This window comes from Calidris pugnax, unplaced genomic scaffold (assembly GCF_001431845.1).
Source record: "Calidris pugnax isolate Ruff unplaced genomic scaffold, ASM143184v1 scaffold31, whole genome shotgun sequence".
Classification (NCBI taxonomy): domain Eukaryota; kingdom Metazoa; phylum Chordata; class Aves; order Charadriiformes; family Scolopacidae; genus Calidris; species Calidris pugnax.
In genome coordinates, this window is record NW_015090786.1 from 6,254,450 (window position 1) to 6,325,399 (window position 70,950).

General features: G+C 41.0%; 2 protein-coding genes across 2 annotated transcripts in view; both read right to left on the reverse strand.

Annotated features, from left to right (window-relative positions):
- Positions 1-11,184: 11,184 nt before the first annotated feature.
- HAO1 (hydroxyacid oxidase (glycolate oxidase) 1) lies at positions 11,185-39,048 on the reverse strand. The gene is made up of 8 exons (XM_014966342.1): positions 38,903-39,048; positions 30,163-30,314; positions 19,476-19,731; positions 16,308-16,483; positions 15,326-15,417; positions 12,419-12,577; positions 12,095-12,164; positions 11,185-11,704 (listed from the first exon to the last, which is right to left on the reverse strand). Exons 1-8 carry the CDS (start codon positions 39,037-39,039, stop codon positions 11,637-11,639), a joined length of 1,110 nt encoding a protein of 369 aa, XP_014821828.1. The 5' UTR covers positions 39,040-39,048; the 3' UTR covers positions 11,185-11,636.
- A 5,461-nt stretch (positions 39,049-44,509) lies between these two features.
- Positions 44,510-70,950, reverse strand: part of TMX4 (thioredoxin-related transmembrane protein 4) — a 26,896-nt gene continuing 455 nt past the window's right edge. The window contains exons 2-9 of the mRNA XM_014966323.1: positions 70,746-70,944; positions 61,575-61,690; positions 56,585-56,630; positions 55,377-55,505; positions 53,417-53,462; positions 51,045-51,146; positions 48,719-48,782; positions 44,510-47,460 (exon numbers count right to left, since the gene is read on the reverse strand). Of these exons, the coding sequence (XP_014821809.1) occupies positions 47,174-47,460; positions 48,719-48,782; positions 51,045-51,146; positions 53,417-53,462; positions 55,377-55,505; positions 56,585-56,630; positions 61,575-61,690; positions 70,746-70,944 (989 nt within the window). The 3' untranslated portion in view covers positions 44,510-47,173. The remainder of the gene's footprint in view (positions 47,461-48,718; positions 48,783-51,044; positions 51,147-53,416; positions 53,463-55,376; positions 55,506-56,584; positions 56,631-61,574; positions 61,691-70,745; positions 70,945-70,950) is intronic.

Genomic DNA, 70,950 nt, shown 5'->3' on the forward strand with positions numbered 1-70,950 from the left:
TCCAATCTTCTCGCATAAAAAACACAACCCCCCCGCCCCCCCCCCGGAGAAACAACAGGCAAATTGGTGCCAAGTTTGGGGATTTCACTGAAGAAGTACAATAGCAAAAGTCTAGGCTTCTCCCTGTTTCTCTAAAGTAGAGCCTGGTGAATTTTGCAGAGCCCTTGGGGAATGATTTTCGGAAGTGACTGACTGATTCTGGGCACTTCTATGTTTTACTCTACATCTAAGTCAAGCAGCCTGCCTTCAAAGGCGCTTGCGTTTCAGGCAGTCCCGAGCTGCTGCTTTGTGACCCCGTGGTCCTGGGAGGGGGGCTCAGCCTGGCCACCCGCAGCCCACCCTCACTTCAGTAAACCCTAGCTGGCTTCCAGCAGTTACTTACTCCAGCCGGTTTCCTTCCTGGGCTTGATTCATCCCAACAGTGAAGTTATGTTCGTGAACTTTATTGGAAGTTGCTCCTTGCTGTTAATTTACAGCCTGGTGAAGGCAAAAGGAAGAGATTTGGATTTTTTTCCCCTCTCAATGAGTGACTTGAGATAATACAAATACAAAGAAATACATTACTTTGAAATTATGTTATACAGAGGAAGGACACTCAACTCTTTTGCTTCCGTGAGCAATATTCAAGAGCAATACCTTCTAAACAAGTAACACTGGAGACTACTGATACATGCAGGAATTATTGGGAATTATTGGGGAACTACTGTCTTGCAAGAAGCAATATAACTTTCATTTTAGCCTAACATTTATTGCCTGCAGCAGTTAAACGCAACACGGTGTTCATGCTGGGGATTTGTGCAAAGAGGAAAGCATAGCTGGCTTTTAGTCTTTCCCAGCTCCGTGCCCAAATAATTCAATTTGCATTTCCCCTCACCTTCTCTGCTTATTAATAGCTGTGCAGCAACTTGCAGGGTTTCAAGTGTGTTGCTGGAACAGGGGATGAGCCTGCTAACACCAGCCTAGTGAGGTGCTGCAGGTCTGTTCAGTGACACCTCGAATTAACCCTTTCTGTATCTGCTCTCGTAGCCTGCCTTGCAGCAGCACCTCCTCAGTCCCCACACCAGCCCACAGCACTTTACATTCCTGTCTGGGTCCCTGTTTTCCTAACGATGACACCCTGTTTTACAATTAGTGCTGTCACAGCAATGGCTGAAGAGAAAAAGAACTGGCTAGTTTTATAGCACGTTTGAATTGAAGAAAAAAAATTTCCCTTTGCAGGGCCCAGCAAACGTCCAAGGTTCAAACAAAGTACAAGGTGCTAACGAACAGAGTCTTGACAAACCTTGTTTTCCTGCACGGGGGCTCAGTACATAATGATTTCATTCAGCAGCTACTGTTCAAGCATGGAAAGTGTTGGTAAAGAAATCCCACAGAGTTCAGACAACCATTTTCCTAACTTAAGCTTCCCCCTCTTTTCCCCCCCTCACTTTTGCCTTTCGGGCCTCTGCCAGTCATAACATAAATATTCATCAGCTGATATTTGCAGTAGCTGTGAAGTTATGAATGAGGCCAAACGCCTTTCCCTCCTGCCCCATCTGCAAAATGGCAGCTTCTGGTCTTAGCTCATGGCCAAATGACACTTTCCAAAATCCCCAAAGTGCACTTGCAGGCTTTTCAAATTCAGTCGGGTTTTTAATGCGCAAAGCAGAAATGCTGTCTACCTAATATTTACCCTGGGATTACTGAAAAAAAAAATTATATATATATATTACTTTGCTATGCTTTAAACTTTGCGATGCCTTGACGTAATAGACAGAAGTGTTGGCAGCTCAAAATGTTGGTTGGTTTATTTCAGGGGACATGACTGCTGCAGGTTTCCTTTCTGAATCAAATACCAGACACTTGAACCATTTGTTGTGCAGAAAAGAGAAACAGCTTTTATTCTTAATGCTGGGTTCTTAACCACCTGGGTGCTGTCAGAAGGAGCCACATACACTGGAAAACACTTTTAATAAGACCCCTTTAATCCTGCCTTAAACTCTGGATCCTGAAAAATGGAATCCCCACTGCCTGTTATACGTGCTTTCCCTCTGCAGATTAGTGAGGGAGTCCTGCTTTACAAATGTTCCCTTGTCACAAAGTCTGGAATTATACTCTCAAACCTACCATGGGTCAGCAAGACAGCAAAGCATCTGAAGTATCCACACCAGCAAAGGCAAAAGCAGAGAAACAAGATGACAGCCCAGAGCCTTAAGGAGCCTAATTCAGCAAGGTACCAATCCAACCAAAAGAGCCGTACTGATGGACACAGATAGAGACCTTAAGCCAAAGCATCACTGGATCTTAAGACGCTTAAAAGCCCTAAATGTCCTAAATGTCATAGGGAAGTTCTGATAAAGAGGCTCAGCACCATTCAGAATCAGGAAACAGGTACACCTCTTCATAGGGTCACAGAAATCAGTGGTACAAACTATACTATCTTGCCTGATTCACATCGATTCAGCCACAAATTAAAAAAAAAAACCACCAACAAAAAACCAAAAATCCCCAACAACAACAAAAACCCCAGCAAAAACATCAAAGGGAAAGTGATAGGCTTAGGAAGTTTTAGAGATCTTGCATTCGTCTAATTTGATTTTTACCATGACAAACCCAGAACATCCCAGCCAACAGGTCTCTATAATTTTGTGGCCAAAATAGAGCATATCTTCTCAAAAAACATCTATTTTCCATTTAAATACTACCAAATCCCTTGGGAATGTTCCCACTCTAATAACCCATGCTTCTTAAAAAAAACCACTCTGCATTGTTTTTAATACCTTCAGTTTCCAGCCACTGGATCCTTTATGTCTTGAGATGACAGAGCTCCCAAATCATCTTGGTGGTACCTCTAAACCAAGATCAGGTACTCTTTCCACCTTCTGAATAATCAGCTGTGTACACTTCTCAATGTATTTGCACTGAGACAAAGCCTGCAAATATCTTAGGTCCTGCATGACTTCTACCTACAGGCAATACAGCAGGCTTCATGTCTGCGAAATCAGACCCAAGTTCACCTGCAGGTTCATTCAGTGAGGACCTCAGGCAGCCTTTAGCTAATGTATCTCAAGAACAGTAAAAGCAATAAGCTCAGGGAGCTGCACATTGGCCAGAGCCTTATTCTTTAGAGCTACTCAGCTATGGATATAATTGGAGTCTAAAAAGTCACGGCTAGGGCAGGAAAAATTACAAGGCAGATGTTAGGTACATACCTTAGCACGGCTCCCCTGCTTCCACATACAGGTAATCACTTTGTGTGTGTGTGTCTGGGATATATTTATAGACATAAGATAAAAGGGCAGCCCCTTAGCAAGATACATGTATCAAGTTTTGTTTTTCAGACCTAAATCACCTGCTGGAGTAGACTTGGGATCACTTAATTTGGAAGATTTTATTCCGCAGAGAGAAAATAATGTATCAGGAATTGCTGCTTTTGACCCTAAACACCCCATAAGGTTACATGCTGACTGTTTTCTTGCAGCAAATTACACTACACCCAAAGTTCTTACTATGTTGATGACCCCGTTTTTATCAGCTGTTTACATACCATTATGCTGCTTAAAAACATATTGTTGGGCTAATGGAAGTGTCTTTGTGACAGTGTAAGTGAACAGTAATTAATTGACACACTTCACTGAACACAATAACATCGAGAGAAGCTGTTTGGCATTTACCATGATGGTGCTGCAGCGCAGGACAGTGTAACTATTGCCAGCACTAGAAACAAAAACAAGGGGAAAAAAAATTAATCACAACACCACCTTCCCATAGCCAATGAGGCAGTGGGGAAAGGAGCATACATCAATTCCAAGTAGAAAAAGGAAAGGGAATCTTCGAGGAATTTCTCCTTAGCCATTTTCTTAAGCGAGTGGGAAGGTGAGACTGAAAAAGGCTAGGTATGGAGAAAGGAATATTGTTTAACAGGGCTGTCTCCTGTATGCAGACACACCTTTACCTTGATGCATCATGTTAGATGGCATGCAGACACTTTGCTCCTATAAAGAGTTCAAACTCTCTGGAAAATACCAATCAGTGAGTGCACTTTCCTAACCATCAAAAGCAACAAAGCTCAGGATATTCTCTCCTGGGTTCCTCTGTATTAATATCTGTAGCAATATACATATTACTTTTCCTAATAAAAAACTTCTGATAGAGGCAATAAAAATCCTCTAAGGTAAATCCAATGCATTGCAGGGAAGGTTCAGTCAGAATGAAGACTTTCTCCATGACTGCACTGCAGTCACAGCTCTAGAGACCATGGCAGTAGTGCGCAGTGTTGGCTTAGGGATGCTTTACGTTGCAGCCAATATCTTTGCTCATCATACAGTACTGAAGATTTTCAAACACATCAGTAAACAGCAACACAAATTAATAAATGAGCTTGTGGGCTCCATACTCTACAGTTCCATTTTCTTTGAATGCAGTCTACATCCTCTCTAATAACTGACAATACAACTCCCATCCATATCAGAGCAATAATGGAAAAAGGATTGAGAATCAAAAGGAATACTTTTTTATCTTCGTGGCAAAAACGTCTTTCTGTGATAGATCAAAAGTATGGTTTTATGTTGGGAGGGGGACACATATACACCCAAACCCAACACACTTAAAACTGATAAAAAGCAGAGCACACAGATGGTCGAGCTGTCTGGGTTTACTATTCATTAGCATGCCAGCAAATTATTTAGGTCGTGTGTGGTTCTGTAGTCTGCTATGCAGCAGTTACGATCATACACATAACTGCTTGCAAGTGGCTATCCAAAGCCTAACAGAAGACACTGTTAGTGATGCACCGTGAGGTCGTCTTGAGTTTCTCTGGCACCATGGAATAACCAGAAAATAAGCTGGGACTAGAACTACCAGAGACATCTTTCAGGCCTGGTGTAGAGCTGTGGCAGCCTTCCAGGTTAACAGTGAGCAGATAAAAAAAGCAAAGGTTGCGAGACTGAATCAGGGTAGGGTATAGTTTATGGATGGATAATGTGATGAGCAAAGTACGGAAGTCGTAAGTTACTCGTTTATTTACACATTAAAGTGCGTATGTCTTTCACCAGGGCTGTTCGTTTTTCCATTCACACAAGATGACGTGATGTTCAGCATCAACTCTGTAACAGGACAACTTTGGTTGAGAAATATCAGCATTATGGAGAACATAACTGCACAAGCCTTGCCTAACTCGGAAGAACCATCTTGGCCTCAGTGCAGAACTTGCTGCTTTCCCTCCATCTGTTGTCTCAAAATTCCTGATAAATGTGACAATCACGCACCTTGTGTGACAACTGCAAGTCCCACAAATTCAAATACGATGGGCTTCATGGGATGCACCCAAAATGAAACCAATGAAAACCTTGGTGCCTCTTGGGAGGGTAGGGAGAGAGAAGCCTGTAGTTTCTCAGCCAACATACATCAGTACAACTCCACAGATTGCAACAGAGCTATGCTCGCTCACAATTTGGCCCTGAACTTTTTAGACAGAGATCGTATCAGCATTTAAACAGAAGAACTGGAAAGAATGTTGTAATGGTGGTGGGCTTCTTTATTTACTCAAATGCATGATCCTTGCAGCAGCAGTTCTGGAACAGCAAGCACTAACCTCCCTGGCCCCAGGACAACATTACTGAGCAAGTAACTTGATGTAGGCAACAGCACTCCAAGGTCTTTGCTAGCCTCCTTTTTAAGTTCTTCCCATGTCCATAGGCAGCGTATAGCCTGGGAACCAGGGACCAGGATCCTCTCCCTTGAGGAGGCACTTGGTGATTTCTCTACTGACTTAAAGTGCTGCTGAAGCACCACAGGCCACACCTATGGCTTAGACCAACCTCCTACTTACGCAGGTTCCCTTGTCCCACCCGACAAACCGCTATAACTAGACTTCAATTTTAATCCTTGGTAGGAGACTTTTGAAAAATGAAAGAGAGGTCTTACCTTTTGGCCAAAAGCCCTTCACCAACACTCACACCTGTTGACACTTCATTTCAAAGCATCTCCAAACAGCAAAGACTCTGCCCAAAAGTCCCAGGCATCTCTTTTAGCTGAGCTTCCCTGTGAGATCAAAACCAAGAACTTTGCAGCAGAGGCTGGCACAGACACAGCAGCAGTAGGCAGGATGCAATGCCACAACAGAGCAGAGATGGATGCTGGCACCCCTGGGCCTACAGCCGTGGATTAGGAGCTGTGGAACAAACTCACCAATAGGCAGTAAGGAAATGAGATGGATTATTGCCAGCTCTTATTCTTTATTTGCAGATATATTCTATTGTGCTTTCCTAAGACTGTGACCAAGTTCTCTTTTCCCAATATAAATTTCTCTGTTTGTAACTCTTTCAAAGAGTTTCTCATATAAAGGGTGCTTTTTTAATTTTTCCAGGTTCCTGTGTAGAGAAGTAGGCTCGTCTAAGGAAATTTCCTTATATGAAATTCAGTATTTTTTGCTGCTCTGGGAAGGTTGCAGATGTGTAACTCCAGAGTCAGTGACAGTTTGTATTAAAATTAGGATAGAAACCCCACCTCCACCAGGCTAGCTTATCTTTGATAGAGCATTCATACAGGCTCAGAGGAGAGCTTAGGTGTGTGAGATGATTCTGCTTTTCAAATTCTCAATTCCGATCAGCATTCAGGTCTCATATGTTACAAAGATTGCTTATCTCTCATCTATGCTAGATTTCTGGGTCCGGGAGCAATACATGCAGAACTCATTTATAACCATACCGAGTGGAAATATGTGCAATACACATCGTGAATTCATGTAAGAGATAAATTTTTACCATGTTGCCTTATTGTAGGATTTTGTGCCTTTGTTTGAAGTCTTTGTGATCATTTTTCAAAATTACACACATCTCATGTGAAATGAACCTAATCATGAGTACTTGGTCTGCAGGAAGCTTTTTAACGACAAGTAAATGTTTTAAATCCTCTACTTTCAGTCCTCCTAACAAGAAAATCCAATAAAACACACTATACAGAATTAAAGGAGTTAGTGTATTGAGGGGCTTGGGAAGAACCCAACTAACATCATGTTATGCTATAGACAACCAAGAAGAAATAAGAGGTCTTCCATTCCTGTACTGCAAAGCCAACACAATCAGATTTTTCTTGGCAAACTGGCAGGGCATAAGGTATAGTCCCGGTTGCGTAAGGACCTCCACCTTCTGCAAAGAAAAATACACAGGTTAAAGACTCAGCTGTGGCCCGGCTCTACCTCTGCTCTCTAGTTCGTCTGTGGACCTTCCCCATGGTTGTTAAGTATTTGTGCTATGTGGCATCTACCTCAGAGTTATCTGCCTTGGGGAGAACAGCATGATTTATAATTAAGGCAGTAGAATAGAAATTCCACTTGACTTGTTTGTTTCTGTCCTCATTTTAGAGAGAGAGAGAGAGACTTTCTCTTCCCATCCCGGTAAATTTACACTTCAGGCTCTGCTTGCAGAAAAGCATCTTGCTGCATAATGCTGTCTTGACCTTGTCTGGAACTTACAGCTGCTGTTGTTATAAAATAATAATCAATATCGATCATTGTCATTCTAGTTATATGAATGTCTTCTGCTTGCCTGAATAAACCATCTGTATGCATCTGCCAGCCTTCCATACCATGAAGGTGCCACCAGCGCAGTTGATTACTGAGTATGATTAACTGCACAAGCACCCTGTAGCATTGTGACAGAAGAGAATTGTGTCCTTCTGGACACAATTCATCCTGTCCATCTGAAATGACAACTTAGGAGCTGGAAAGCCCTAAGAGCGAATCAGATCTTTGAAGTTCAGCTGGGAGAGCCTATGGGTGCCCCTTAGAGTGCTCCAGGGCCTGCAGGAACACAGGGTTGGCCCTCAAGGGCACTCTCATATTGCATAGGTACGTTGGTTATGCTCCAAAGGAAGAAGCCAAACTACAACACAAAGGCATTTTGCATCTGGAGGACATGTTCTCAAAGCAGCAAAACATCTTTGTTATGAATGTAACATATGTGGTACTCTCTCTCTGTTTGGCAGGAGATAAGAAAAACAGAAGCAAGGCAAAATGAAAACAAAATGGAACATATAGGCATCGTGAAACAATTACAGTGCTGTGTCTCATTAGTATCTAAATTTGGGATTGCCAATCTTGTTTTAAAAACAGTTTTGTTCAACACTCAGTGACAGAATTTAAAAGCTGACATATCTTGCTGTATTGTGGGCCACAGTCACAGCTGCTGTAAATCAGTATAAACTAATGAAGTCAATGGAGCTTCTCTGATTTACACTAGCTGAGGTTATAGCTCAATAAGGTTAGACTTGCTTTCTAGGAGTGTTCAAGGAAGCCAACTTCTGTGTGTCCTGTGATGAAGTGGTTATTTATAATGGGCTTCAGTGTGGTTTGGAGCCAAATTTCCACATCAAAAGTAGCTTTATAAGAGATATCCTTACAGTGAGGTTCAGTGCAAAATCATGACTTCAGAAGCCAGCTTTCCTCGTGCTCTCAGTATTTGATTTCAGCCTGAAAAACCATTTGAGAAGCCAAGAAAAGCAGAGCCATTCCTGCTTACTTCCCCGGCTTTGCTTCATCTTTGAGTCGCCTGCATATCCAACAGGCCCCGACCTACACTGCCCATTTATCAAAGCGAGTTACTCTAAGTGTCTGTTTATTTATGTTCAGAAATTCCCAGTAAGACAGACAAGTTTCATGCTTAACCTGAAAAATTGGGGATGGAGGTGGAGTTCTTACCAGTTCCATAGCTATTTGTTTGACTTGGCCACTAGTAAAATAAAACACAATAACGTGTCCCAGAGTCACAGCAAGAGGTGGAGGTCACAAGAAAACAGATCATGTCTTTCACAGCTCTTCAGCTTCAGTACACTGAATTATGACTCCTATTATTTACTTACTGGATTCCCCACCCTGTGTGCAGGCTCCGAGCATTCAAAAAGCAGCAGGTCTCTGCTTCAAAGAACTGACAGGCTAAGCGAGAGAGAAATCTGTCCCGAAGCTACACCAATCTCCTCCTCCACCGTTTATCTGAAAGGTCAGATTAGCCTCACAACCCTCGGTTGAGTTCTGCCATCTTCTGCTCACCAGACTGCCATGCACCTCTGTGCTTCCGCCCTCTCCTCTGCTGTATTTAACTGCCAGGCTCTCGTGGCAAATTCCTTCCCAGTACAGCCAAACCTGTCCTCCAGACTGTCAATGTGTCGCAGCTCAAAAAGGCCTTTTGCAGAAGCAGAAGTTCCCCCTTCTGTGCCTTGATTTGAGAATTGTGACTAATTGTTCCTAAGAGTTTGTTGGGTTCACTTGTTATTTTAGAGGCAAATATTGTATTTCTGTACTTAACATATCTCAAAAAGACCACCACCTGTTATATGTGCTATGTTTTCTTCTCAGCTTCTCCAGATGAAGCAAGTGTGAAGTAGATTTTTTTCTTAGCCTGTGCATTGTTCAGTTCTTAAAATGGTTGAGGGCACTCAGTCTTCCTCTTTTCTAAACCAAAACCAAACAGAATTCCTGCTTTTTTTTTTAAATAATTTTTAGAAGCAGTTGTGTTCATTCGCCGCAAAATCAAGGGAAATTCTTTTCACTGTGGAATATTTTATAAACAGAAGTCTACCAGGCAAATGAATTTAATTTCTGTTACTGTCATCTCACAGTCTTGCAGTATTTGGCTCTCGTTTTGTTTTTCAATGCATGTGTATTCTTACCAGGGTTGAACTGGAAGGCAGTCAGATTCTCAGATAAGAAGCAGGAAAAAACAATGTAAACCCATTATCCCAGAGGAACTAGAAATAGTTAATTGCGCACAAGTAACAAAACCGGTTTCCTCACCATCAGAATTTATCCTGGACCACAGAGTTACAGAACTTTCCTTGAATCTGGTTGGGGCAAAGACAGGAAACTGCATCTTCTAAACTTTAGAAATAGATCTTAAACATGTAAACATAAGATATTATGGCCCTATCTTTTAAGTAACATTTATATTATCTAAAATAAACAGTCTTTCTGAAGTTAGTCTGTAATTGACATCTGACACAGTCCACATTGCAACAGATATGATAACTGCAGTAAACAGCAGAAATTATCCTTCTCTATGCTCTGAGAAACATTCATATTTCCTTACACAGATAAACTTTATTTTGTTGCTATGCGACCCTCACACAACACACTACATTCTGCAGTAAATAAAAGTACGAATTTTACAACTGAAGGGCAAGCATGTGGCCTTTTGGGTTTTCTCCCCATTTTGAGTTCCAGCCCCAGCTTTAGTTCACATCATTGAAATATTCCATCATTTTATGACAAAGCTGCCTCTAAAGCTCAGTAAGGGATATTTCAAATAGAGCGAACAGGGAGAGTCAGAACGCATGAGTCCTCCTGACATTGATGGGAAACAAATGGTGGAGCCAGTGATGTCAGTGACAGTGGAACAGTGAAATTAAGGCTTTTCTTTTTTTAATCCTCCTTTAAAATGAACACTGAATTTCCACAAGAAGATTTTCAAAACCTTTCTGCAGTGGCCTCTCCCTGCTCCCAGGAACATCACTATACCCGCAACAGAAGTGAGAAAGATGAAGAGCCATCCTTAGTTTTACCCAATATGAGTAGTCTTACCTCTTCTGCTTGCTCACTTTGGGAAAGGTCACTTGGCAGTATCAAGCTATTCTTATGTTCTTCACAGTTGCAAAATTTCTCCTGAATTCAGTGCGTATTTGGATTGCGCAGAGAACAGAGGAGCAGATCTCGTGTGTCTCTCTATCCTCATCATAAGCAGAGTGCGTAACACTAGGATTTATCTGTCTGAAGGATGTTCATGGAAACGGAATAGAGCCACTAGGATCATCCCAAGTCATGGGTTAGTAACTCAACTATTCAAGTTTCTCTTTTGCACATGGCTGCAAATCCTACAAAATCAGCGTTCACTTGCCACTGCCAGCAAATGAATCCAGGTGAAAAACGTGACCTGGGGCTCCAGCTGGGTGCAGTCAGCACAGTCTGGTGAAGACAAAAGGCCTACAATGATTTTCACCAGCCACGGATCTGACCTATACCCGATTCACATACATAATGGTCATCTGATTGCAAAGGGGTTCGCGTGACTTAAACAGCAGAATTGCCCCAATTTCGCTTTGCTGTTCAGTTCTTTACAAGTAAGAGTCCTCTGAGCCCCTACATCCTGCACGCTACAAGCCCACATGCTTATAAAACAATAGCACATAGTCGCTAGGGAAATGACACTATGATCATTAGAAAGCAAGATTTAATCTCTACAATCTACAGTGTAGCTTCTCTAAACAGTGAGCAAGAAGTATCTTTCACATTTTAAATTTCTGCATTTTAATTGCTGTTTGCTATCAAAACATTTCTGTTTATGGTTTCATTTTAACAGTTACTTCCAGGCATGTAAATTAATATTAGCGTTTGTTGCAAAACACCCCAAAGTTTCTATGCTGGTCTTCTATAAAGGCCCATCTTTAATCACATCTCCCAGTAGAGCAGCTTTCCGTAAGAGCCCAGGAGAATACAGAAACACCTGTAAAATTTGCTTCAAGTACTGTCTTCAACAAGTGATCTCCTACAGACCACCCCTTCTCAGTCAGGATTGCAGGATGAGGCCCAAAGCGTGAATGTGGCTGCTTTTTGTCTGGTAGCACACTTTCTGTACAATGGACAACGCATGAGGCAATAGTCTTCAGACCTAAATCTTGGAAAATACTTGATGTCTTCGTATCAGTGTCCTGCCAATTTCTTCTACTCTCCGGCATCCTGGAAGAGAAGTTACATACCAGTTGAAAGCCCTGCTTTTCTATCCCACTCTAAGCCTTTTCTTTGTCTATCCCGTAGAAATCTACATTCTGTCAGATTAAATCCACCCCCTAGCGACCAACGATTTGCCACTACTTTTCTATGGATTTATTGCTCTCCTTGTGAAAAACATTTTTACTTCTTTTTAGTTTATCTACTCAGTTCATCATCTGTAAGACAGGGATAAAGACAAGCCCTTTTCCATCTCTCCACAGCCTAATCTGTTTATATTGCAAACATTTTCATCTCCCTTCTGTAGATTACTACAGCATCTCTTGCCCAGGGCAAATGAAATCTCTGAGGAAATGCGAGACAGAGGTGGTTATTTCCGAGAGGAAACACTGATGTCACCTGTCAGTGCCATTGCTAGGCGAAACTCTTCTTTCAGCATCTGGAGAACTTCTTTTGCTCCTTCTTCACCCTTGGAGAGTAAGAAAAAATGTGTACTGTTACGTGTACATATAGCTCTCATGCGTAGATACAGACATATACGTGTGACAACAAAGTTTTATGCGCAACCATGTCTCTTCAGTACTTGTAGCAACTTTTAGATTAGAGGGTCTGGATGCACACAGACACCATCCCACACGTGCGCGCGCGCACACACACACACATTAAGCCTAAACAGCAAGTCTATGTATCTAAAAACAGAAAATTGAGCTTTTTCTAACTTACCTGATAAACCAAGCCCCAGATGAGAGGTCTTCCGATGAATACGGCTTTGGCACCAAGAGCTAGTGCTTTGAGGATGTCTGTACCTTTTCTTACTCCACCATCTAGGAACACCTCCACCTTCCCCTCCACAGCCTCAACGATTTCAGGCAAGACATCAATCTAAAAGAGTGAAAACAGGAATACAGCATGTCTGCTTCTGCAACCCTATTTATTTTTTGAATGATTTCTTATGTAAGGATCCAAGCTTTAAAGCTGCTAAATGAACATTTGCATGCCTAACTGTATGCACAAATAACACAGCTTTGTATTGAAAACCAGCAGTGACTTCGCACGTTAGCAGATATATACAGAGGTCAAATTTATTTGGAGAGTCACATAAATAGAAGGAGAATCAGCAGGGTCACACAAAACGGCCATCTGATCCCATTACATGTGTCCAACACAAGCCAGTATCAGATACTTTGGAAGAATGTAAGAAACAGCAAGCACAGAAGAGGCTTTTCTCCTTGATCTTACCCTCCAAACTTCCAGTGTTCACTAGTTTGGGGATGAAATTGAATCACTGGATTCAAGGAGCCCAAAGGCAGGCATTGTACCTATAGACATGCAGTAAGAGAAGGATGTGCCCTGAGGAACATACAGGTGGCTGAAGAAGTTTGACAACTGTATTTTTCCTTCTGAAAGTGAGCCTCAATTACAGGAAGTTTACATTGTAAACTTCTTCATATAAAAAAAAAAAATATTAGCTTTCCTCTGAGTTGTGAGCAGGTTGGGAAATGCTTTCCTTTAACGCACATGTATGTTACTTCCAAGATCTACTTAACCCCTACACTAGTGATAAAGATAAGAGGAGAAAGGATTTTTACCCTTCCAAAGTTACAAGTAGGTAAACAGGGAGTTAAATAACACGTCCACACCATGCAGGAGGTCCCAATGAAGAGATAAGCCTCCTGAATTCAAGCCTCAAGCAACCATTCCTATAATATCTAAATAGTTACTGATCATGAAAATCAGGAAAAACAAAAAATTGGAAACTAAGTACTAAGGAGACTGAAACCAGTGCGTGGTAGTAAGACAAAAGGCACACAAATTCATGTCTTTCAAATACAGATATAATTCATTTCCTTTCTAATGGATAAAAAAAAAGACTAGGACATGGGCGGGGGTGTGGTGTGTGGAACTTGAAAGTGCAGTTTGTTTTGAGATTTGGATTAAAATTTTCTTGAAGTTTGGCTGTGATTTTTTTCCTCTCCCTTTGGTTTTGCTCTCTTGCCAAACATATTTTGGATCTTTTTCCATACACAGAGACTGCTTTCTACATCCTGACAAACTGTACCAACACTAAAGTGCTATAATAACTAAAGTATGATGCAAACCATAATTAAAACATAGATTTCCTCAATGTGTAACTGGACACTAGAAATATTAACCAGCTTGGGTTTAGCTCACGTCCTGAAAACCCATGATATTAAAGCAAATTATTATGTTTCTAAAACAGAAACATTTAGCATGATCTGATAACAGATATTTATGTTATGAAAACTGCATTGTGAAATACATTCTCTGTACAGTGAAACCCAGTGAACACATCAGCTTTAATAGTGCTGCCTTCTATAACTCATCAGAAATAGTCTGCAAGTTTAATTTCTGTTCTACTGCAGTTGGCAAAAAATTAATTTGCACAATGAGTACGCGGAGATAGTCAGGCAAGAGCATCTCAGAGGACAATGCCTCAACTTCATTAACCATTTAGAAAACCATTTGTGTGGGCATTTGGCTCCCTGATGCAGGGCTTTGTCTGGTGAAGAACCAGCCAACGGTGCCAGGAGATCAACGGGTCCATGTGAAGACTTCTAAAAATCAGCACATGAAGGAAATTGTCTGGGGAAATCCTCAGCTGCCCCTGAGGAGACATGCAGAGAGCAGAAGTGCTCCAGGGGACGGGGGACATACCAGTGGCACAGCTGAGCAGATAGGACTTCACGTGCAAAACACTCTACAGTGAAAACGGTGTCTCCTTCTCCCTTCAGAAAATAATCATGGAAAACAGGAGGTTTTTCATCAAGGACACATTAGGATTATTGAAACAGCCCCAACTGGGCTTTGATTCTCCTCCCTTTCATTCTCTTTTCTCTTGTGCAGTTTTCCCACACAACATGAGTGACGACTGGAATTTTGGGGGTTTTCCTGCAGCCTGAACACATACTTTTTCATTTTCCTTTGCTTCTTTCTTTTTTGCCAGTTGAAAATTTCTCAAATCCCTTTTCACCTTTGGAAAAGGCATGGAGTAGCACGACAAGGAAAAGGAAAAAGGAAAAAGGAAAAAAATGTTTAACCACTCTGTATCTTTTCCAAAGGTGAAAATGTTTGAAAGGAGAGTTTCATTCTGCCTTTAGCTGTTCTGTAAACTCTGTAATTTTTCAGAAATCTCTGAAGAATATTAAAGGGGAAAACCAACTCTAATACAACCTTCAGTGAACTGTAAAAGGCAACAGGGGGTTTTCAAAAGAGGATGAGAAAGGAGAAATAAGAGAGACTGGAAAAAAATCTTAAAGACTTTCTAATTTCTAATAAATTAACTGACAATAATATCCTATCTGAAATTGCTCTTCTGGATTTCCATGCAGGCTGCTGCAGCCAAGGACAAGCCCAGGTAGCTTGAAGAAACAGCCACATGTGAAGACTCCTGTGGTTTTTTTGTTTGATCTGACCAAGGGGAGGCTGTGTCTAACCCAGAGCATGATGTGACAGAGAGGTGGACAGAGATGACTGCTCATGGGTTAGGGCATATAACAAACATATTTACAGGTTTTTCCTCCAGCTGCCATGTGTTCTGAGAAAGCAAACAAGAAGGCAAGAGGTAGAGAGAACCAGAGGCTACTGCTGCATATTAGCACCAGTACTTACAGTTGCAGGGACCCCATCAAGCTGTCGTGCTCCATGATTTGACACCAGGATACCATTTACCCCAATCTTGACAGCTTCTTTAGCATCGTCAGCTAGAAAAAACAAACAAGATATGCCTTTCCATAAATGGGACTTTATTGACGTGGTGATGAGGGAAATTTTGGCATCACTAAAAAAACGTTGCCAGTTAATGCAAAGACACCTTTGGGCTTCATCCTGCCAGAGCCCCATCTCAACACAGAAAACAGTTTTATCTTTAAGCAAAAAGATCAGAAAAATCATTTGAAATGTTGGAGCAGAATGTTTTGCCACTTCAGTTACTAGCCTTTCCTTTCTCTACTATGTCCCATAACTCATCACTAAGAAATTATTTTGCCAAATTATTTTCTCCAAGCCAAAAGGATTGACATGATTACAGTAATAATCCGTACTTAATTAAACCACTTCACTGTGTTCAGTGCTTTTTACAGAATGAAAATCCAGCTTTCCTTTACCTAGTATACAACTCACATCAGAGTTAGAGCTTACAGGCACAACGAACAGAGCAAGTTCAGTCTTCCTGGTCGCCTCTGATTTCAGACAGAACTGATGCAATGCCACCCAATCAACTAGTGACCAGCAGCTCTGGTCCCTTCCAACTGAGCATCAAGGTAAACACCCTGTGGCACAGACACACAAACAATCTGACAGCTCCAAGTACTTATTTAAGCAGCTCGTTCTGTGAGTATCTTGATTGCTGGGCTCCTAACCACACATGAGGAAGAGAAGTTTTTTTTTTCCCCTTTGATTGTTTTTTTCTCTGTTTTGGCACAGCCCAGAACTATGAACGTGCACCCCGCCATATCAGCAAAGCAGATGCTTGTCATTAAAAAGTAATGCAATTCTGTAGAAACTTCCTCAGTACAAGCACTTTATCCTTCCCTGGTACCTCCATGAGAAGGGATGCCTTGCCTGCCCCGTGGGAAGCGGGGGATCTACACACCCCTGAGAATTCCTTTCGCGACGATGGGCAGCGAGGTCAGCCCTCGAAGCCATTTGATGTCCTCCCAATTGACGCTTGCATCAATCGCCTCAGCTACGTACACAGCCAGTCCACTATTTTCTCCAAAGTCTTTCCCTGAGGAGAAAGCCAGGTCGCTGCTTGAAAAGTTTTTTAATCTAGAATAACAAAAGACATAGACAAATAGTCCGAAAAAGATTAATTGTAGGCACAAATAAGTCCCTAATGTCAGCATTCGATACATCTGTGTTAAATCTTTGCTGTACTGCAGAGCAGGAGTGCAAAAGCCTCTCTCAGCATGTCAGATCAGAGTCCTTATTAAGCCATAGTTTCCCTCCATAAAATAGGAACATCAGTATCTGCCAGGAGCACTGGGGGATAAATGAACCAGAGGCTGTGGGACATTAAGACCTGAGAGCGGTACAGGCTGGATGTGAGAACATCGGTCCTGCTTGACATAACCCCAGGCCCACTGAAGTCAAGAGGTGCACCTCTACTTAACACCAAAAAACCCTCTTAAGCTTTCACACAGCAACTTTTGGTTTAGTTTTTGGGGTGGGTTTTTTTCCAAATCCAGGGAATTCGGCTACTGGAGGGAATAGGGGGCTGGATAGGTAGGAGAGAAGGAGGAGGAAGGGAAATTTTATTAAGCTCCATGAGTTAGATATGTCTGAATGAAGCTTTGCATTCAGCCTGAATTGAGAATTTTCATCTGTCCAACGAGACCAGCATCCACCCAGTTCACCTTGTGTCTTTTTTGTTTGTTTTCTGGTAAAACGTAGGGAGGGAAAATGTAGTATGAAAACATTAGCTATTATCTGCTCATTGGCACCAAATCAATCTCACCAGTTCTAAAAACTGAATAATAAACAACAGCCCCTGCACGGAAGAACTGACAGCCTTACTAGACAAAGCAGAAAGGGAAATGAGGGCAAATATGGAAATTCAGGTTGTGCTTGTATTAGAAAGCTGAAGCAGCCCCTGAGAGCACACAAGCATTAAACCGCCATCAGCGGCAGCAGCACCACCAGGGACACCCTCGTCCCACATGAGGCTGGTGGCTCCATTCTCTGGAAATCCTGTCTCTTTCCACATCCCACTATTTTATACTCGTATTCCACGTTTTGGGAAACGCACAGTATTTCTGTATGGAAACTGGCTAGTTTCACTGCTGATTTCATGCCTGCAACAAGTAGCATTTCACATGGCTTTCCGTTCAGTTCCAGGCCCAGAAGAAAATGAGAAAGGAGCGGGCTCTCAGCAAGATCCAGCTTTTCAGCTGTTGGTTTGTGGAGGGTGGGGTACCCGGAGAAAAACAGAACCATGGATAAGATTATATAAATAACTGTTGTTTTTCTTGGCCTGCGAAATACAGATCAACACTTGAATGAATGTTGCCTTACATAGGTTTCCGAGCACAATGGCACCTTGTTGTTGCTTTGAAACTTTGTTGAAAAACTGAAGCCAAGAAAAAGTTATCCCATAACTGAGCAGAGCCCTGCACTAGGGGAGTTTCACCACCGACTCTGCAACAAAACACTGTCCAAGGGTCGTTCTGAAATCTGAAGCCATTAATTTGAACCTTTAAAGATTACACCAGCTTCATAATATTTCACATGGTTCACTCAAACAAAACCTTGTTACGGTTCAGTCAGGTGGGGTCAAAGTGTTCGAGATACGCTCTATTGCTTTCCTCAAATATTTTTGGGTTATTTGACTCGCATTCAAAAAAACTCTTTAGCCCCAGGCCTTAAAATGATACTGCCCCCCAAAAAAACTATTTAAATGGTTTATTTTTTTTTTTTAAGGTAAAATGACAGTGTGTATATCATTAATGTTTTACCATTCACAGATCTATAGCAGGATTACTATATGGGGCATATTTTTATGTTAGATTTGACCAGAATTTTTAGCTTTCTGGTGCTTTCCTTAAATTTGAATATTATGAAAAAGACAACAGACCTCAGGATGTGATATTATATTTTATGTACAAGTTACATAGTTTGTACACCGCATAGCATAACAGCCCTAGGTGACATAAGAAGAACACTTCGTATCCGTTGATAATATTCCAAACTAGCTTTTGCCCAGAACTCAAATCAAAACTAATCTGCTTCTAAATACATTCAGCTATCCTTTATTTTATTTTCTTTCCATTTTTGTGTTCATCTGTGGGCTCTGAATAAGAGCAAATACTGTAATCTTAATATATGCTGTGGCAGACTGTGGTCACTACCAAGACCTACTTGCAAGACTCTCACAAGACTTTTAGCTCCGTTTTGCAAACCCAAGTCCTGGATATCCCATCCACTAACTGCATTGCTAACACTCTGCCAGATCTACTGCGTCTGTTTTTTGGGCTGGTCTCTCCAGTCTACCAATTTATATTTACAAAAGGTTAGTGAGATTAGTGCCCTTACAACACCACTGGATAACTCTGGATAACTGTTAAAATTAAACCCTGCGTAGACCCTGCAGTAGAGAGGAACTGGAATTAGAGCCGAAGTCAATCATGAGGCCACAAATTCTTCTGAGATATAGAAAATACATGTGAGGGTGAAAATTGTCCTCATGGAGAATTTAGAAAAGCTAATCCCCACATGGTTCTGTATTTGACTAAATGAAGAATTGAAGTTGATTGCAAGGTGCTCTGTGGTTGGTAGCAATACAGCCCTCAACCCAGTGCAGTGTCAGAGGATAACATAAGTTAGAAGGGACCATAGCATCGGTTGGAAGGGACTTTTGGTGCCCATTCAGAGCACAGCCAACTCTGCAGCTGGATCCAAGTTCAAAGTCAGAGCAGGTTACACAGTACTGTGTCCAGCCGAGTTTTGAAAACGTCCAAGAATGTACTGACAGATGTACAAAGAAGCATCCCATCACTCTAACTTCATCATTTTGCAGCCTCACGTCACCTGGCATGAAGTGTCTTTTACAGTCTGCAAACAGCAAGCTTAGTTTTGACCCAAAGCAGATGACAGCCCAAGCACAGCACAAGATGTTCTCAGTTCCCCGGTGTTATTGCCCAGCATGTCATGTGGCACCTAGAAGAAATTGCTTTTGTGCCAGATACAAATTTTCCCCACAGCACCTCATGGTGACCGTGGTGCTGCCGTGTGCCCATCCCACATCCCACCAGCGGGCACCTACCTGAGGTGGGGAGGAAGCTGGAATTTGTTGCGCACGTCGTCGATGCGCCTGCCGAGGAACGGGGTGTCCACTGTCACGAAAATTCCTTTGTAGCCTGCTCTCTCCGCACGCTTCACGAGGGATTTGGTAACCTCCCGGTCCTTGTACACATAAAGCTGCAGCCAGTGAAGTCCAGCTGGAGCAGCTTCAGCCACCTCTTCTATGGAAGAGGTAGCCCAGGAGCTCAGCATCATCCCTGTCCCCATGGCATGGCAGGCTGGAAAAACACAGAGTTATATTCAGGATTGTCCAAAACACAGAGGGTGCTCTAAACAGGAGCGCTTGGCTCATCAGTGTGTTGGTGCGTGTAATTTCACACTGCCTTTTGTCAGCCTCAAGGCATTTTCAGCCTTCCAGGGAATGCTAATTAGTAGTTAACAGTTCCTAACAGTGGTGGGCTGCTGTTGGAACTCTGGCTTCAGCCCTCTGATCATTTTCATGGCCCTCCTCTGGACCCGCTCCAACAGGCAGAGCAGAATCACCTCCCTCACCCTGCTTGCTTTAGATGCAGCCCAGGATGCGGTTGGCTTTCAGGGCTATGAGCTTACATTGTTGGCTCATGTTGAGCTTCTCATCAACTAACACCCACAAGTCCTTCTCCTCAGTGCTGCTCTCAAAGATGAACCGGTCCAACAGACAAGTGGTCTCCAAAGACTTCACTGAGGCCAAAAGGATGGGTTCTCATGCCCACTGTGTTTTGGCTTCTCCTCCTTTACTTTCAAAAAGCTGTGGAGTGAAATCACTCCAGAGATGTGGACATCCCTGAGGTTAAATGTCATAGAGCAGTCCCAGATAGGGCCAAGCAGCCAGAAGCTTTGTGCTGGCTACCTTCCCAGGGTGACTTCCAACCCGGGCTACACTATAAACCAGCTAACCTCATGCAATTATATTTTTATAAGTCTATCATTTATTCTTTTTTGAGTAATCTGTCACTTAATGTAATATAAAGGCAAACACACTGTGAAACTTAAAAATATCATATAAAGCCTTATTTTTCTTGGTCTACCGCAGTATGCATATTTTTAATGTAACTGCACCTCTGTTTCAAAACGTCATCTCCAGCCCATCGAGGAATTAAAAAGTGGTCTTTATGACAACATTTTATTAAATCAGGATTATAAGTCTCAGAGTGGAAACTTATGAACAGCTTATTCAAACAAATTGGTTACGCCTTTCCAGGGCCACCAGGCAGTTTACATTCATTGGAAATACAGTAGCAATGACCCCAAACTCTCTACGTTGTAGCCATGTCGCTGTTTCCCTTAAAACTGCTGAAAATAGTACCCTCTCACAGATTAAGTACCTAGAAGTTAGTTTCTTCTGAAGAACCCATGCATAATAAATGCCTGAAGTCCTGTTAAGATCAGCTGTGGTGGGTTATCACAAATCCCCTAATAAGTGATTTGCCAAGTCAACTCTATCAAGTGATGCTAAGAAACAAGGGATCTGCATTCCTGGTGCTCTGTCAAATACGAGTTCATGAATGAGAGGGCGCAGTTGCTAACCCAGCAGTTGCAAAACCCTCAGATCAGATAAGGGAAAAATGTAAATGTTATGGTTCAATCTGCCTTTAGGTATCCATTTGTTTCCATTCTTACTTTTATTCTCAATTCTACCTCTACAGCCCTTCGGACACAAGAACAGTTGCAAAAGCAAAAATTAACATAGACACCACACCATGAAAATATATTTGGTGAATAGAAGATTTAAAACACAAAATACCGCAATATCCTTTCAACTTAACTGCATATGTAGCAATAGAGAAAATAATGGTTTCATCTTATTTAGGATCAGATTTAAGCAGTTTGGTTCAATCAGAGTTCAACTATCCTAAACGGGGTTATGGCATTTTCACAAAATTCCTCTTGTCTGTCCTGCAAAGATAACAATTCTCTGGTAAAGCACCAGCTTAACACATGTATTTTAGATCTGCATGGTCAAATTCAAAGTTCACACACACAAAATTGTTTTCAAAGTTTTAGAGATTCTAAGTTCAAGTTTGGGTTGATCTGTGCTTCATTTTGAAAATTTTAAAGCTTATTTTGACAATTTTCTAGACTTTCAAAAACATATGATACATAGTCCTGAAGTGTTGCCAAGTTTTGTTTTGTTTTTTTTTTCCACCTTGAATCAGGCTTTTGCTAAAAATATAATTCTGGTTTTTGCATATTTAGCTGCAGTTGAAGAAAACAGAAGCAATTCATTTCCTCCAACAACTATATTTTACACTTCAATTTCGGGGCACTGCAAATACCTCTATCATTACAAATCAGTACTACTAGATCCATATTCCCACGGGACGCTCTTGCAGCAATATGTGACATTTGCCAGAGTTTAAACATCAGATTTTTGTAAACCAGCCTTTCCTCATGCCTTTTTGGATTGCTTTTAGGCTTTCACCCCCCTCCAGGTCTTCTTTTAATCCCAAGCACTGCCCAAAGCATACGTTTACCTTTGCACACACCGCAGGCTCCCAGCAAGGTCAATGGCAGCGCAGAGAGCACGGCCTTAGCCACACTCAGGAGCTTTGAGTTATTTGTACTCCACTTTGTTTCAGGGCCAAACGCAGCTAGAATTGGGATATGGTGGGGTGCTTGGGAAAGGGGAGCTTCACAGCCTTTGCTCCACAGCCACCTTGAACAGACACAAGTTCCTCAGCCCCACTGCTACCTGCCTCTACTTAGCCCAGGGGAGCCACAAGCAAGGATGTATCTTCTCACCAGGGAATAAACACCATGATAAAATGGGGCTTTCTTCTCTTGGGGAACTCACATGAAGCATTCCACATGACAAAAATCAAGGCAGACCATGAAGTAGGACCCACTTGGGAAGTCCACAGGAGAATAGACCAATAATAATTTTTAGCCCTTTTTTCAACCTGAACTTTCAGAGTCTCCTTCCCCCCTCTGATGGGACATCACTTCATTAAGTGGTTTGGAAAGGGTATGGATTTTGTCCCAACAGGCAACTCAGAGGCAACATACTTCAGGAGAGGACCCTGGATAAGAGCCCAGTTAAAGCTTGCGTATTTTGTCAGGATTACCTTGTATGGGAATGGGAACTTGCTATTTTTCTCTTGCGGTGCAAATTCCCATCATTTCCCTTTTAGGGGCATCTCCGAAGCATGGCAGCCAAACTGCCCCACTGCGGTCATTCTTCCCTGAATCTACCCAAAGTTAGGGGCCAGAGGACATTAGAGGATCAACACGATGTCCTTTTGTCACGGTGGTATTTCTCAAGAGAAGTAGCTACGTTCTTGGAGCTACATCTCCTAAGAAACAGAGTTGTTTAAAGTACTTAACATTACTCTCTTGACGAAACACACTTGGCTGAGAAATCCCCTGCCCAGCCTTACCTCACTTACCCCTCAGAAAACACTGCGTGCGAGTTGTGCCTACGACCGTTTTGTTGACACAACGCATTTTGTCAGCTGTGCAGGAAGGCTGGAGGCAGCAGGGAAAAATACACGTGCTAAGATGCATCTAGCTGGTCTAGGAGGGCTGTCGTGTCAGACTGCCTGTGCACACTTGCACCAGAAAGTCCCCTGGCCGTGCTGGTCTCTGTGGGGAGTCAGGGCCAGGTCAGTCCAGGCCATGTTGTCCCACATGAATATTGTCCTCTCAAGGACTCTCGAGTACTCATACCTCAACATTAATTTATTTATTTTTTTTTTTTCAAGATGAACCGGTCCAACAGACAAGTGGTCTCCAAAGACTTCACTGAGGCCAAAAGGATGGGTTCTCATGCCCACTGTGTTTTGGCTTCTCCTCCTTTACTTTCAAAAAGCTGTGGAGTGAAATCACTCCAGAGATGTGGACATCCCTGAGGTTAAATGTCATAGAGCAGTCCCAGATAGGGCCAAGCAGCCAGAAGCTTTGTGCTGGCTACCTTCCCAGGGTGACTTCCAACCCGGGCTACACTATAAACCAGCTAACCTCATGCAATTATATTTTTATAAGTCTATCATTTATTCTTTTTTGAGTAATCTGTCACTTAATGTAATATAAAGGCAAACACACTGTGAAACTTAAAAATATCATATAAAGCCTTATTTTTCTTGGTCTACCGCAGTATGCATATTTTTAATGTAACTGCACCTCTGTTTCAAAACGTCATCTCCAGCCCATCGAGGAATTAAAAAGTGGTCTTTATGACAACATTTTATTAAATCAGGATTATAAGTCTCAGAGTGGAAACTTATGAACAGCTTATTCAAACAAATTGGTTACGCCTTTCCAGGGCCACCAGGCAGTTTACATTCATTGGAAATACAGTAGCAATGACCCCAAACTCTCTACGTTGTAGCCATGTCGCTGTTTCCCTTAAAACTGCTGAAAATAGTACCCTCTCACAGATTAAGTACCTAGAAGTTAGTTTCTTCTGAAGAACCCATGCATAATAAATGCCTGAAGTCCTGTTAAGATCAGCTGTGGTGGGTTATCACAAATCCCCTAATAAGTGATTTGCCAAGTCAACTCTATCAAGTGATGCTAAGAAACAAGGGATCTGCATTCCTGGTGCTCTGTCAAATACGAGTTCATGAATGAGAGGGCGCAGTTGCTAACCCAGCAGTTGCAAAACCCTCAGATCAGATAAGGGAAAAATGTAAATGTTATGGTTCAATCTGCCTTTAGGTATCCATTTGTTTCCATTCTTACTTTTATTCTCAATTCTACCTCTACAGCCCTTCGGACACAAGAACAGTTGCAAAAGCAAAAATTAACATAGACACCACACCATGAAAATATATTTGGTGAATAGAAGATTTAAAACACAAAATACCGCAATATCCTTTCAACTTAACTGCATATGTAGCAATAGAGAAAATAATGGTTTCATCTTATTTAGGATCAGATTTAAGCAGTTTGGTTCAATCAGAGTTCAACTATCCTAAACGGGGTTATGGCATTTTCACAAAATTCCTCTTGTCTGTCCTGCAAAGATAACAATTCTCTGGTAAAGCACCAGCTTAACACATGTATTTTAGATCTGCATGGTCAAATTCAAAGTTCACACACACAAAATTGTTTTCAAAGTTTTAGAGATTCTAAGTTCAAGTTTGGGTTGATCTGTGCTTCATTTTGAAAATTTTAAAGCTTATTTTGACAATTTTCTAGACTTTCAAAAACATATGATACATAGTCCTGAAGTGTTGCCAAGTTTTGTTTTGTTTTTTTTTTCCACCTTGAATCAGGCTTTTGCTAAAAATATAATTCTGGTTTTTGCATATTTAGCTGCAGTTGAAGAAAACAGAAGCAATTCATTTCCTCCAACAACTATATTTTACACTTCAATTTCGGGGCACTGCAAATACCTCTATCATTACAAATCAGTACTACTAGATCCATATTCCCACGGGACGCTCTTGCAGCAATATGTGACATTTGCCAGAGTTTAAACATCAGATTTTTGTAAACCAGCCTTTCCTCATGCCTTTTTGGATTGCTTTTAGGCTTTCACCCCCCTCCAGGTCTTCTTTTAATCCCAAGCACTGCCCAAAGCATACGTTTACCTTTGCACACACCGCAGGCTCCCAGCAAGGTCAATGGCAGCGCAGAGAGCACGGCCTTAGCCACACTCAGGAGCTTTGAGTTATTTGTACTCCACTTTGTTTCAGGGCCAAACGCAGCTAGAATTGGGATATGGTGGGGTGCTTGGGAAAGGGGAGCTTCACAGCCTTTGCTCCACAGCCACCTTGAACAGACACAAGTTCCTCAGCCCCACTGCTACCTGCCTCTACTTAGCCCAGGGGAGCCACAAGCAAGGATGTATCTTCTCACCAGGGAATAAACACCATGATAAAATGGGGCTTTCTTCTCTTGGGGAACTCACATGAAGCATTCCACATGACAAAAATCAAGGCAGACCATGAAGTAGGACCCACTTGGGAAGTCCACAGGAGAATAGACCAATAATAATTTTTAGCCCTTTTTTCAACCTGAACTTTCAGAGTCTCCTTCCCCCCTCTGATGGGACATCACTTCATTAAGTGGTTTGGAAAGGGTATGGATTTTGTCCCAACAGGCAACTCAGAGGCAACATACTTCAGGAGAGGACCCTGGATAAGAGCCCAGTTAAAGCTTGCGTATTTTGTCAGGATTACCTTGTATGGGAATGGGAACTTGCTATTTTTCTCTTGCGGTGCAAATTCCCATCATTTCCCTTTTAGGGGCATCTCCGAAGCATGGCAGCCAAACTGCCCCACTGCGGTCATTCTTCCCTGAATCTACCCAAAGTTAGGGGCCAGAGGACATTAGAGGATCAACACGATGTCCTTTTGTCACGGTGGTATTTCTCAAGAGAAGTAGCTACGTTCTTGGAGCTACATCTCCTAAGAAACAGAGTTGTTTAAAGTACTTAACATTACTCTCTTGACGAAACACACTTGGCTGAGAAATCCCCTGCCCAGCCTTACCTCACTTACCCCTCAGAAAACACTGCGTGCGAGTTGTGCCTACGACCGTTTTGTTGACACAACGCATTTTGTCAGCTGTGCAGGAAGGCTGGAGGCAGCAGGGAAAAATACACGTGCTAAGATGCATCTAGCTGGTCTAGGAGGGCTGTCGTGTCAGACTGCCTGTGCACACTTGCACCAGAAAGTCCCCTGGCCGTGCTGGTCTCTGTGGGGAGTCAGGGCCAGGTCAGTCCAGGCCATGTTGTCCCACATGAATATTGTCCTCTCAAGGACTCTCGAGTACTCATACCTCAACATTAATTTATTTATTTTTTTTTTTTCACAACACCAAATAGGAAATAGGTGAAAGATGGGTAGAAAGTCCTACTATTCTTACTGGCTGAGCACAAAAAGTAACAATTGCAAAATCCCTCCTTCAGAGTCACAGGGATGTCCGATGAGCACAAGGAACGTGAATTCAGATGCTCAAGCAGCATCCAAGAAAACAAAAGGCACTGGAGAAGCCTGTTAAGAGCTGGTGGAACAAACGTGTTGCTCCCTCTCTAGTGGAAATGACAGAGTTGCCAGTAACTCAACTAAAATGGGGCAGGAGAGGTGGCGGAAGAAGCTTTTCAGTCAATATTCCTATTCTCTAATTGGCAAAGGAAATGGTGCAGTCACATCACAGGTGATGGTGAAACCCTTCTTGCGTCAGCAGTAACTCAGAAAGTTGTTTGAGAGCAATTGCAGAGCGTAAACACAAAATCATCAGATCTGAGCAACCAGCATTCAAAGTTGTCAAAAGATCTGGCCAAGAAAACAGTTAGGCTGTTCAGCCTGGTTTTCAGCAAGTCTGAGAGAAGTCAGGTGTTGCAATACCACTTCTGAGCTAGAACACGAGAATATAAGGTACTCAGTCAGAGAACATTGTGTAATTAGCAGCAATATAAACAGAAATCTCAATAAAATAATGCTACATATCCGTTTACAATCAATTGAGGTTTCAAAAAAATTGCTATTTCTTGCTCAGCAGCTGGCTGGTGCCCAAGATTTTGTTTCAGTGCACATGAAGGTGAATTCTATTTACAGGAGCATGAATACTATGGCACTTTCAGGGACATGATACAGGGATCACATTGGTTTGCAAGCACAGCTTGAAGTCAGGATGAAGTCTTTGTATGGAGGAATTGTGAGTCTGCTCATGAACAAGTAAAAAAAACCATCATGTAGAATCAGAAAAAATTCTGTTGAAGAGCATGTTGAGAATAGCCTTTTGCTCTTTAATGATGGCTAAGATTATTCATCAAGTTTGGCAAATAGTTTTAGTTGAAGAGGTTGAAGTTGGAGTGGGAAGGACAAGAAAAAAAAAAAATCACCTAAGTCAAAATGTCATGTGTTGGTATTTTCAAAATGGAAATGTTTTCTTCTGAGCTAACACTTTTGTTTCAAAACAGTACTATAGCTAGAAGCATTAGGTAGTAGGAAAATGAAATAAAACATTGTGGTTTGGATCAAATTTAACATTTCAGTTAATTCAAAACAATTTTCCTCCCAATTTTTCAGTTTCTACTGAACAGAAAATCCATTATTTGGAAAATTGCCACAGAGACTGATGAACTACAACTGAAATGTTAGGGAATATACTTAAAGAAAGACCTGGAAAAACTGAAACAACTGCCAAGGTCCATGAAATTGTTTTAAGGACGAGAGAGCATTCTCTAGAAGGAAGGACTCCAGGTCCATTTAGACACATCAAAGAAAACTGAAGACCACCTTATTACAGCCTACATGGACAATATCTGGTTTTTTCCTTTTATAACAAAACGCAACAACTGGATTTGAAGCTGTGCCAGGTTTGACCACAATTACAGTTCATACCGCTCGGAGTGGAATTAGTTAACCTTTGGAATAACTTACATTGTGTTGGTTTGCCTGTCACCAGCAGTTTTTAAAATCACAGCTGAATGGTTTTCCCCAATAAGACCCTTTACTAATGAAACAGAATTGTCAATGAAGGTGTCTTTAAGGCAAGCTGCCAGACTTTGCCCTCTCTTGGGTAAGATGCACATTCCTCTCCGCCAGCTTAGTCGCTGCAGGAGAGCATCCATCCCTTGAGGAGCAGCAGCTCCCAAAACCGTGACAAGCCCCAGAGCGCAGGGTTGTGGAGGGCACACCGTGACATGTCCTTGTGCTCTTTTGGGCAGCTTCCCCCCCAACACGATTTGGGGCACACACCACCTGCTTCCCTGGCTGGGACGGGACAGGATTCAGACCACCCCATGCTTTTTAAGGGCTGTCACAACAGCAGCGACACAACCACATACATCGCTTCCTCTGCACCCAAGCCAAAAGTCAAGCTCATGAAGCACACCAGGCTCTGCAAAGGCCACAGAACCATGGATCAGACTTTCTTAGTTTGTGTAAACCGGTGCAGCTGAAGCAAAAGCCGATTTAAAGCAACCAACAATCTGCTCTCTTATATTTCAGAGATAGTGCGGAATTTAAAAGAAGCTGGATGTAGCAAAAGCCCTGATGCCAAATGCTCCGATGCCAAATGCCCCAAGTATAAGGGAACCTTTAAACCAAACATGCACTTTACAGCTAATCCCTATCATCTTATAAGGTCAAACAAAAAGCTCAGCACTGAATGCCACACTCCACCTCTAACACAGCACAAAACTGAAGCTGTGTTTTTTTCTACAAGAAACACTAATGCAATACAGAGGGTGTGATTTTAATCATGCTCTCCTTTGAAAGCAAAGAAAAATTTACCAGCTCCCATGCATGTGTTTATTTGACCGCACGTTCAAACCATGGCCAGTACACCAAGCTCTCCTAGCTTGAAAACCTAAGAACATTAAATGCAATAATCATGCGTTAAATTTTGAAAACGTAAGTGCACAAAAGTCAGGAAATTCCAACATGAAAGCTATCTACCACAACCGTAACTCAGCCCTGGTAATCAGCCTTATTGTACCACTCAACTCAACATGCCATTAGAGATTTATGCCTTAAAAGATGCCGGGCCATAGCACTGGCAGGAATTTTTGTTAAGGAACATCCTGAATTTGGTGTGTTTCTTAACATTGCATTAATACGTTTGCACTTACCAATATAATGCTTCAGAGTTTCCTCCCAGCGTAACCTGGGCCAGAAATAATCCACTAGAGCTGCCAGAGGCGAGGAGGGCACTGAGGCATCCCACTGGATGCTGCCTCACAAACCAATCCAAGGTATTGGAGCTCCATCGTGTGGAACACGCCGGCACATACAAAAGGCATCACATCTTTGGCTTCCTACTGAGAAAAGCGTATCCCCAAACATTCTATAAAAGTGGAGAAAGCTGCTTTTACAGAGATTGCTGCTGGAGCTGTGCTGCAGCCCAGCACAGGGCACGTCGTAGCGATGCAGCTTTTTAATGAGACTCCAGGCCAGCTCTCACTGCAGGGCAGTTAATTAGACGCATTTCACACTAGCATTTGCTGCATTCGTCACAGAAATGCTGTTAGATTAATAGCTCAGTCATGCATAGGACTTTTTTTTTTTTTAAAATATCATCTATTTAGGTTTTGTATCCTTTTTCATTTAGTGCTAGAACACTGAAACACAGCACAAGGCTGTTTATATGCAACAGGCACACCGTGTGACCTCTTTTCTCAGATTTTGTGTCATCCTGTAGCTCGGGTTAAAGAAGTAAGAAACCATTTCACATCTGAATTCTGGCTAACGTCTCATTTCTTGCATTCCTTTTAGGCTGCAGCCTCCACGCTGGCAACATCTTTGTGCAGCATCTAGCCCAGTGGGGCCCTTATCTCGCTGGCTCCCCAGGATGCTCTCAAAGAGCTCTCTTCAAAGTGAGTATTGTTCCCAGACGGGAAAATCTCCAGAATTTCTAGAAATGGTTCTATAACAGGAAGAACGTTGCCATGACAATATATATATATAGTTATATTTATAGAATGTATAGATAGATGTAATTTTCAATTTTGTGTTTGTTACAAATGATTCCCCTTTTACATCCTGCATTTCTTATCCCTGTTTCATGGCAAGGGAGAACCCACACACATAATAGGCAAAGGAAAACGGTTAAAAAAAAAAAACAAAAATAAATGCAATTACTCTGAGCATCAACTCAAACCCGTCCTGGCCACAGCATCTGCAGCAAGAAACCAAGCAGGGCTTCACAACCAGCAGGCACAGAATTACTCAGTTCCTCTCTAACTCACTGCAGGGGGAGGCCTTTGCTCACTTTACCTTTAGCAGTAGCCGTCTCTCCGTCCGCGTGAGCCATGCGCTGCATAGCGGTCGCTCCAACACAGACTGGCATGCTGATTCCCTGCCCCAAGACTGAAGTTGACAGGTCCATCACTGACACGTCCCTGAGCACCCGGGGGTACAGCTTCCATCTGACACAGAGACAAATAAAGAGAATAAAAAGCCTGTATCATCGGGCTTATTTACAGTCCCTAAGGGGGAAGAGCATATTTTCCTGCTGTCAGGAGAAACATGTTGAAAGGGGGACTGGAGAACCTCATTGCATGACCCAGACCTGCAGCAGGACCCACGAAATGCACAAAGCCAGCAGGCGAGGAGGGACCAGAGGCCACAGATGGTGAAAGAGGCAAAGAGCCTTTGAACATTTTTGGCTGGTGTCTTTTGAAAGAAAAGACAGGAGCTGCAAAATAATAAGGTTCACGGTGAGTTTCAGCCTCCCAAAAATGTATCGGGGCGGAACTGGATGACAGAGGATGTGTAGGAACAGGAGAAGTCATCAGCCCCTACTTGGTTATTTCTCCTAGGGACTAGGGAGCCAAAGGGGATAAAACTAGCCTGACCAACATGCTTGGGTCTCTCAGGAAAGTGGGTGGGCAGGGTGGATGCCCTGGCTTTCCTCAGCTCAGGGAAGGTGGAAATCCACTGCACCCCATCTCTGCTGGCACAGAAACTGAGTCGCTTGGCTCAGAGAGGTCCCATCACCAGCAGTCACCAGCTGCTGTGCAACACGTAGTCCCAGGGACTGCAGCCACAGCCCCAGGAACAGCCCATTGTATCGCAGGGACCACAGATTCCCAGGAAAACACCGAACGCAGCCACTGGAATTTGGTGCAGGAAAAGACCAACTAGCACAACTACTTTCCCAAGAGGGCAAATTATGATCTAGTCCTTGAATGATGTGGTCCAGCATCTGCTCCACCATTCCTGACCTTCTTTTGCCTTCAGTGTGTCTGCCAGAAACCATATCAGCCCAGAGCTGGGCTTTATTCTCCAGTGGAGTCTTCAGCTCGGGTACAAATGGAAGCTGGCTCCAAAACACAACAAATTAAACATGCTAAATCTGAAATCATGATATATTGCAGTCAGGCTAGACATCACATGCTTGCACACAGAGAAATTTATCTTTGTTTCCCCCCCTACAACAACAGCACAACAGTATGACGATCCCTCTTACGATGAAGTCAACTAGATAACATCACAGTATCCAAACTATCCTTAATAGGGTCATGTTCCTGAGAATACCTGTAAAATTGGGCTTTTTCTTACCGTCCAGGGCATGTTGCAGCGCAGCCACAAGAGGGTGTGCAATGGTAGGGGCTGCCTCTCCACACAGATGTGTGCTGAGCCACACCAACAGCTCCCAAAAGCGGGGCTGGGGTGTGCATTAATCTCTGGCTAAGGCATCCCTCCCTCAGAAAGAACTCTGCACTTTGTGATGATGGATATTGAATCTTAATTACAGAAAGTAATTACAAGCTTAAGCTCTAGCACTGCTCAGCACTAGAAAGCCTGATACTATGATTATTAGCAAAGAGATAACAATCAGAGCCACTGTTACCCTTAGACTAAGCTCCAACAGCAATTAGTGGTCAGCCTGAGCTTGCACATTAAGCTGACAAGTGAGAAGGGAAAAAAAAAAAAATAAAATCTCTTTTTTTATAGAATGATCAAGAAACATCTTCATAAGAAACCTGGGACAGAGCCAGGATGAGACCCACATTTCTGAAGCCCTAGAGCACGGGGCTGGGCCAGCTCTCCAGGAAGCACTCCCCAGGGAGGAGAAAGATGGTTATGATGCTTGGATAGAGAGATGTAGTTGTGGGAGTCAGCTGTATTTTTCAATGCCAAGACACACACTGCAAGTATCTCTCCTCAGACTTGTTTTCAGGCTATTGTATTGGTTTGTTATTTTTCAGGGGAGGATGGGCTGAGGGTGGGACAAAGAAAACAAGACTTTTTTCTCCCCCTTTCTTCCTAATCCTCATTCCAAAGGTTTTCTCCCAGCTCTGAGACATCTTTTCCCAGCAAATATAAAGAAAACAAAAATACTCTAATAACCTCACTCATTTTTATGGTCAAACTCAAAAGCATAAGGATGTGAAGTTATCTCCCTCTTCCCCAGCCTACTAGTTTCTCTGCTGTCCCACATCTATCAGATTTTCACCTGGTGCAAACCCCTGCCATCTCAAAGGATACATGGGAGGGTCAGTCCCTAACTACCAACATTTCTGTAGTGTTACTAGCTGAGAAAAGAATCAGAAAGAACAAAAATCCTCCCAACAGTGTATGCAAGAAAAAGGATGCTGTTTCAAGCAGTGATAATCAGCCTCCTTTCCACTCACCTTTATGTACCACCAAATTACTGTGTCTGTGAGCTTCTTGGGGTCCTCGGGCTCATTAGCCCCAGACTTTAAATGTAAATGTCTCTTCCAGTGTCTTCTGTGGCTTTTCTTTTCCTCACACCTTATCAGGTCACATCCTCTAGACCAACATCAAGTCAATGCTCATAACTGAGTATTTACTGGGTCCCTATGAAAAATACCAAAAGGGATCACTACCCTATTATTCTTTAAATAAAACCTGATCTTTGGAAACATGGGTGATTCCAGCTGTGAGTTTGCCCGACACTTGAAGGGAGGTGTTTCTGGACAAGCCAGAGCGAAATGCCCTTAACAACAGCAAGCAAAACTCAAGAGCAGATTTCCCTCTGATCAGACCATGCATTCATTAGGCTGCCACACACCACCGGCTTCCTCCATATCTTTGAGTGAAAAGATTTCATGGCTATTTTGTAAAAACTTTGTATTTTTTTTAATTGATCTTCTCCTCACCACCCACATTTATTTTCCAGCCAAGTCCAAGCTCACATGCTGCAATCAGGAATTGCAAGTGAGTGCATCTTTCTTCCCAGCTGGAAGCGGGGAGATGCCGCAGGAGGGCAGGCAGTGAGCGCTCCCAATCCAGGCATCTTCAGCTAAATGCTGCTTGGAAAGAAGGATGAAAGGAAAGGAGGGGGGATTAATGCAGGTTTTTTTCTTCCTGTTCCTTCTATGTTCAAAAGTTTCAGAATGTAAATTATCTTGCTGTTTGGTAGGAGGGAAGCACTCACTACTTTCCCCACTCCTTTTCAGCTGTGAAAAAATGCTGAATTTTTCAAACTGCAACACATTTTGAAGCAGCTCTTCTTGTTTCCCTTCCAAGTCCATGCTAAATAATCCCTCTGTGCTGCATCACAAGCGATGCACTTGGGGGCAAGGACACACCTTTCAGGCATCCCAACTCCAACCCACTTTGTTGCCTTAATCTCCCTTCCAGCTCCACGTCCCACCCTAGGGGGCAGGTGCCAGTGCTGTGCAGGGCGTAGCAGCAGCTGCTACTGCCTGAGGAATACTGATTTTCTCTCCCAGGGTGTCTTCCCATCCACACGGCGACTCCTTTCACAGCACTCTGCGAATCCAAGGTGAAAGACATCACAGAAACATAATCCACTTATTATTGCAAGCATTCCGTTCCTTTTCTCCTTCCTACAATTTCAGATGCTTGTTTGAACCCAATCACGCTCTCAGCCTTGCTTTTTTAACCAATATTTAAATTATTTATGTGCCCCAGTCACTTCAGCACCCTTCATACCTAGCTACAAGGCAACAATACAGCTGCAGAAAAATACAAATCGATGCTGTCACTAAGAAAAAGCAGCTGCTGCTCCTCGTACACGACAACAAAACATCTTCTGCAGAGGCTGCCGGGGAGGTCAGTGGCAGAATGTGTCACAGCAGATTAGCAGAAACGTGTTCCTACACATACACCTCCTCCTTCATTACATGCCAAAAGGGGAGTTTTCAGATTGATTTCTTGAATGCCATCAAGCTGAGGGCGTCCTGACCCACTCATTGAGGGACAGTTTCCATGCGGGTACCTCTGCAAGGGAGCGGGGCTTCACAGGAAAAAAGGGGCTTTTCAGAGCTGGGAAAAGACCAGGAGAGCTCAGCCTGTGAGAGCCAGCAGCTCACACGAGGTTGCTGACATTGATACCATTTCCCACAGCATTCTCCTGGAGAAACTGGCTGCTCGTGGCTTGGATGGGAGCACTCTGCACTGGGTAAAAAAGCGGCTGGAGGCCCAGCCCCAGAGAGTGATATTGAATGGAGCTAAATAGAGTTGGTGGTCAGTCAAAAGTGGCTCAGTATTTGGGCCTGTTCTCTTTAACATCTTAACCAATGAGACCTCATTACTCTCTACAACTGCCTGAAAGGAGAGTGTACAGAGATGGGGGTCAGACTCTTCTCCCGAGTCACAGGCAACAGGACAAGAGGAAACTGCCTCAAGCTGCACCAGGGCAGGTTCAGGTTGGATATTAGGAAAAATTTTTACACTGAAAGGGTTATCAAGCATTGGAACAGGCTGTGAAGGGAAGTGGTGGAGTCACCATCCCTGGAGGTATTTAAAAGATGGGTAGACATAGTGTTTAGAGATATGATTTAGTGATTATTTTTGTCAGTGTTGGGTTCATGGTTGGACTAGATGACCTGAAAGATCCCTTCCAAGCTAGGCAATTCTATCATTCTATGACCTTGTCATAAAATCTATTCTCCATTCAGGCCCCTTGGTTCCTTGACAGCTTGCAAGTGAATTTGATCAGGAAATTGCACAGTGCTGGAAAGACACACGGCGTTTCAAGATGCAGAGCAAATGCAAGGTGAACACAGTCAGATGCCATAGGGAGTAACATATGCCCTGACATCCCAAATCATCTTCTCTGTCCTTAATGTCTCACACCAGTCCCATCTCCAAGTCATTTGAAAACTAGGAGTGAAAAATAATTATTTGGCCTTAGCAGGAACACAGTATGGAAAGTATCATTCACTTCGTAGGTCAGTCCTAAATAATAATCTATCTATTTCTCCATAAATGCAACCATTTGGTTGCCAAAAAAATAAAGAGTTTACAGAGAAGCCCAACACTGATTTTTCTCCAGATGCAATCTGTCCTGGCAGTCTCCCTCACCCTAACAATCTTGCACCACAAGGGTATGGGCTAACAATTCCTGCCTCTGGTTCTGTTTCATTCTTTCTCCTTTTCCATTTAAACATAAACATGTATACACATCTGTAAATATTTAAATAAACTATGAAGGTTTTTAATCAGGCTGAATCCTGTGTCCTGAAACAGCACATGGCTAAGCTTTGGACAGCAGACACCAATGGGAATTCTCTGGCTGTGGGAAGTGAAGCTGAACGTACTCATTTCTTTCAGAGTCACCTGCCTTTGTGATCTTTGTGGCTCGGGGGTGTAAAGTCCATTTTACTTTATATTTACCCACAAGCTGCACTCAGGAACAGGGAGAAAAAGAACAGTAACGTGCTCAGAGACACACAAGAACTGTCTGAGAGTCAGAGTGAAAAGCAGTCCTGTGTCCTTAATAATTAGGCTGTCCTCCCAACAGCTTCAAAGAAAAAAAAAAGGAAAAAAAAAAAGGAAAAAAAAAAGGAAAAAAAAAAGGAAAAAAAAAAGGAAAAAAAAGGAAAAAAAAGGAAAAAAAAGGAAAAAAAAGGAAAAAAAGGAAGAAAAAAAGGAAAAAAAAGGAAAAAAAAAGAAAAAAAAAAGAAGAAAAAAAAAAGAAAAAAAAAGAAAAAAAAAGAAAAAAAAAAGGAAGATTTTAAAAGTTCCTTGTGTCAAACAGGTCTTACACACCAAAATACTGTGAAGTCTTCATACCAGGTTTCTACCTTTTCTAGATATGTTTCCTGGGAGCCATTGCAAACGTCATCTAATGGACTGTTAATAGCAGTATCCCATGTGCCAAGAAAATAGGAATCCACCACTGCTCGTTGTCCCTCAGCAGCACCAAGTGGGACCCACCATAGCTGTCGAGATCGAGCCCTGTGCTCAAAGTGCCTCCACAAAGCTTCAAGGGCCCATTCAAGGGGGTCACTTCTGCAGACAGTAAGGTCAGGCAGCAAGTACACGCTGCTTAATGGAAATATTTCAGCTTGCAAACAGACAGGTACAGGAAGGCACTAGAAATGTTAGAATTATTCAACTTAGTTTTTTCAGTGCTACCTAAAGGCTATTTTTAACTCTGGCCACCTTGAATATCATCTCCCTCTCGTTACAGACAGATAAAAGAGCACATCTGTCCATGAAGCTGTAAATCACTGTATCCACGCTCCAACCCTGCATCCTTTCCACTTCATACAGGTAAAGGTGGTAAGCCCTAGCAGATGACAGCAACTGTGACTGCCCTTCCTTGCAAGAAGACCTGTGCTAGCACTGCAGTGACCAGAAAGGAGTGGAGGGCACATCTCAGCAGGGGAGCTGGGCTTCAGGCTCTGACCCCAGCTCTCCCGCTGAGCTGCTGGGTGACTGTCAGCACATCACCCCACTGTTCTGTGCTTTAGTGGACGCTCAGAAAGAGACACAGATGTAGGGCAATGGAAAGGTAACAAGCAAAGCTTTGACTTCAGTATTTCTGCACTGTGACCCATCTCTTTGGCTGTCAACAAGTTCTTTTTTGTTTGATGATTTAATAGAGTAAATTCCATTTGTCAGGTCTTTTAGATTTTATTAACTGCCTTTTTTGGAAGATGTTTAAATGGCCTAAAACTACTGTGGAAATTAGATCTTCTTTTCTTCAAGACCAATATACAAAGGAAGGGGGAGAAAAGACAGAAAACACAGCTTCATCCACTTCGTACCTTCACGGCTGAAGAGCAGGAACACAGCACTGAGGGCCTTTTAACCATACCAAGGCCTGGCAAATTTCTTTTACGTTTTTTTAATGTCTCAGGCTGTTCAAGGCACTGCTAAGTAACATCTCCTTCAGTACCAGGCTGCCTGCAAGCTCTGCAGTTTGAACACCAAAAACTGAATGCTCTTATTGAAGAGATGATAGAAGATGCCAGGAAGGAGAAAATGAGCCTGAACCCCACAGATGACCAACCTGATGTGAGGTGGTCTTCTTATCAGAGGAATCTGCCCCTGCAGTGAGAGACAACTTCAGAGCAGAGCTGCTCTTATCTCACCACCACCATCTAGCTCTGCTAATACCAAAACAGCAAGTAGATATACCCAGCTTTTTGTTAGCCTGTCTCTGGGCAGATTAGATCCAACTTCTGTTTAATCATGATTAACTCCAGCAGTTAGTAGTAAGAAGCTCACTACTATTACAATTTATTTAGCACTTAAACTTTATCTGAGCACTTCCTTTGAGCGTCCTTTCCTTAGCATCTCATTCTGGTTTTATGAGGGCAAATAACATCATAACATCTGCATCCATTACAAAAAAACCCCACCAAACTACAGGTGAGCACTACTCCATCCCCTACTGCTGCTCTTTACTCCTTGGAGCTGGAGCAGTCCTTTGGACTGTGTTTGAGCAGCAACAAGCAGAAGAGGATTTCCAATCAGTGACAGAGAATTCCACATAAAACTAAGAGGTTTGGAATAAGTGATCATGGTGGAGGATAGTTTTCTTCTTCTCCTGACACTACAAAGTTTTCCTATATGTATCCCTAAAATTAGGGTTCTGACCCAATTTCTGAGATCTGGCCTCTGAGATCTGGCCACTGAGATCCCATTAAATTAATTACTGCTGAGTTTACCAGAGCCTTACTAAAGCTGCAAGGGATTTCCAGCTGAATTGCTCGTAGCCTATGGAAAGGCAACTGGAGCAGTAAGTAGGGTTGCTGCTCTACAACAGAAAAGCAAAGCGGAGAGGGAGAAAGACTAAAGGCAAATTGGAAAAATCTTGTTTTGGTTTGTTAGATTGAGAGGGATTTAAGACAAAGCCTTTAGAGATTAGCAAAGACAAGTGCAGGGGGGTTAAATGTCTGCTCCAACGCAGCCCCCGAAGGACAGAGAAGCCAAGAGCTGTTTAAGCAGTTTGACCCGGCTCAGCCAGGCTGAGGCCATCAGCCTCCAGCTGCCTCCTTCCCTCTGCAGCGCTTGAGCCGAGCTCTGGGGGCAGAGAGAGCAGCAGCAGCCACCCAGGGGATGAGGAACCAACTGACTCCACGCAAGTTCTGACACTCTTCCACCAAATCCCACAGCAAATGCTGACTTACATCACGGCGACCTTGTACTTCAGAGTGTCCCGATTTCAGGGTTTGACAAGGGTTCAGGGGGCCAGCCTAAGTCAAAACTGGTTTATAATAGTTCCCATCATGTACGATATTTCCCAGTGAGGGCTGAGCTTCTGCCAGACACCCCTTGAGCATGGTTTGGCCACCCAGGGCTGAGCCTTGGCTTTCATGGCTGACTCAAGCTAGAGTACACAGCTCCTTTTTGCGGGGCTGTACAGCAATGCGGCCCAAGCACGTACCGGGGAAGGCTGCATAACTACTTTGGTTTAGGAGGAACAGGCAAAAGGCAAAACTTACTCAAGGAGCTACAAGGTACAACCCCGCCACAAGAATCCCTTGCCCACATTATATCCCAGCATGTAGAAATTACAGTTTCATCAGCTGATTAGATATTGGAGCTGAAGGACTCTTTATAAAATTTATACTAACAAAAGAAATAAAATGCAGGTAAAGCTAAAAAGATGCTAATGGATTTTAGGGACTGCTTTTTGACAGAAAGTCCTAGGTAAAGGAGTGAAAGGGGAGAGAGTTAGAAAAATTGAGTTTTGTTCGCACAGAGAAATACCGCACCATATATATTCATAAAGCACAATTTACACCCCCCAACCTCCCACCCCAGCCTTAAATCATCCTCCTACCTTGAAAAAGCTGCTACATTATCTGCTAGCGTTTCCTGGTCATCTGCTCCAGAGCGGTAATAATCATACACTGACTTGGGGAGAAACTTTTTAGCATACTCTTCAAAATCAGCAATGCAAACTGGTTTTCCAGACATGTTTGCAGATCTCACAGGGGTAGTTTATTCCTACTTCCCTCTCTTTTAAGCTCTGTATTTTTGTCTGTAAATCATTAATACAGGACTTCATGAGGATTCAACTTACATACCTAAAAAAATACACCAACTTCTTGTGTCATACTGGACTTCGGCACTACATTTTATTTCATGGGGTCAAGGCCAACCTAGAACATAATGGAATAAAAAAAATGGCAAAAAGAAAGAAAATTAATCAGCAAGGAAATAAATAGATACGTGCAGCATGCGTGAGTTAAACCTGCAATAACAGGAACGTACACTCTCCCCTGTGTGCCTTTATAATCCAGAATATCCTGGAGACAGAGACAAGAAAGATACTATTTATGCCGCACAACAAAAATTCTGATTTAGATGATTTATAAAAGCAGGTCCCAGCTTGGACTGACATTTAGGACAGTACCTGACACAAGCAGGTTTCCAGTTATTTGCATTAAAACCCTGGATACTGATTCAAGTTGCAGTGACCCAGCTGCTGGGCAGCTCAGGCACCTAATACACGCTCAGGCAAATGGCTCCTGCCGTTTAAGATAATTCCACCTCCACAAGCCACAGTGAGCTAGTTATTCTTAAAATGTTACAAAGTCAGATGCAATCACCAGCTGGAAATAAAGCTAACTTATTAAAAAGATGATGCTCATCCAAAGCATACCAGACTCAGTTAAGATTTCTTGATTAAATCCTGACTTAAAATTTAACCAATATACATTGCTTGCAACAGGTATTACAGCATTTGACAGGGAAAACTTACAAGTATATCACGTGTGTATATAATTCAGTTTTCTGGCTACACACATTTCAATCATTAATGCCATTTTATTAAAACCAGATTTGGGGGAGAAGGGAGAAATCAATGCCTTAATTGGAAACAAATCTCCCAAAGCATAGTGCGGGATGTGGCAGACTTTGCAGCGTGCAGAGGAGCAAAGCAGCCTGCACCACGCTCACCACACACATCTCTCTGGGGCAAGCAAACCAGAGAGCCCCTACGGTGTTCAGCACTTGGGGGGCACCGAGAAGAAAAAATGCAGTGCCACAGAAATATACCCGTGCTCCACTCCCTGCGGTAGTTTTGGGCTTTGAGTGACTTTTTCATTCTTCAGCAACGGTGAAGAATTTGGATAACGCCAAGTTAAATAGACATACACCTCTGTGAAAACCACAGCCATCTTCCTTGCTCCTGGTTTATAAATAACAACTAGGAACACAGTATTCTGCCAAAAGGGAGAAAAACCGCTTAAGATTCAAAGGAGATTGTCAAACATCTTCAGATGAGTATCTCGGGGGCTGAAGCAGGAAGGATGGTGCCAGCTGTAAGCTCAGGCTCAGGAATCATTTAAAGAGAACGATGGCACTAAGATTTGCAGCTATTTCTCCAACTGCTTTCGCAGAAGAGGACATCTCAGATTAAGTTGAGCAGGGTACAGAGGGGGTCAATTTATAGAATATTCATGGGAGGAATTACTGGCAATGAATAGCAATATACATAGCATTACACCATGAGGCATTTATCACACATCAGTCAGATACAATTTAAATGCAAACTGGCTTACCACTGACATTTCCCCAAGCTCCCAGCACAAAACTGGGGACACATCTGCTCTCATTAATTTAAAGTTTGCATTGCCTGTGCAAAAAACAGGTATTTATCCTAGAGCATGAGACAGTACGCATTGCGCCATAACTAAACATTTTAATTTGTGCAGCTGAATTCAACCTTAATGCATTCAAAAGCCTTTAATGTTCGAAAGTTGCATAAAAATTGCTGAAGGTAATGATACTGTTTCATTACTGATTTCCCCCCACACTTGGGTATCTATATTCACTTCTTAAAAAAAAAAAATAAAATTGCCACTCAGGCTATAGTTCCTCATCCCTCCCCTATCACGAAGTTGCTCACATGCAGATCCCTCCAGATGCGCCATCACACACCAAAGCTCAACTGGAGTCACTGACTTCTTGCTGCCACCCAGCCCACACACCCTGGAAAGCTCCACAGAGCTCAGAAGTCCACCAGGAGCTGGGGTCTCCTCTGCTCCAGCAGTACCTCCTCCCACCACTGCTGGCCAGTTCATGATCCCGGGTGTGGTAGAAGGTGCCAGTATCAGCACAAAGGAAGCAAAACAAGAAGTTTCATCTGCTGGTGAACAAGGACCACTTCACCTTCTGCAGGTGGAATCCCTAGGGGAGCACAGCAAACATCCCCCCAGCACATCTGACACCAACTCACAGACCAGCTCTGACAAGGCTTCCCTCCAAGTAATTGGCTCCCTCATGTTAATGAATTTCTCTGGATAAGTGGTTTCCTCCAGCCCTTAAATGAGACATCAGCTGCCTGGACTTTAACCTTGAAGCAAAAGAACAGCATCGAGTCTGCCCAAGCAGCCACAGCAAACCTCACTGATAGAAGTCAATGTGGAATTCAACTGAAACATTCGGATGTGATTAGGGCAGAGGGGAAAAAAAAGCAACAAACCTCGACACAATCAGGGTAGCGTTAACATCCTCTCCCATATCTACTGCTTCTCACTTGTTCCTTTGGAGGGTCTCCAGGGAATTACCAACAGAGAACGGTGTCACGTAACTGGAGCTCAGCTGAACATGGCTCTGCAAAGGAAACTTTATTTCAAAAAGAGGTATGGCAAATCCTGGAAGAAAAAATCCAGAGGGCCATAAAATACAGAGATACAATTTCTGGCTTAGAAAACTCTCCAATCAAAAGCCAAAAAGGTGTTTTAAGAAATAGCATGACATGCTTGTCCTTATATATGTTATTTGACAGAGAGGGAGATCACTATACAGCATTTTAGTCCAAACTACTGTGTCCTACTGCAGGATCAGAGAGACATTGATGGTCTCCTGTCAACGTGCAAAAACCTCCATGGGCCAAAGATGAGTCAGCTGGGATTTTTTCACTTAACTGCAGTAAAGATTAACTGGACAAGTTAAGCTGCAGTATCTAATGAAAACATTTCAATGTTCCAGCGATTACCTATTTCTCAAGACTGTTGTGCAAAGTTGTTTTATCAAGTACCTTTACTTATATAAGAAGTGGCTGGTTTGACTTCCAAATTCCCCACGAGCATTTGTGAATTTCTCCAAATAAAAAACAGGAAATACCCATTTACAGTCTGTGAACTGTAAGGTGACATGTTTTCAGTGAGTAGCTCACATCAATCACAGCTGAACCAATTTACTTCAGCCCCTCCCAGTCAGTCAGAGGAATCAACAGAAAATATCTGTGACATCAGCATGAGACCGAGTGAAAATGATGGACCTGTTGCAGGGATGAAGGAAGTTTCTTGGCCATTCAGCACAGTGAGCACACGACAAGCACCAAGGAGTGTCTTATTTTTTCAAGTAAATTTGGGAAGTCTGGGTACCACTCCGGTACCCAGTATTTTGATGCAGACTGGAACACAAACAAAGGACCAGCTCTCCTGGGAGGATCCAGATGACAGAGTAGAATGAAAAATCCAGGGGAGATTTATAAAAAGGTTCTCAGCACCATTTTGGTCCCCCAACTGCACAGTGATAAACAGACACACAAAAAAAGAAGCCCTTATCAAGTATGATCTTTCATGCCCTTGATATGGGACTGAAGGTCAAACACTTTAAATGACACTGTCATTTCTGCAAATTCTGCAAGACTGAGAGCTACTGGCACGGCCTGTGCCGAGACAATTGGTAGCATCTATGTTCAGCTCTCACAACCCACTGGAATCCAGGTTAACAGCTGTAAAAGTATAAAGTACTAGCAGGCTCTAAGAAATTCTAATGAGCCAAGAAAAATGGCTTTTCCATACAAAAAAAGAAGTTCAAATGAAAATATTTGATTACTGAATCCCCATTTGTTCCCTGGATTCTTAAATTCAGAGCCTTTCTTTTCTCCTCAGGAAAGACAAGGTGAAAGTAAAGCACACAGAGTTTTTAAAGTCTTTTTCTACTGGGAAAGAAATGAAGATGTTTGGTTAAAAGAAGTCGTCACTACAGTCCTCATTAAAGTAAAACACAACACTTTTTGTTCCCCTGTAGGGAAGGGAATGAAAGAAAGGTATCAGCAGACTTGGTTCACTGGCAAGCGAGCTTACAAACGAACTGCTGGTGCGTGACAGTTTGGGAGTGGAATAAGCAGGAAATAGGACAAAAAACCAGCCAGCTCCTGGGAAGAGCTGCGAAAGCATCACAAGGGACATAGACTGTTCCCTTCTGGGCAGCCCTTCACGCTGGGCAGCCCTTCAAGGGTCCTGGTGATTTCTCTGCGTTCACGTAATACTCAGAAAAAGGAAAGGGAGGGGATCCTTTCCCTTCCCACTACCACACTGCAGCCAGCAGACCTCTTCCAAGGATGCCAGCAGCAGCCACGCAGCTTGTCATGTCCAACACGTCCCCGAGGAAGGGGCACACACTACTCGGCAGGCCCGTCACCAGAGCTGGGAGTTACCTCTGCTCCAGCTCAAAATTCCAAGGTAGAAAAACGTAAGCTTTTCTACTGTTCCAGTACAGCCATCAGAGAGTTATCTTTGCATTTCCTCTATAAATATAGAGCTAATGTTTGCCTGATTGATTAAACAAAGTAATTTTACAAACCCGATTGGATTTTGCCTGCAGTACCCTGCCTGCCTGTTTTCATGGGGAAAATTTCATATTCTCACATGAGACAGAACAAGAAGCAGCTGATTAAACAGTCAAACAACAAAATGCTCACAAGGGCTTAATTTCATCCATTCCCCCTTCAACTTTACATCAGGAAATCAATGCAGTGGAAAAGAAGAAAACCAAAGTGAATGGCCAATTACCCAACGCACACAGCAGTGCTGTTCTGAAAAAGGCAGGTCAGGAAACTCACCTGAAGAAAACAAATCTGTGCCCTGGCTCCAGTCGTTGTTCACATCATCCAAATACCTTGCAGCGATGATTCCTGGTGGCCACTTCTCCCTTCAGCACGCCTGGCCCAAAGGCTTATTTCTTAGGCAACGACTGCTTGCTGTGAACTACAACCAGAAGATGTGCCATACAGACCCACACACACCCTGATCCCATCGGCAGGGAGAAGTGTCCTGCTGTCCTCCAAACCCCAGAGTTAGCACACCATTTACAGAGCTGGACAGTGCATTTCTCCAAGAGGAGGACAAGCTAACCTAACATAGAGGTTCAGAGTTACACCATTTTGCCCAGCAAAATTTTGTCCATTTGAGTCGCAGAAGCATTTTCTACCTTTGAGAACGTACTGCTCAGCCCAGAGTTACTCTAATGGAAAAATGTCGTTGCAGGTGTGCTTTTACTCACGTAGCAAGGAAGCAATTCATTAATATACAGGTTTGTTTTAAAGAGTTTAAGAAATCTTCACAAGTCACAACCTGTATTATTAATTGGAAGATCAGTATTAAAAAAGATGAGCCGTCTACACACTGAAATGAAAACTACAAGAAGATCATAAATACAAAATTTATATGGAATTTCAGTAAAAATACCCATAGTATAAATTTCCAAACTTTCATATAAAAGACAATCCTGTATAACATTTCCATGAAGAACACCTACATAACAAGTGTTGCCCAGCACAGGTGCAGCATACACAGAGTATTCCAAGACTTACATACAAGTTTGACACAAATCTCAAGGACAGGAGCTTTGAAAGGCTGTATGGATTTCTAGCCTCTTTCAAAAGTAACCCACTCCATTTTTTATTTTTTTTTTATTTGCTTTTAAGCATTCACATTTAGATCCATCAGGGACTGGTTTTTGGAGTGGCATACATCCTGCTTGAAATTTAAATTGGTTCTCAAAAATCCTACGTCATTTTTGACGTGCAACTGTAGTTTACAAGCCTTACAGCCCTATCCTTAATCAAAACATTTTGAACAGCGTTAGCAGCAGCTTCTCCAAGGACATTTTGTCTATACCGAGACGGCAATAACAAGTTCCATTTTTTAAAATTAATCATAACAAGGGATAGAGATAACAGAACACTCAGAGTGCACAAAAGGTTGTTACAGACTTTTTTTATGGAAACACACCAAGTTTAATAATACTGTAATAGTCTAATTAGTACTATATTTGCATGATTCAATTACCTCAACATACCTCAACTGCTACTGTGTTCCACTGTCTGTAAGCTTCTACTCAGTTACATGGGACAACTCTAAAATAACACAAGACAAACTGTTCTCATTATAGTGCAATATATATATATATTCTCAACTGTATGTTTTCACACATGTGAAAGCATATTTACACGTGTCCACTATATGAAATTCAAGCTCCAGACTGAGAAGGTTCCTTAAAAAAATTCCTGTTCAATATATGCAGTGTGATTTTGTTCTTTACACAACTGTAATAGACAAATGCAAAGTTTCTACTGTATAGTTCCAAGATACAATATGCAACAGGACACAGACAGGAAAAGTTAAGCTTTCTTAGCAAATATGCTCTATATGAGCATTTTAAAAAGAAAAAAAAAAACCAAACCACAACTTCCAACACAAATTGGCCCTGTTAGTCTCAAAGGAAACCAGCATTTTGCACTTGCAACTTGTCTCTTCTAATGAGATGATTTCATCTCTGTTTACTCTTTATTCTTGAAGAACAAGATGAAATCAATGCATATTAGCAAGGTTTATGCAATATATACAATTACAAAAATAAAATCAAGATTAAAACACATCTTATGCACATAAACACACATCAACATAATAGGAGTATACAGGATCTCACTGTATCATAGAATGGTCTGGGTTGGAAGGGACCTTAAAGATCATCTAGCTCCAACTCCCCTGCCATGGGCAGGGACACCTCCCCCTAGACCAAGCTGCTCCAAGCCCCATCCAGCCTGGCCTTGAACACATCCAGGGTGTAGGTAATCCTTACCAAATAAAAAAGCCTTATATATTAACCAAGTCAAAGGAGGGAAATATTGATATCTTTAATGACTTAAATCTTCTAACCACACCTAATGCTGTCTACCTAGCAAGCCATTTTCATATTACGCAGTTCAACAGATAAACATTTATCTTGATAAAAGTAGCAAACCCAAAAGCTTCTCCCTACTACCCACCCTTACCCCTTCTCTTCTCCTAATTTGCCAATTCCAGTGATAAAAAGTAGAAAAGTGATCAAAAGTAAAACCTTCAGTGCCTCTTCAGTTGATATTATTAAAGCAGCTAGAGTTCTGCCAAAAGCATTCCGAGTTGGAAATGGCAGAACTGCACTGCGTATGACAAGCTTGTATTGGCAAGAAATACACAACTTACTGCAAAGTGAATACTTCTTGCTACAATCTCTTGAAGGGGGGAAAAAAGAAAAAAAAAAAAGTCATGCTTTGGCAAAAATTCTCCCCCACCCAAAAATAACTTCCTTTAAACCCTTTAAAAGTTCAAAGATATTTTAAACATTTAGCTGCCACTCTTTCTTGGCTTGAGGTTTTCAATTACTCAAACTCCTTGGGTCAAAAAAACCCTCAGCTGACAAGCCTGAGCTGTGCAGCATGCCTCCAAATCACCAAAACCAGAAAAATCTGGGGGCACGCAGCATACTGCACGATAACATTTCAAAACAAACATTAATAAAAATGAAAGAGAAAGGTGCTTCAGTTGAAAGTGATAAAAATAATCCCATCATACACATCTTTAATAGAAGACTAGTAAGGTGCCTTCTTTCACTACTGTATCACTTCTCTGGTGCTTCTGCGGCATTTGGAAACAGACGTTCAGACAGAAAAGTCACAGTCCTGCCAAGCTACAGCAAAGAGTTAAAACTCCTGATCTTGCTTAGGTCAGTACTTAAGAAGGAACACAGGCATAAATAACCATTTTATAGCTGGTGAACTGAGACTCTATAACACCCCTTTTCTCTTACAAGACTTCAAGCAAATAAGATACACTTATTTTGATTGTCATGGCTAAAGTTATACAATACACAGCATATGTGCTTATAAAACAAACCCAATGAGCAAGTATTAGCTAAAAAAAAGAGAAGCCTGCTGACAGAGCAGAGGTTTTGCGTAAACACAAATGACAAATCAAGTGTAAGCTTCAGCTTCAGACGCAGGGTCTGATACTTCTTTGGTCCAAGTGTACAAAATACACCACCAAAACAGCTATAGTCCATTATCAGCTACCTGACTTTTACGCTGCCTTACTGAGCTTTCAGTCTCTGAATCAGCTAAAGGCTGTTCACTTAAGTCTTCCATTTCTTCTTCCCCTGATTCTTTTCCAAGTGCTAAATCCTCCTCTGAGTCATCAGCACTTGAATTTGCTGCATCTTCTCCATCTGAGAGATCTTTTGCATCTGCAGTCTCTTCCGCATCATCTGCGGAAAGCTCTGCAGCCTCCTCCGGTTCTTCTAATGCTGCATTCTCCACATTATCCTTTGTAATTGCTTCATCTAAACAAAAGAAGAGTTTCAAATACTGAAGTTAGACTGAATCTCAGTTACATCACCATGTTTGTATTCTGAAACATTCATAAACATTATTATTGAAAACTTGCACGGGACTACATTTTCCTTATTTTTCAATTATTTAAAATCTTCGGTAGTATTTCTCTTCCATTTTCATTTGTTTTTCTTGCATATCAGGCATAGATAGGTTTCATTTTATTCCACCAAGTTACACACTAAAGACAGATCAATTTTACTTGGCTCTTCAAAGAAGTTTAATTATCAAACAAATCAGAGGGAAAGTGCTAAGATAGTGGTAACCTCTGTCAGGTAACATCTGCTGTTGAGTCAACCAGCCAACTGGACAGAATACTGCACGAGCATGCCTGTGTTTTTCTTTTGATAGTTATAAACATCTAAGATTTTGAAGACAGTAATTTTGCACACTTTTGAATTCCAGATTTGGCTAAAGTCTCATTGGCAAGTGTCACAGATGTGTCATCTTCAACAGCAAAGCAATACACACAAATGTACACAATAAAAAAAAATATTTTTAATTACAGTTAAGTATCGACACCACTTAATAGCACAAACACACCAAAAGGTGCTCTGGAGCTCAGTACCCATCTGGTGCTGACAAGAGACTGTATTTTGTGTGCAAGATTTTGCCTCCCCATATTCACAGGGAGCAGAATACTATTTGGAAGTCCTCTCACTAAGGATCAGAAAGATGCGTGTTTTCTTATTCTATTTGAAGGAGATGCAACATCGTAGCCCCTTCCCACACCTGCAGTCTCTGGATTCCTTTGATTCTCCCTGTCTCCTCCTTTCCCCAACCACAAATTACGCAGATAATTTTTCAGGTTCAGAATGCTGCATCTCCTAATGCAATATACAGAGTGTATATTCGGTTGTGGAACTGTCTTGCCAAAGCAAATTCCTTTCTATATTTAAGCAACAGGTCTGGTGAATATACACTTGTGTAAAATACAAAGACCCCAGTATCTTTCTTCACAATTGTGAAAGCTGGACCAAAGTACTGTTGGGTTGGGGGGTTTTTTGTCCTCTTTGCTATCCTCCAGGTGGATGCCTTGACATTGATATTTTAGAGCGCAACATATCAATCCTTGCCAGTGTGACTAAATGAATACCTGCATTATGGGTTCACATCTAAGAACTTCTTGACATCAGTTCACAGCTAAGTTCTCCTTCCTACTCATGTACATTTAAACCTACAGCATCTCACCCGCTTAAGAGTTCTTACCAGATGTTTCAGTTCTGTATCTTGACTTGGATGGGCAAAGGCAGTCTGAAATCAAAACCAGTATCTGTGTAAAGAAAAAAAAAAAGGCATTCATTAGCAAACCATCCCAGCGGCCCCTGTGCTATTAGGTATTTTCCTGCTCATCCTTTTTAGGCAGACATACAATAAAATTTAGAAAATGATACTACCTTGCCTGGAGATAAGAGCTGTCCTAAGGAGCTAAATAAAAACACTAAAAAGCAGTGTGTTCTCAGTGTACACCAACCAGCGTTCTCTGCTTTCTACTCCAAATTTTCTGCCTCCTACTTCCCTAAATTTATTCTGTATTGAAACTGCCTGCATCTTAAGAGGCCCAGAACACAGAATTTTTTAATTATTTAAACTTTTGAAACCTTCTTGGTCAAGATTTTCTATATTTTAGGATGTTATTCAATTCCTACTCCTGACTCCCCAATACACAACATGTACTTCCACCTTTTGTGCTTGATTTTGTCTTTTATGGCTTTTTTTGTTGTTATTTAAAGCAGCCTAGCGTAGAACACATACAATCAAAATGCAAGGAAGATATTTGTGTCTTATTGTCATGTACGAAGAATAATGCAAAGGAAAGAAAAGAGACAGATTATACTACATGAAAGAAATAAATTTCAGTCACTGAAAGCCTTTTTAGAAAAAGCTGAGAGATTAACTTTACACTTTTTAAGCTTCTTCAGGTATAGGTTTTTTTAATGAAGGAGGAAGAAGGGAAAGATTTTTTTTTAAAATTCTCACCTTCATTTTCTCCTAGTTACTCTAACTTGATTTGCACTCATTTGGTGTTGAAAATCTACCATCTAGAGAAATGCAGCTGTTTAAGTTGTATAATAAAAGACATTTGCTTACCTATGCCAATTCTGTAAACATATTAGGTATGATCATATGGTTTTGCCTGAAGACACACACATTTTGAAATCACTTCCCTGTACTACAGAGAAATATACTGAGGACATTTCTCTTTATTTCACTAACTGAGCTGAAGAACAGTGAGCCAAGTGCCAGAAACAACCTTTACATTTCCTACATGGAATAGCGACTTAGCAGCTCGTTAAACCAGTTACCAGCATTACTGCTTTAAACTGTCTTTGCAGTTGCAGAACACAATTGCGGACCAAGCAACTAGTCTATAAGAATTTCTATTCCCATCTCTCTATATCACTTGCTCCAGCTCAGTTTCTCATTTAACATTTATATTGGAGAGGTCACAGAGCCACAGAATTCAAATACTCTGAGAGGAAATAATCCCAGCTCCACAGGAAAAGCAACTTTGAACTGTGTCCACTGATGAAACAACTTGGGACTCCGGATATGGTACTTAACATTCACATATATAGCTAATGGGTTTGTCTGAATAACCTTCCTGATGTTTTGGAGATTGATGCACCAACTCTGGGTAGTAACAAGAGAGGTCAGATTTTTCAATTACTAATGAGAACTCAAACCAAAAGATCATGGGGAAGAAAGAAGTGAAATAAGGTTTTATTAAAACCAAGCTGTAACCACAAAGCTATGCCCTGGAATAAAGTAGATCAATTAAAATACCAAATCTTCAAAGCCTTTCACAAAATATTTTCATCCTTTCATTTTGAGTAACAGTGCAGCAGCATACTTAGGTTGCTAACTCCCACAAATACAATCCCACTCCAGCTAATAAAAATCCCTCCACAAAGCTTGCATTTTTAGAAAGTTGGGAGTTTTTACACAATCCTGACCACATGCATTCAATCCCTACATACAAAAATCTTAGATGCATAAGGTCAATATAAAAATAATTTGTTTAGTGGATGAACTAAACAAATCTAAATTGAAGCATGAATTTCATAAAAAGGTTAAAGTGAAGCAGTCTTAACCTTTACCAGAAGTAGGTAATAAAATTAGAGAGGGCATCCGCAGTACTGAATACTTAAGAATTTTAACAGAATAGACTATTTCAGTTGGAAAGGACCTACAACGATCATCTAGTTCAGCTGCTAAAGCACATTATTAAGGCCATTGTCCAAATGCCCCTTAGATGCTGACAGGCTTGGGGCATTGATCACCTCTCTAGGAAGCCTGTTCCAGTGTCTGACCATCCTCTCAGTAAAGAAATGCTTCCTGATGTCTAGTACAAACCTCCCCTGGCTCAGCTCTGAACCATTCCCACTCATCCTACCACTGGATATCATGGACAAAAGATACATCACTAAGATAAGGCACTTCAGTATAGCTTATCAGGGAAATTTATTTTTTTATTTTCTTTAAATGCAAAGGTCTAGGTAACTGAGAAAAAGAAAGTAATATGCTTTCTTACCAAACCCAGGAACAGGCCAATCAATAAGGTAGCTAAGAAGAAGATTGCATAAGAAATCCAAACACGAATTCCAAGAGTGTCAGTGAGGTAGCTATGAATTTGCTGGAAATGAGAAGAAGATAGTTATTAACTTCATACCTAGCACCACTTAAACTTCATACCTAATAGCACTTATGATGTATACTGCTGTCACCATTACGTAAATTAATATCTAATTAAGACCTTTCATTTAACAGTATTTATACTAAAGTCTTCCCTCTCAAGCCCTAGTCATCCTTAAATGTCATACTGTATTTTTTTTTGATACCACTGAATCTTGTTTTTCTTTACCAAGTTGTTCACATTAAAAGACTTTTTAAGCAAAAGATGCACAATTACTTCTTCCTAAGTACGCAGCACTAGAGATGTCATATGTAATTGTATTGCGGATAAATGTATGAGGAAGGCTCAGAGCATACAGGAAAACATCAAAATATTCTTGATCCTTATATTCTATAAGAAGGTGGCAACTGTTGGAGACAGGCTGTTGGGTTAGGTGAACCCACAGCATGAACCTGTACATTTGTTCTCATGACCTCTGTCGCAGGAAGGAGACCATACAGTCAGCATCACCGATAACGACAGTCACAGCACCAACAGAAGGCTGTGAAGCTGATTATTTTAAAAAGGTAATTTAGAACCAAAAAAGCAACCAAGTCAGGTTAAAAGCAAGTGTCCTTTTATACCCAATTTCACAAGCACACCACCAAATGAAAAAAATGAAACCTCATGCAGAACTTTATCCCAATAATTACATCTGGCAAGCACAGCGGTAGATACTTAAGTTGCACAAGAACAAAATACATATTTAAATTTGAGAATTCATTCAGTAACTAAAACTAAGCCATTTAGTTCTTACTCAAGCTTTTTAGCTCTTAGAAGGAGCCATTCCAATTAGAGAATTATTTCACTTATAAACCTAAAGATAATAATCCAAATACAATATTAAGATTTCTTTGAAACTGAAGTCTGTTATTCAAACCTACAAACTGAATTGACTGAACCAAGCATCACATTGAGTCAAATAGTCTGGGTAAGAAGTAAATTATGACATTAGATTTCATCCAAGAGTATATCCATTAGAAAACAAACCACAATCAACATTTACAGAAGTTTAAGTATTGAAATTCCAGGGTGTATTTTTTCTTTCTAATGTCAGAACAGCTTCCCACATTTATTAAAGCATATGTAAGGATAGCACAGCAAGAAGAGTGAGGAAATGTACAGCTGAAATATTCATCAAAGGGGAAAGCAAATTAGTGAAGGTTTCTTCCCAGAGCATTTAATCTTTCAGGAAGGAAACTAGACAAAGGCAGCATCATTACACAGCAACCATGGAAGAGAAATGCCAGAAGGCTATAAAAACTTAATACTTTCCAGTGTAATAAAGAATCAAAGATAGCTTGCACAGGAAACCTAATAACTGAAAGCTTTGTTTGACTCTGAGTTAGTTAGATGCTTACTAGAAGTGATACAAACTCTGTTCAAACTCTCTACTACATTTATTTTTTGTAGCACGTTACAATATTAAGACCTTTTGCTACAATCAAATACAGTCTCTCAATCTTGGCTATGATTTAAAATTTTAAGAAAGAGTGTGTTTCCTAACCAAAACTAGAGAGATCTGAAAAGTCTCAGCATCTGCACACTACAGGAAAAGCTACCAAATGATAGCTTCCAAATGAAAGTGTATTGAAATATTTTTAAGCTCAAAGCATACACATTTGTGTACACTCTGCATTTATCCTTTACTTCTGGTAATTACTGTCCTTATTTGCTATGTTCCTGTCTAAGCAAATAGTGTTGACACTTTGAAATCCAGATGCAGAAATTCTTACTAAACAATAAAACCATTACCCTTTCTTCTCCAGTACATACACTAAATGCAAATGAACTGCAGAAAAGCATGATTTACAACTCTGAAAATGAACCTGGATGTAATCTCTAAGAATAGTATTAAGTAAGAGAACCTAGTAGATGCTAAATTAATTCATGATGTTTACAGCAATTTTTACAACAGCTCTCAAAAAACTACTTTATCATGTTAGCATACTTTGATAGAACATTTTAACTATACCAAGATAATAAGAACAGTAAGTATTTTCAGTATTGATGATAATCTTTATGATCAAACTGCCATTTTTGGCATAGACTAATAGTACTACAAAATTGATGGTACACAGATACTATACATCCAATGTACAGGAAATGTAAGGAAACTTTAACTTTCATAAAACGGTAATAAAAACATCCAGTTAGGTTTTGACTTCTAAACAGAATAGTATCCTAAGCATAAAGAGGGGAATGGAAGACACTAGCACATAGTTACTTACCCTGATCCAGCCAGAGAGGTGAAATACCCCTGCCATACCGTGCATCCTACAAAACAAAGATAAGGAAGGAACAGATTATAAGAGAGATAGCTCAGATACACAGCAAACTGCCAAGAAACAAAAAAAAAGATTCTATCTATAAACTTTTAATGCCATTCAGACCCTAGTTATTGCCAGAAGAAGGCTACTGCAAATAAGTACATTTGCTCTGTATTAAGCCAGCTCAACACAAAGCATTGAAACGGTGACTTGAAAGATGGCATTTGAGCATAATCAAGAAATAGCAATTCCAAACAAAGCTGTAGCTGCTTTTTCCCCAACTCACAGCAGCACACAGCCCTGTGGCTTCCCTCCCCATTACTAAAGACCCCATAGCTCTTCCTTGCTCTCACATGAAAGATAAGGACACCCACTGGATCTTTGACATGAATTTACACATAATAGCTTTAGCCGAAATGAAACACAGGCCACTCACATCTTTGGTTCATCCTTTACATCTTGCAAGCATTCTATGCTATTTCAAAGCAAATTCAATGCTTTGAAAACAAATTCTGATATATTGTATAAGCAGTTTCCTACTCCAGGGGAGGACACCAGACTTCCATGTAAATAAACAATCAATCCTTAAAGCTAAAGGCTGCCTGCTTCAAGTAGCCAGAAGTCATGAAGTAATAACCCACATAAACATGCATTTGATTCCAGCACTACCCAGATATTGAAACTGACATTTACATAATGCTCACTGGATGTACTTTTTCCTTTATATATTTTCAAAGATGATGTCAACAAGCCTTAGCAGGCACAAGCAAAAGCAAAGGCAGAAAATAAACAGCTTTTAAAGGTGACAAACTGGAAAGCAGGCTGTCAATACAGATTGCTCCTGCAGAGCCTAGACATCTGGGGGCAAAAGGCCTTTTGTCAACCTGAACGTGCTGGAGATGGGGGCGGAGAGGAACCTAATGAGGTTCAACAAGGGCAAGTGTAGGGTCCTGCACCTTGGGAGGAATAACCCCACACACCGGTACAGGTTAGGGGTTAACCTGCTGGAAAGCAGCTCTGCAGAGAGAGACCTGGGATCCTGGTTGACAAGTTGACCATAGGGTAGCAATGTGCCCTCGTGGCCAAGGTAGCAAATGGTCTCCTGGGATGCATTAAAGAGAACATGGTAAGCAGGTCGAGGGAGATCATTCTCCCCCTCTAGGGGTTAACCTGCTGGAAAGCAGCTCTGCAGAGAGAGACCTGGGATCCTGGTTGACAAGTTGACCATAGGGTAGCAATGTGCCCTCGTGGCCAAGGTAGCAAATGGTCTCCTGGGATGCATTAAAGAGAACATGGTAAGCAGGTCGAGGGAGATCATTCTCCCCCTCTACCGCGCCCTGGTGAGGCCTCATCTGGATTACTGTATCCAGTGCTGTGCTCTGCAGTTCAAGAACAGGGAACTGCTGGAAAGGGTACAGCAGAGGACCACAAAGACAATCAAGGAAATGGAGCATCTCTCTTATACGGAAAGGCTGAGAGACCTGGGTCTGTTTAGCCTGGAGAAGAGAAGACTGAGAGGAGATCTTATCAATGCATAGAAATATGTAAAGAGCGGGTGTCAAGCGGATGGGGCCAGACTCTTTTCAGTGGTGCCCAGTGGCAGGACAAGGGACAAAGGACACAAGCTGGAGCACAGAAAATTCCATCTCAAGGAAAAACTTCTTTACTTTAAGGGTAACACAGGACTGGATCTGCTCAGAGAGGCTGTGGAGTCTCCTTTTCTGGAGATATTAAAAATATTCTGGATGCTTTCCTTTCCAGCTCCTCTAGGGGACATTGCTTTGGCAGGGGATTTGACTAAGATGATCTCCAAAGGTCCCCTCCAACCCCTACAATTCTGTGATTAAGCTGTCAACATCGCACCCTTAATGAATAATAAGCTATAAAACATGCTTCTTGTTAATAAAAAACAAAGTGTTACATTATAGAAGATGGAGACCTCCATCCTGCTACGGGCTCCACAGCTTTCCATTTTCTCTCTAAAACGTAACCTTGAAGCTCTTCTAATGTTCGTGAGCCTCGGTATCTGCGAAATATTCCATCATTTGCACTGAAAAACAGAAATACTCATTAACACAGATGGGCCTTAAACTGTATCTGTGGTTAAGAAAACCTTATATACATTATAGATTTGACTTGCTCAGAAAATTGAACACCTAAGATTTTCAATATGTTTTGAAACTATAATCCATGATGGAAGGTTTCAGCTTTTTAACATGAAACTTTGCCATTTATTAAAACAGTTATTTTTGTTAAATACTCACTCATACTACAGTAAATACAAAGCACATGAGGTTAACAACCAAACCATTTTTTAGAGACAACTGAGAATTAAAGGTGTGCTTATAAATACGTGTGTATACATATATTTGCATGACTCATAATACCATGACTTAATAAAGAGTTCAATATTTAAAGGATGACATCTTTTTATTGGAGAAGAGATACAACAAGTGTCTTTCCTGATCTGTTTTTAACAGTATTGGTAATGTGCTTCAACTAAAGAAAAGCCTCAGATGAAGACTATATCAATACAATCAAAGCTCTAAACAATAACCTGAACTGAAATCAAAAGTCAGTAATCCTTCATTTTTACCTGCATTTCAGAGTTACAGTTTAAAAAAAAGGACAAGTAGGAGTCAACAGGTACATATTGGTAGAGAGTCAAGAGTTGAAGAATTCTAGCAGTAAGAGAAGCAGTACCACAAACAGTGGAAAATTTCTCTACTGTTTTACGTTCAACCTATGCAGTCAATTATTCAAATGAGAAATTTTAGTGACACTTACATAAGGTCAAGTATGTCTGCTCACATACGGTCAGACTTCTAGAAGTCAATACAGCAAACTTGCACCAACGTTTACAAATGCTATTAAATGTTGTTTCCAGACTGAAAAAACATCACTTTTATCTAAGTACAAAACTGTTTGTAGGAAAACCTTCCACCGTTAAGTTAAAAATAAACACTTTGTGTTCATTTAGTGCATTGAGCTCCTGAGAAATGTTTTAGAGATGGATAAAATGGAAATAAGCCAGTTGTCCATTACATTTTCCATGCCACTGTTCAAATAGGACAGGAGAAAAGAACACATACTGAAACAGTCAACTGTATCTAGGTATGACACACTTACTGGTAAATTGTAGGAAGTGTTGTGACAAAGAAACGACCACTCAAACCTATAAAGGAAAGAAAAAGCCACATCAAATAGTTAAATAAAACTGAAATTTCTCAGTATTCTGATTTATCTATAAATATCTACAGATCTGTATTTGTAGACTAGAAAGCAGCACACTGTATAGCTTTTACCACTGTTCTGTAAATATGGGTTAACAGTTTGTCTTCAGAAATGCTACAAGCAGTAAAAGGTAAGAAATACTGTTGACAAATTAAGGAAAAATGCTGACCTTGAAGAATACTGACTACAAGATAATTTTTCTACTTGGATTTCCCAACCAGTATTTGCCCGCAGCTGAAGTTTTAGAGCAGACCAGCAGTGTGCCCCTCCAACAAAGAGGCAGAAGAGCTGCACAAATGCACACATATTCCAGTATGCTATAAACTTGTGTCTGTAAATAGTCTCATCCAGATGACCTTTGTTTAATCTAAAATTCGGGACACTAACAATAGCAATGACAACAATGCCTTACAAACACTAACTACTGCTTTTAATTCATTCTCTAGCTGATTTTAAATGATTCAAGAGCCGCACACTTCAGATCTCAGGTACTTCAAGACATTAAATAAATTAATCTTTGGATTTGCTTGTTTGCCTCTTCCAAATAATCAGTGCACATTGCACAACCAGTCTGTTCTTATATCCTGTAGGAAGGTTCAATCTCTCTTGTAAACACGACCGTAGCAAGACAATGTTCTGGATGTTTCTAGGTCCTTATCCTTCTCTTCCAATACACCACTACTCTCTAGGTAAATACACCTGGTATGCCAAGAGACTGACAATAAAGCTTGGGATGTCTCAGCATTCTCTTCTATAAAATATTGCCCACTGAAGCCATGAGAATAATTTAACCATTTTTCACACCATCCAGAAAGGTGGGTCGTGTCAGAATTTTAAGTAACAGACATAAAACAGCAGAAAGGACAAAAAAAGGTTGAAGCAGGGCTTCAAGAGGCTGACTGGAATTGATCCCCACACTGAAAGTGAGTGTTTCATTGACTGGAAAATACATAATAATCTTTTTACAAGCACTACCCCAGATGGTGACAACATAACGCAACTCATAGGACAGAATCTAGCACCATATCATCAAAAAGCAGCTTGTGGGGCAGAAGGTATTTGAAATTCTTTGGTTTTGCGCTCAGTACTGCTACAGAGCAATTGGTGCAAGTAACTTCCAGCATCACTGCTGCATTAGGTACACCCATGAAGATCTCCCAGTGTATGGAAAGCCAGCTGTGAAGCAGAAAGCTCCCAAACATCTCATAAGGAGGCTGTCTGTATGACTCAACTAGCTAAGCTGCCAGGTGAAGACATCACTCACTCTCCTCTGCTTCCAAATCTGAGGAAAGTCAGGGCTACTTGATGCTACCACATCCTGACAGTTACAAAACCTGCAAATGAGAGGAAGAATTCACCTTAGTGCTTAGTAATATTATTTACTATTCAACACATCCCATTTAAAGACTGCAGAAATGAAAAATGTGCTATTAATGCAGTCTATTTCGGAAAAAAAATACAGCAGACTTCAAAGATTATCAACCCCTGGATATGCAGTCCAAGTCCATTAGTAAGGGGCTAAATTCCTTTAGTCAGCAATTGCCATTCATATAAAGTACCAAACAGTTATTTAACTTTTCCTTTTATAAATTTCTGTGAAAGTCTTTTGGGAAACTTGAGTCCGTATTTGGCTTTCAATAAAGTAAACCTCTTCTGGCACCAGGAAGTTAACCATGGAAAAGTATTGTTGCAAGAGAGTTTCTGCCTTTGGAGACAAAGACGAGCCAGAGTGAACTGAGCCAGGTATTTTAAAAAGTTTCAGTAATGTTTTTTCTAGTGTGACCTCCCCTATGGAAGAGGCATAGAACGGTTGTGAATTTTTTTGTTGGTTGGGTTGGGATTTTTATTGGTTTTCTTGTTTTTCTTTTTCTTTTTTGAAGATGTTTAAATCAAACCAAGCACCTTTAAAGTTCTAAAAAGGAAGTCGTCTTCATGTCAACTTTCCAGCTTTCTGCCTTTATTGCTATGTGAGGCAGGGTGGTGGAAAACTTCATAAACAGCTAAAAGCTGTGCCAGCACAGGCAGATATTAAGTAAACAGAAAAACAAGTGTAACAGTAGAATTCACCAAGCAGAAAGCACAGCTGCGCAAGAAAAACTAGGTGGAGAGTCATAAAGAACATAATAAGCTTAAGAGCAGAGAAAGTCATAAGAACACTCAAAGATTCTCTCACATTCCTACAAATGCTAGTCAAGCAAACAGAAAATGAAACAGCTAGCTTTAAATCTCTTTTACCAGCAGCCTATGCTAGAGGAAGCACCAATGGTCTCAGAATTAACAATGAAATCTGTAAATTATAAAATGCGTTGCCAAAATGCACCTAAGCATCCCCAGAACTTTAACTGGAGGTTTGTTGCTTATCTTAGAGACCTCTGCTGAACAGTAAAAGCAGATGCGAGTCAGCTACAAAGAGCTAAGCACAGACAGTAAATTGTTTTGGTGCAGTATAATACAAACTTGAACTGGTTAATAGTTTAACTTGAAATACAGTTAAGCATCTGTCTTTGCAAATTAAAAACAGATATACACCCATTATGAAGTCAACAGCTAAATAAGAATAGGAAAAATCCTTAAGTATTTGGACACCACCCTCAACCCCCCAAAATACACACAGACTATAGATGCCATCTAAAAATACAGCTGCTTTCACTAAACAACTACTCCAAGAAGACTACAGAAGGTCCAAGAAGTCTCATTTTAAATCAATGATAAATGTGATTGGGAGCTTAAGAAAAGCACCACAAATATACAGAACTTTGAGAAGCATCTCCATTACTTGCTCTTGAAATACTGAATGTTTCAATAGAAAAGATGAGGAAAGAATAAGCACTTTAAGCCTAGTACATCAATTGACCAAAATACACTGTAAATCCATTAAGGCTCTGGTGGATTTATTCTGCCAGAGTAGAATCTGCTGTAATTAAGTACCATGAATGGCTACTTTCTCCTGCAGGTTTTGGAAGTGTAATTTTACGCAACCCTGCACTCATCTAGTGGTTTTCCTCTAATTTAACGCATTTTGACTACTTTCAATTTGATGAAGAGGTTACATAATCAAAACTAATTAAGGTACCTTGTGCAAGAAAGAACAAGAGATAAGAGCGCTTCAGCACACCAACCAAAAGCCTGAAGCACAAACCTATAGTAAAAATACCTCAGTAACTTTGGAAAGCTTCCAAAGGAGCTCACATACCTTCAAAATCACATCAGCACCAAAGGTCAAATCTGGAATAAATCTTTGTTTTCCAGTTTGAGTATTCATTAGTTTTAGAAGTGGCTACAGTGTTCATGCTTTGTGCTGAACTGGATATCGTAGATATATTACACATGCTTAGGTACAAATTCATCATTTTGGGTCAGTCAGACTTGTAGAAGTCAAATATCCTCAGAGGTCAAGACTCAGCAACATTAGAAATTCAAATATTTAAGAAACTCCTAGTTAAATGTACTATCTAAAGTCTTCAGAATCTGGCATCATTCAGCAGTCAGAAAAATTTAGAGCAAAAGAAAGTATCAAGTATTCAGGTCCCAACACTGCCATTCAAGTTTTTTACTTGAAGAATAATTTCTTTGAGATCTCAAGGATTTTAATTTTACAGCATCACTTCTGGAAGTACATCTTTAAGTTACAGTCATATCCAAATGCCACAATCAAGACTGAAATCCTCCTATTTGAATATTGCATAAAAGAATCCCTGTCTAATTAGGAGAAAATAACAAGTTGCGATTATAATGAATCCCCATTTGCAGCCTTAACTCCAGAGTAACCACGACTTTGTTAATGTGCAGAAGCTAAGTTTATATCTATGCAAAAAATTTAATATTCAAACTCACCTGTTTAATAAACTGTTAAGGATTAACATATGCACTAAAGGAGAACTCCACAACAACAGCTTTTTATTACCAGAGTTTTTATATACTTCTAAACTTTTAACAAAACATTAACCTACACAAGATCTAGAACAGCTGGTATTTTCTCATGAACTTAAATTGCTCTTAGACCAGAGTTTAAGTCATTTCCCTTCTGTTAACTTGATAAAGCTAACTTGTTTGGCATGCTTTCAAATAATAAAATGGACATATTTTCCACACACTTTATAAGGCAAACAAACAAAAAAAAAAAATCAGTAAAGCTTAGTCTTTGTATTTTAGTAACATCTCTTCCTAACTCCGTCAGTCTTTTGATACTACTGATGAAACCTTTTATCCCCTCAAAACAAAAATAAGCATAAAGCAAGAAATGCAGAGGTTTGAACAACATCGGTACTGCTTACACAAACACATATTCAAAACTTTGAAGGGAGTCACTAAAGGAATAAGTAAGATTCCTGCTTCTGTGGATAGTAAGGAAACTCTTTTTGTAAACACATTTGTATATGTGCATCACCAACAGAAAAAAACAATAATGTCTGTATTTTAAAACACTACAACAATTAAACAAGACAATAAACCAGCACCATCATGGAAATAGTTAAGAATTTATTAGAGCAGGCTCACACTGTGGTAATGCTACCACACCCTGAACCTCTTGGTAACTGGAGGCTACAGAATTGGATTCTTCAGCAGTTTGGAGGAGAAAGGAATGAGGCAGGCCACAGCTTTCAGTGGAGTAGATTAAAATAGAGAATAAGTCCCTTTTAGTACAGTATTAAGCCAGATCACTCCCCAGTTCTTTAATCCTTCAAATTGAATTTATAAACTTAGGTTCACAGATATGAACTACATGGAGGAGCAAAATGTGGATAATATTCTTTTGATTTAGAAACTTCTTTTTTAACTTGGCTTGTATCCTAGTTACTCTAGTAAAATAAAGCATACCCCCAGACACTAAGTGTTATTATACCCAATAATTCCTTTTATTAAAATAGTCAATTTCATATTATACCTGGTTCTTGAGTGACATCCACCTTTCCCACAGTGATACCCAGATGCTCGCTTTCCTTTGCAAAACTCTCCCACGTCAATTCAATCTGTTGACAAGCTGCACACCAAGGAGCATAGCTAAAGGGGAAAGACAGGTTAAATATTTTAATATTCTCACACTTACAGACATTCAAATTGATTTACCGTACAGAGAAAATACAAACACATCAATCACAGAGGAAAAAAAACCCTACATTTTTTCTTAATCAGGTCTACTGTTTCCCTCTACACCAGGCACTTTTAAGATTCAGCTGGAGAAGGTGCTGGGCCATTTTGTCTAGACTGCGCTACTGCCAAGAAGGATTGGCCCAGATGATCCTTGAGGTCCCTTCCAACCTGGTATTCTATGCTAATCAAGTAGTTTTGTATCAATCCCCACGTTCCTCCTCATGTCATTAAAATAAAAATCTCCACAGGTTTGAGAAATTCAGATCCAAACCCCTCACCCTTGTGATTTGTTCTATTTAAGTATGCAATAAATCCATTTCCATGGCAGCTATCCAAAGCACTAGCCTTCAACATAACATTTTGTATTTAATTCCTCAAAACTTCTGGAAATTTGCCTTAGTCTACTAGTCAGTACATCAAAGCATGCCCTTTTGGATAGCACTCTTTAGTGATGTAAAAAGAGTGCACATCAAATTCCTACTGCTCATACCAATTGTCTTTCTCAAGTTCTGTTTTTTCTTAGAAATAATCTCAGCAAAACAAGAAAGCCTGTTTCAAGAGCTGAGTTTTCTACACTACTAATCAGAATAATCAAACCAAGTTTGCAGTTGTTATTGATAATATCAGATAACACTTAAATGCTGATAAAACACCATTTGCCATCTTTATGTATTTTACCCTAAGTTGTTTGACAAAGCCTATGTCAAACATGTGCAGCTTGCAATAGTCTGCCATATACTCAACTAAGCTAACACAGAACAGCTAGGTATAGCATGTAACTGAGCCACAGCAGTTGACCATACACAGACAACCTTTATAAATTAGAAAAAAAAAAACCTTCATGCGATTTAACTTGATTTATTGGGGAGGTGGTTGGGAGGTGAGGGGGTGAGGTGGAAACGTACATATGCAGATTTCTGGTATTTTAAAATGAAAGGTAACAAACAGTAGTGGGTCTAGAGGCACAGTACTTCTCACAGTACTCCAGATGATGCTACCATGCTCCTCTTTCATTGTTAACAATAGCAACAAATTTCTTCATGGGCAGAGTGATAACCTTAACAGCCCACATAACCACTAGACTCTAACTGGGAACCTCTACAAGGAGCTCCCTTACTCCTTCCATTTGTCTGCCAGTACTACTACCTGACTTCATGAGCAGCACTTCCTATTGTCTGGCCATCGTCTCATAAGAAATGCTTACTTTCTTAGTGGATGCAAATAGACATTTCCCCAGTCACCCACAAATGTTTCAAACTAATAAGACTGAACCAAAACCAGGTAATTTCGCATAGAAGAGGTAGAATTAAATTTACTCTGAGTACTAATGGCAATTTTGAAACCTAAGTAGTTAAAAAAGGAATCTTATCATTTGGAAGTTAAAAGAATACAATTTAAAAATATGTGTTGCATTTAACTGTAGTAGAAATTTATGTCTCTAAGTATGAAAGTCAATACCTTGCTTTCTGGAATCAACATCATTCTGTGTGAAAGTATCTAAAAAATGTCTGCCAAGAAACAACCCCTCTATCTTTTAAAAAGATCTTGGAAACAAGTCACATGCAGAATTGCGTTCCATTGTGCTGCTGGCATATGGAGTGCTTTTAATAATAGGTTGACAGATACTGTACTTTACAAACAGTATTATTTTATTACAGTAGCTTGACTGACAAGTCAGAAACTGCATACATCCATGAGATAATCCTGCTCATGGTGCTACAAAATTAAAGACAGAAGTTGAAATGTTTTCTGAATCCAGCTTCTCTAGATGCGGCAAATTCATGCCATGAGATTTTCAAGACTAATGCACCCTTTAGCCTGTTTAAGGTACTATCTGATCCCGAAACAGAAATTTGAAATCTATCAATATTTATGTTTACATTTTACATTAATAAGCATTTCTTCTAAATGAAAGTGGAATATTACACACATGGCTAATATTCATATGATTACAAACATTTTCTTTAGCTCAAAGCAGCATTAAAATCCTCCCATATGACAGTTTGGTAGTGACAGAACACAAAAATGAACTTCACAAAAAGCCTTAGTTGTTGGCTGCTTAGTTTTTATTACCAGTATTGGATGTGGGATGGCAACAGTCACATACAGTGCTACAAGATCCATCCACTCCAGCTGAACACTGGCACAGGCAATCAGGCTTAAACTATTTGTTTTTCATTCCTGACATTACATGTTCAATGTTTTTCCAGCCAGGAAACACCCTGTCCCTACATATACAAGAGAGAACTTGCAATAGACATCAGATTTTTGCAGAGTTATCACTGCTGTTTACTTCAACAGCCTCACTGTTCTGAAGCTTTGATGTCGACGTTTGTTATGCAGCTCTTGAAGCACCAAGAATTCACTAGTGCCTCCCGGATTAACAAAAACATTCTATGGCCAAAAGCTTTATTGCCTCTCACTCTTAAAATACCTCCCCTTACACTTTCAGCAAGATACAGAACAGTAAAGTACTTCACACTTTGGTCACCTTTATCAACAGCTTCAAAAAACTTTTTGCACCCTGAAGAACTGAAGCTTAAGGAGGTACTTTATTTCAATGTAGGCTTCTAATGAATCCTTTAGAGCTGTGGTGGCCACTTTGTATTTCTGCAAGAGTGACAGTACAACTACCATTTTTATCTTCCCCAGGAAGAAAAACAAAAAAAATCATCTGTAGGAACAGGAAAACAGACCCACGTGTGAGTTGTGAAACCAGTCTTCATTATTCCTCAACAAGTCACAAAATGCATGACCAGGTCACCTACAAAAGCAGATGTAACCAAATTTCTTCTGCTATATTCCACAGACAGAGCAGGATATAATTAGCACCTCGTCAACACCACCAAATTTAGGGTTGTTACTCCTCTAGCTTCTCCCTTTGCACAAGGGGACACCTTTAGCTGTTAACTTGCTTGCACTTTGCCATATGCCATACAAGCGTGCCAAGAAAACAGCACTTGGGTGTTTCCAACTTAAAACCAAAGTCCACCGGAATTTAAATCAAGAGCTGGGCATTTGGTTAAGGAAAGAAAGTTTTTCTTAGCCTGTTACACATTACAAAGCAATTTACTGACCTCCACCATTTAGAAATCAGACTGAAAACAACACATACTTATTAATTACACATTGCCAAGTTATTCAGTGCAAGCAGGTATCACACATCTCTCAACATACACCTCATTTGTGGCATTACCAGACCTCACCTCTTACATAGTACAAAGTTTTACAACGATCCTCATGCACTGTCTACCATCCACAAATGAGTCAACTAACATCTATCAACTGGTCAGGTTCATTGCAAGAACAATTTACTTAAGTGGACTAAAATCACTATTTCAACGTAGCCAGGTATTCTCCAATGCCTACTTCAATCCATTACAATACCCAAAGCTTTTTCAGAGAGCATAAATATAACAATCCAAAAGCAAAATTTTAAGCTCTTATAAAACTCAAAAGCAAAATATACCTCTGAAATAAAGCACAAAAGACCAAGATTTGGCTTCCAAATATCAGCAACTTTACCAATGGATGCAACTAAAAAAAAAAAAAAGCCACAAAACCACAAAAAATGACCTTAAGTTAAAGCCAGTTTGAACAAATACACTAATCAGTCATTTCACTACAATGTTGATCAGCAAACCTGGAATGATTTTAATAAGATTTACTGATACACAGTTTCCAATTCCAAGCCACTAATCTCTCTCCTTGTAACTGCTTGGCTAGGAAATTCACCAATTCACTCATTTTCAAATGAATGTAACTGACTTATCAGATTTTTTCACTACCAGTAACTATCAGTGTTGAACAGATGTAACCTCAAATAACATTCTATACTTTAATGATAATGTCACAAAGTTGCAAGAATCTAGGAACAAAAGAAAAAAACAGCTTACATATATAGGCATGAGAGAATTCGCTAAAACAGCAAAATAGACAAGATGAAATTTTCCCTGTTCAGTCTAGTTTTTCTCGATTCAAGGCACACAACTTTTATAAAAGGTACTGCTTACACTAAACCAAGCTATTTGCTGGATTTCAGGGGTTAATATTAAAAATAGATGTGCAAATGTTGAGACAGTACCTAATAGAATGGTAAAAACAATAACAGAATGAAATAGCTTTCATTCTTTAAAGTAGTTTTTTCTTATTGCTACAGAGTTCATAAACATACAAAAAAAAAAAAGACAGTTGCTGATGTCTTTGGGTGTTATCTTAAGACTACTATTTGTTTAGTTCTTGTTCTTAAATACAGATAGCCCTTGAGGCAGAATAGGCATTGTCGTAATTTCAACAGAAGATAAGCTTCAGAAAGTCAACTCTATGGTTTTAATCTACTTTTCAAGTGAGCGGGTGGTAGGCAAAGACACAGAAGTTAGTCCCTGTAATCTACTAATGCCTTTATCACAATAGTACAGGCTCTGGAAGCTGACAAGAAGTTTTCTCCAGCATGGCAAAACCACTCCAAAACAGAGAAGGCCTCCTAACCCAAAAATGCTTGCTCCACAACAGTTAAACAAGTTTTTAATTTACAAACTGCTGAAGCCCTAGCTATCTCAAAGAGAAAACAAAGGAGGCTTCTTCCCTGGATTCTCCTGCCAAGCTTCACTCAAATGTTTTTAATCACAGATGGGCCTGCTGAAGTGATAATACACCATGACACCGTTCTGGGGAAGTTGTTTCAGCATGCAGGCCCAACCTTATGAATTCCCATTCTGCGATTCCTACTTCAGTAACCTGACATGTACACCATTTCCAATAATACCTGAATAAAGGGGAAAAGTAACTGCATACCATTGTGATGCACTAAAAGTCAAGCAAATCGTATTCTTTCAGACAATGTTCAAGTGCTACTTTCCACTTGTTCTACAGCTGAGTAACAAGATGCATTCCAAACTTCCAAGAATAAGATGAGAAGCAAAGCAGGGTATATTGTACTTATTTAGCTCTCTATTCTTAAAAACAAGAAAAGCATAAGAGTGCTATCCACAGTTAAAAAAAAAAAAAAAAAAAAGAAGAAAGAAAAAGGACCCCAGCAACTTTACATTCACAAGCTTTTTTAAAGACAGAGAACTGATTTTTAAAATGTAAAGCCAATCAATCACTGAAAAATGATGTGAAATCTTCTAGAACTTGAACAGATTAACTTCCATCATTCTAGATATATTTGCTCCCTTCTAATCCTATCCTATCCCTTGCCGCTAAGGATATTTCAGTTTCCCATTTTATCAGTTTCTGTTCAGCCAATGCATGGCACATTAGCCACGTTTGGTTATTTAATAAGAGTCCATAGATAATTTGGTCACTTCCTCTGAACTCAGTCAGTGGGGCTGCAGAAGCTTCAGAACCAAAACAGATCTTTGGTGACTTCATTTTCATTCCCCCCTGCTAGTTGGGGTGTTGTTTTGTTTTTTTAAGACTAAGACAAAGAAAAGCCTGGATACTAACAAATCAAGAGGAAGTAGAAGACTACACTCATATAAATGTCAGAAAATTCCCAATCTTACAGAACTCTAAATCTGTTACAATCATTGAAGAATTCCATAAATTATTTAACAGTGTTTCATGTCAATTGTTTAAAAGCATTAAACCATGTAAATACCAAAACGTTCACCCAGATCTTTAGCACACTCCCTTGAAACTACAGACAAAAGTGCTAGTGGGAGGACTGAACCCTTGTGATAATGTGAATTACCAGATAGCAGGGCAATATTTAACAATAAACAACAATGAGAAAATAAAGTATGGGCCTATGCTATAGGTATGATAAGCTAGCCTTGAGAACATTACTACTACTTACACTGTTCTCCTGATATTCACCTGGCTAGAATTAAAATAGTAAATTAAGACATTCTTTTTTAGGTACACACAGCACTAAGTCTGTACTGAAACAAACAGGAACCAAAACATTTAATACCCTGTGTGGGAACTAAACTTGAGATTTTCCTGATAGGATAGTTCCTAAAGTACTGCAGGTGCAACAGGGGCATATTAAACAGCTTCATTTTTAACAGGAGGCATAAAGACAACAAGTTTATTATTGAGGGGTTTTTGGTGTGTGTTTGTTTTAATCTACTTCAAAAAGAAGATGATGTTAAATTAAGATCAATCAAGCTTGGAACAAGCTATGTTTGCAAAATGCACTTTTAGATAAACAGACCAGAAATTATTTTTTTATATTCCTAATAGACACAATATTAAAAATAAAGACAAAAAGAAAATTCCTCATATTAACGCACCATTATCTTGCAGCTACAGACTAAAAGTTAGTCAATAAGGAAACCTTTTATAACAGTTCATTCCAGCATCACACTCACAGCACTTCAGCCAGGATCTGTGTGCTGCGATAGTAACAGTAAGCAAAAAGTGTTGCAATGTCTTTCAGAGACACAGTTACCCAGAACATTTTTATCAATGAAATGCAGCAGTGGTTCCAGTGACTGCAATTTTGCCAGCTATGAATAACTGAATATTTACAAAAAGACAGCCAAGCACACACACTTCAGCTAGGAGGGATGAAGGAAGAAAAATTTTCACTACAAATCCCACACACAAGTAATTTCTGACTTAAGTTTCTCTATTTATGCACCTGAGGTCAATAAAAAAGCAGCAGCATACAGCAATTTGGCAACCCTACTTCCACTAGTCAAAAAAATGACATTAAACAGAAATAGTAGTACCCATTCCTACCAGGCCAGAAAGCTTCAAACCAGTAATCTAAAGCAGGTGACCAAAACAAGTCTTTTTTTTTTTTTTTTCAGAGAGACCCTATAATAACATTTACATTTTAAAAAAAAGTGCTGCTTGGAAAACAAAGGTCTTATAAACAAACAGGAGGTTCTTTGAGCAAGTGAGGCTTTGATGAACAGTATCGCAGTCTTGCCAACAGTCCTACCACACAGCATGGGAGGAACCAGACCACCAGCTCTAAAACAAACAAAAATCAGTATAAGCCAGAATCCATCAGCATGAAAACAACTGCAAGAATCGTAAAAAAATCAATACTAGATCTCAAACTCCTGTTTAGCCACAACTGGGAATCTGAAACTCTCACTAATTTGGGAACAGCAGCATTGAGGTAGCAGACAGACAAACATTCCTTCTCACTTAGGAGGAAAGCAGAAAGCACTAGAATGTACCACAGAAAGTAGCATGGAGACCCAAGGACCTTTCACACAAACACTGTACATAAAAGAAAATCTAATTTAACTAATGTAGCAACATGTACCATATTCAGCTAGCACTAAAGCTAACTTTGCCACCATTGCAATTATCAGCTACCTGTCACTCCAAACCACAGTACAATGTTTCAAATGGAGTAAAGACTCACAAAGGATTTTAACTATTCGCTATCCTAACCACTTCTGCTGCAGTCCTGTTGCTTCCTCGGGGGCAGGCACCACTAATTATTCAAATATTTTCTCTTAGAAATAAAAACTTTGAGTCACCATAAACAACCTTGTTCCTCCTTAAGATTCACTAACTCCTACATGAATCCGCAACTTTCATAAAACAGCTTTCACATAGGTCTAGGATGTCAGAAGTGGAAAAAAGCTCAATTTAAAAAATAAATTTATTTTCTCCTACTCCAAGATCATCTCTTTCCCCACCATTTAGAACACAATAAATGAAAATGAGGGAAAAAAAAAAAAAAAATCAAACCCAAATCCTTTGCAACAACAGTGGGCATCCCTGGGTACCGCAATCAGCTACTTCAGGATTGTTCCCGTCTATTCACTAATTAATACCAGGTTTCCAGTAGGATGCTGAGCATTAAAGCCCTAGGGGAAGTGATAGTCCCTCCATCTAATAAGAGACTATAGCTAACAAATTCAATATTAAAACAAAGCTTAAAGCAAGTGGTAACTATTTAGGAGAGAGCATGAGTTCAGATGTTGACAGGCAACCTAGTCTGTTTTACAGGCTACCCAGACTGTTTCAAACTGCTCAAACTCAAGCACTTCCACAGAGCAGCAGCACACATGCCACAGTAAAATCCTATTTCATAGCCGTACAGCACACAGAGATCATGCCAGCATTCAGCCTACTTAAACTACTTTTTCTTTTTTTAACTGCTGTCTTAAAAAAAAGCCCTCAAGTTCCTTTTCCCCCTTCTAAAATACATGCAGGTGAGCGCAAAATGTCACGTGCACTTCAAGAACAGTATCATGTCACACGTGAAGCCATGACAGCACTTCTAACTAACAGAAGCACTTAAAACCCTAGCCCACACCAGGCAAACCTCTCTAGCTGTCACCAGGATAAAGCAACAGCCGCGCTGAAAACTTAATGAAATCTGCTGCTTCTCCTTCGAGCAGGAACTCTAGGGCAACGTGGCTGGAAGTGAGGGTGTAGGGGAACATTGTGCAAGGCTTACCACTTTGGAAACCTACTCCTACTGAACGTTACCTACCGAATTCAGCCTTCCTAGCTTGCACAGAACGCAGTGAAAGCCCCAGCCGGGCAAGCAGTGCAAGGTGCAGTGCCTGACGCTACCCCCCAGCAGGCACTTGTCTTGAATAACACCACTGAAATGTGATCAGTGACACCAGGGCTTACCGAGACGTGCCCGGTTTAACCTTGGGGCCCTCAGGCGCCCTGTGCCCGGGCAAGACCAGCCCCTGAAGGAAAGCCACCTTTACCACACCACCTCCGGTTAGGTGTGCGTGAGCCTGCAAAGCTCAGGCCCGACAACGCCTGGTGGAAGGGGGGACTCGGGAGTATTAGGTGTCCCTGTGGGTGGACGCCCCCCCGCCCCGAGCCGGCCACCGCAGGGGCGGGGAAGGTGCGCGGCTGCTCCCGCACTGCCCTTCGCGGGATAGGGAAGGCCGGCACCGCTCGGACCCTCTCTCCCCGCACCGCTTACCGGCCACACCGGCCTCCCCGAGCTGAGGGAACTCCCCCCCTCACCTCCCCTCCCCGGCACGGTGCCTCTGAGGCGGGCGGGACAGCGGCCGTTACTCACAACTCCAACATCCACTGGCCCTGCAACACCAGGCTCCAGTTGGAGCCGCCCAGCACTTGCACGCGGCTCCGCGGCTCGCCGGGGCTGCCCGCCCGGGAGGAGGAAGAGAAGGCGGCGGCGGCGGCGGGGGGACCCAGCGCGGCTGCGAGGAGCAGAGCGGCCGCGGCGCAGGGCAGAAACTGTCGCCCGCCCCAGCCGCCCGCCG

What these genes read in the sequence shown, in the direction of transcription:
- HAO1 (XM_014966342.1), bottom strand. Translation starts at nt 39,039, where the DNA reads ATGTCTGGAAAACCAGTTTGCATTGCTGATTTTGAAGAGTATGCTAAA. An exon ending in CGCGAAAGGAATTCTCAGGG is followed by an intron (nt 15,418 to 16,307) that starts GTGTGTAGATCC and finishes TGTTTTTTCTAG; the next exon opens with CTGACGATGCTAAAGAAGCT. An exon ending in TCTGGGGCTTGGTTTATCAG is followed by an intron (nt 12,165 to 12,418) that starts GTAAGTTAGAAA and finishes TTACTCTCCAAG; the next exon opens with GGTGAAGAAGGAGCAAAAGA.